The sequence below is a fragment of the Erpetoichthys calabaricus genome, chromosome 4 (genome assembly GCF_900747795.2).
Source record: "Erpetoichthys calabaricus chromosome 4, fErpCal1.3, whole genome shotgun sequence".
NCBI classification, from domain to species: domain Eukaryota; kingdom Metazoa; phylum Chordata; class Cladistia; order Polypteriformes; family Polypteridae; genus Erpetoichthys; species Erpetoichthys calabaricus.
The window spans coordinates 304,001,939-304,074,027 of NC_041397.2; the positions used below are offsets into that span (position 1 = coordinate 304,001,939).

A 72,089-nucleotide genomic window follows, 5' to 3' on the forward strand; every position below is an offset into this window, starting at 1 on the left:
GTTGCAGGAATAGATAATGATGTCTTCCAGTTAGGCAGCAATATAGCAGTTGTGAGGTCATAACAGTCTGTCCACCAGATCCTGAAAGGTTACAAGAGCCCTGGGTAACCCAAATGGAAACACATGATACTACCAGTGTTTACTAGAGGTGCTAAATTGGTCTTTTCCTTTATATAATCTGTTAAATCTGCCAATAATCTTTTGTTATGTCAAAATTTAAATATTACTCCATCAAATTAAGCTATTTCTGATCCCCTTATCAATACACTCACAAATTACAACAAAGTGTGATATCTAGATTGTAATTCTGCTTCAAAAGTTATAGATACTTTGAGTAAGTCAAGTATAATTGTGGAAAACCATTTAGATCCGTTAACATTAAATGTAAACGGGGTAAACAATTTAGATCAGCTAACATCAAATTATAATACAACTTTGAGAGAGGCTTTGGATGCAGTGGCTCCCCCTAAAACAAAAGTGATCAAAACACATAGAAACTCACCCTGGTTTAATGAGAACACTCAAGCTCTTAAATTAGAGTGTCGAGAACTGGAGCACAAATAGAGAACAACAAAGCTGCAGCTCTTTCAAATTGCATGGACACAGTGTTAAAAAATATAAAAAAGCTCTCTTTAAAGCTCGCTCAGAATACTAAAAGTAATAGATAGCAATAATAAAAATCCTCGGGTACTGTTTAGAACAGTGGCTAAATTAGCAAATAGGAAGTCAGATCTATAGTGCAACATAATAACATACTAGCAGTACAGACTTAATGAACTTCTTTAATGAAAAAATAAAAGATTCCAGATCTCTGCAACACAGTGCGAACAATATAGTAGCTTGGCAGACCCTGTTTCACCTTGCATTCAACACTTTAGAAATTTTAATCCTGTAACAGAACAGGAAGTCTTAACTTTAATTTCTAAAATGAAACCTACTATTTGTTTCCTAGATCCGGTGCCAACAAAACTAGTAAAAACCACAATGAATGTTCTTGCAGCACCTATTCTTAGCATTATCGATAGTTTATTATTACATGGCACAGAACCTGAAGCACTAAATGTGTCAGTCTTCAAACTATTACTCAATATGTCAGCCATAGACCCACACATTCATAATAAGTAGATCCATATCAAATTTACCCTTTCTCTCTAAAATACTTGAAGAATAGTCGCCAATCATCTTCAGTCACACCTTACGCATCACAATATAGTTGAGAAATTCCAGTCTGGCTACCGCACTGGTTGTAGTACAGAAACGTCACTAACGCGTGTTGTAAACGACATTCTGATATCCTCTGATGAAAGGAACTTAAGTGTAGCGTTTGACACTTTTTTACTACACAGGCTGGAAAATGACATTAGGCTTCCAGGCAATAACCTTGCCTGGTTAAGTTCTTATTTATCAAATCAATTACAGTAGGTACAGAAATGTGCTGACAGTACTCCATCATTATACACAAAAGTGAGATATGGTGTCCCGCTTGGCTTAGTACTAGAACCTTTACTGTTTTCACTTTACATGCTTCCACTGGGATCTATCATTAGGAATTATAATGCTAATTTTCACTCATATGCAGATGACACCCAGTTATACCTTTCTTTTAGATGAAATGATGTTTTTCCGATGTTGTCCTTAACTAGATGAGTTAGTGGATTGAATGACTGGATTAATTAGAACTACTTGTCTTTAAACGCAGACAAAACAAAGATGCTAATTATTGGAGGGAATGTTGCTGATCGTAACACTATTTTGTTATTATTTAAATCAGTTGGAATCATCATTAGTTTTACTGAATCCTCTGTCTAGATGTTATCTTTAACTCTAGCATGTTATGTAAAGCGCTCATTACAAAATTGTCCAAAACATGTTTCTTCCACCATTAAATACAGTATGTTGGGAAATTAAGGCGTTTTATAAATATGCTGTAGTTCTGAGAGCTATCCACATATTTGGATGTATTTCGTTTAAATTAGCTTCTTGCAAGAAAGATAACAATTGTAGTGTAGTTGTGTTAGCTTTAAGAAAATCCAGGAAAACTTCAGTTTCTTCTGCCAATGTTTTCCCATCAAGGTCTGACTGGCATTTGTAGTGTCACCACCAAGCCCTTTGTGCTTATGTAGTGCTAAATGTGTCCCTGTACAATGTCCCCCTGGCGTGTATGTATTATTTAAAAATTCCTGGTGGTATAGTGGCCACAGTGTCCCTGCTGCAGTGCCAGTGCTCCTGCCTCCAAGACCTCATCTCCTGAAGCGCACTCTCTCACCTTAGTACCTCTCGACCTGAGGAACAAGCTAAACAGGCTGTGGCAATGACAGGAGGAAGCTCACTGGAGTCTGGGCTGCACCCGGGTCAGCCTTCACCCAGCCTGTAGTGCTGCTCTTTAAGAGGAAGAGGAGGGAACTGGGACCCAGCTGTGAGTCTCTCTGGCAGTCTGCATATCACTTGGGAAGATCTGGGAGGTGAGTCTTGACTCCTGGTCCTGGCAGAGACTAAATGCTGAAGTTGAAGCAGCTTTGTTTCACCGTGATGTACATGGCTCAAAGGTAGTGAGAAGGCCGCACATCACATGAGATCCCTGGCATGCTGCCTGCACTAGTGTATAGAACAGCATATAGGTTGTGCTGTGTGCATAGAGGAGTGCAGGCGCTGCTGAGGTGCACAACATAAACATTTCTTTGTGCTCTGGTCTGGCCTGGACAAATATTGCTAAACAAAATAAAGACAGGAATCTCTACTGAGAGCTGCAGTAATGCACCCTGACCCTGACCACAAGAGGGTAGCCTACTCCCTTGCCTGTACAGCCTATGCCCAGAAATGGTTCTGGTTTCACCAAATAGTTAACTAGTCCTTTCCTCTCCTTAATATCATGTGGGCCTTGCCAATGGACCAGTAATTTAGAATGTGAGGTGGGACTGAGTACCATTGCACAATCTCCAGGGTGGAACTCACAGAGACTCGTGCCACAATCATAACAATGGGAATGTGCTGATCATACCTGCCCCATATTTTGTTTTAATATGGGTCGGAATTTAGCAAAACTTTTACATAATTTCATGATATTCTCTAATTTATTAGTGGAAGGGAAAGCCTCTTCCTCCCATTCTTCCATTAGGATGTGTAATAACTCCTGGGGTTGTTGGTCGTATAATAACTCAAAGAGTGACAACCCTGTGAAGGGTTGTGGGACTTAACAAATGGCAAATAACATTAGGTGGAGTAACCGATCCCAGTTCATCTGTCCTCACTAACCACCTTATGCAGCATTTGTTTCAGTGTTTGGTTGAACCTCTCTACTAGACTATCAGTACGAGGATGGTACACTGAGGTCTTTAAGTGCTTAGTACTGAGTAATTTTGCAACTTTCCTGAACGCCTGAGCTGAAAGATTTCTGGAACTAGCAGCAATAACCTCATCTGGCCCTCTTGTTCTGCCATGCAATATATCCATCCATCCATCCATTATATAACCTGCTATATCCTAACTACAGGGTCACGGAGGTCTGCTGGAGCCAATTCCAGCCAACACAGGGCGCAAGGCAGGAAACAATCCCTGGGCAGGGCGCCAGCCCACCACAGGGCGGACACACACACCAAGCACACACTAGGGACAATTTAGAATCGCCAATGCACCAAACCTACATGTCTTTGTACTGTGGGAGGAAACCGGAGTACCTGGAGAAAACCCACGCAGACACGGGGAGAACATGCAAACTCCATGCAGGGAGGACCCGGGAACCTGGGAAGCGAACCCAGGTCTCCTAACTGCGAGGCAGCAGTGCTACCCACTGCGCCACCGTGCTGCCCACTATGCAATATACTGAATCATTATTTAGCATATAATTGGTGTGTTTGTAAGTCAATCTGAGCAACCGCATTTTTGGAAAACTTAAGGAAATCATCATTCCTTTTTTGTCTTTTAAATGGGACCAGATTTTGCCAAAATTGAAAATATCATTGTTCCTGTCTTGCTCTAGTACTGTAATTGTACCTTTGGCTTTTGAATGTTTTCGCATTATCACAGCAAAAAAAGTTGCTCAGCAAAACATTTTTAAATGATGTTTCCAGATATGGTGTAGAGGCAAAACTTGATGTGAGAATCTGATATAACTACATGAAGAGAACTTCTTGGTCTCATTTTATAAATGAATATAAATGCTAAAGCACCAGTACTGTGTGTATATACAGTTTACAGTTTACACTTTTGACTCTTGCTTTTAGATTTTCTTTTTTTTTCTTGTCTTCTAGTATTTACACTACATTTACCTGGCCTTGGCTATGTCCCATTTATACCATTTGATTATTGTCTATCTCCTGGTTCTATTTTTATTTCTTCTTTGCTATTTAGAACTTTTGTGCTTAAGGTAAATCATATTAATGATCTGCCCATACCCCCAAGTATTGTTTTACTGTGATAGATAGATAGATAGATAGATAGATAGATAGATAGATAGATAGATAGATAGATAGATAGATAGATAGATAGATAGATAGATAGATAGATAGATACTTTATTAATCCCAAGGGGAAATTCACATACTCCAGCAGCAGCATACTGATAAAAGCAACATTAAATTAAAGAGTGATAACAATGCAGGTATACAGACAGACAGTAACTTTCTATAATGTTAACGTTTACCCGACACCCCCATCCCCCACCCCCCCGCCGGGTGGAATTGAAGAGTCGCATAGTGTGTGGGAGGAACGATGTTGCTGAAGCTGGTCCTCTGTCTGGAGATGATACTGTTCAGTGGATGCAGTGGATTCTCCATGATTGACAGGAGCCTGCTCAGCGCCCATTGCTCTGCCACAGATGTCAAACTGTCCAGTTCCATGCCTAAAATAGAGCCTGCCTTCCTCACCAGTTTGTCCAGGCGTGAGGCGTCCCTCTTCTTTATGCTGCCTCCCCAGCACACAACCGCATAGATAGATAGATATAACAGACAATAACTTTGTATAATGTTAACGTTTACCCCCCCGGGTGGAATTGAAGAGTCGCATAGTGTGGGGGAAGAACGATCTCCTCAGTCAGTCAGTGGAGCAGGACAGTGACAGCAGTCTGTCGCTGAAGCTGCTTCTCTGTCTGGAGATGATACTGTTTAGTGGATGCAGTGGATTCTCCATGATTGACAGGAGCCTGCTGAGCGCCCGTTGCTCTGCCACAGATGTCAAACTGTCCAGCTCCTTGCCTACAATAGAGCCTGCCTTCCTCACCAGTTTGTCCAGGCGTGAGGTGTCCTTCTTCTTTATGCTGCCTCCCCAGCACACCACTGTGTAGAAGATGGCTCTCGCCACAACCGTCTGATAGAACATCTGCAACATTTTATTGCAGATGTTGAAGGACGCCAGCCTTCTAAGGAAGTATAGTCGGCTCTGTCCTCTCTTGCACAGAGCATCAGTATTGGCAGTCCAGTCCTGTTTATCATCCAGCTGCACTCCCAGGTATTTATAGGTCTGCACCCTCTGCACACAGTCACCTCTGATGATCACAGGGTCCAGGAAGGGCCTGGGTCTCCTAAAATCCACCACCAGCTCCTTGGTTTTGCTGGTGTTCAGGTGTAGGTGGTTTGAGTCACAACATTTAACAAAGTCCTTGATGTCCCAGAAAATATCAGTCCTAGTAACATGGACAAAACATGTTTAGTCCACCATATAATGTGACCCAGCCATGTGGTATTACAACATGACAGCCATCTTGATTCCTCAGAAGCAATGAAAGATCACCAGGAAACAATAAATAAATAAATATGTAAACATGAGCAGCCGAAAGAAGAAGAAGAAATTACATAAAAATGCACCCAAGGGTGGAAAAATACCATCAAGTGGATAAAAAACCTGACAGTGTGTTAGGAACTAAGACGTCCAAATAAACAGTTAGGAACTTGCACTTTTTAATAAGAGCCAGAAGGGCAGCAGGCATACATGTGTTCTCCTTTTTAAAATCTTATGTTTACCCATTAGTAACCCTATCTTGTGTGTTTATAAATATATACGTTATCCATCCATTTTTCTTAACCCACATAACCATGGCCGGATCTGCCATCATGGTGACATGGGTGCACACTGTGGGGCCAGGCTTAAAAAGAGGCCCTAGCATATGTAAGAAAGAAATGATTAAAAAAGGAAACGTTCAAATGACTGCTCAGTCTTTTCCTTAATAATTCCTTAATTTACCAGTGATGCACATTAAGCTTACTGGCATATAGTTACTTGTGTATGCATGAGCTACAATAGTTTCCAGTCCTTAGGATTTTCCTCAGTGTGCAGTGACGTTCTAAAAATGTGTGACAAGGATTTATATATGTACCGTGGAACCTCGGTTCACGAACGTCTCGGTACACGTACAAATCAGTTTAAGAACGAAAAGTTCGCCAAACTTTTGCCTCGGTTCACGACCACACACTCGGTATACGAACAAGCCAGGTTCCCTTTCAGTTTGTACGTGTTCAGTCTCTCCCTGTGCATTTCCGGTGCAGCGAGCAAGAGAGACAGCGAGAGCGCAAGACACACACACAGGCAGCACGCGAGAGAGAGCCGCGCACACACACAGGCAGAGAGAGAGAGAGCTGCGCACACACACAGGCAGAGAGAGAGAGTGACAGACGCGCACACAGGAGCGCGAGAGAGAGAGACACACACAGGCACTCCAGGCTCGCAAGAGAGAGAGAGAGAGCGAGCGAGAGAGGGAGGGACGCATAAGGTAGAGAAGGCTTGTTGTTGTTTTCAGTTGTTTACAGTGATCGGTTCGTAACCTGCATTGTTGCAATGTTACTTTTCATGGTGGTTTATTAAATTACAGATTTTTCAAATGTTCAGTTTTTCCCCTGTGCTTAACACTCATTAAAAAAAAATATGTTTTTAGCGAGCGGTTCCTAGCACTATAGCGTGAACTATTGCAGTGTTAGTTTTCCCTGTTGTTCAAGGTTTAATTCCCCCTTACTATTCCTGATACACTTAATTTCTTTCTTGACCGTTCTTTTACTATTAAAATACTGATAAAATCTCTTTGGGTCATCTTTCTGCAGTGTTGGGCTGTGCGTAGGTGACTGTTTCAAAACATATCACATGAAGAACTCCATCTCCATCGGTACAACAATGGACACTAGAATTGCCTTTCCCACTGTATTTATGTTGATATTTTGGTATTTACATGTTTCTGTTACACATAATAACGTTTTTCTTATTGAGAAAACTACATTTTTGGCTCATTTTTGGGAAGGTAAACATAACTCTAGGGAGGCTACAAAGGTGTGAGGCAATGGTGTCTGTGTTGCCTCTGGGCTATCTGTCAGCACCAACAGTATAATACAGACTTTCCAATGTGCAACTGTGAAGAGAAGAAATGTCACAGGAGGACATCAAGTTTATTCACATAGTTTTTAGAGTCTGTAAGACTGGTAGGTGGCTTCTATTGTTTAAATCTGTCTTTAAAAGATGAAACAACAATCACCGTTTTGCAGAACAGTGCGCTATTGGACTGAAAAGAAAAGTAAACAAAAATTTCAATGAAGACTATAAAGCTTTCATGAGAGACATTGTAGAGAAGTGCTATGCTGTCAAGGTACCTAAAGAAAGCCTGAATAGTAATGAAGGCAGGGTGTGGTACATTACAAGTCATGATGGAAAAGGCCCCAACCTAACTAATACACTCATTGGTGTCCTTACAGAACATGTGGAGAAAAATGCCAAGTAAATCAAGGGAACATAAATGACAGAGAGGATCAGCAGTGAGGCCCATTAGATGCTGCTTACTGGAAGTAGGATAAAATCTGCAAATAATTCTGAATTGGGTGTGCTGAAACAAACATGAATAGGTAATAATATTATACAGTATGTAACAAAGAAAAAGGTAAGGTCACGTGGCCAGGAGGATAGAGAAAACAACCAAAACATCTTCAGTTAGGCTGGAGAAAAAAAAAAAAAAATCTGCAGGGGTTCCAAGGCCAAATGACCACCCAGCCCCCACTGATACTATTAGATACAGGGATGACAGATGGTAGGGGCAGGAGAGAAGATTTGTACCAATTAATTTTGTAACCTTATAGGTCTTTGAAAGGCCTGAACCGTTCTAGCATGCAAGGGATATCAGATGGTGCATTACCTAGGTACAGAAGGATATCATCACCATCTAAGGATATTATATGACTAGAGTTTGCAACTGTAATGTGGGTTAGAAGTTGAGAATTACAGATGGCAATTGCGAGTGGTTTGAGAGATAAGTTGAAGAGTAAGAGTGACAAAGCACAGCCTTGAATAGCTCCCCTATTAATGAAGATGGGACGTGAGATATTTGAATTAAACAGGACAACTGCAGAGGGGAAAGAGTAAAGAGGCTTCACCCGATTTACAAAACTTGGACTGAAGCCCATTCTGTTCATGACTGGCCATAGGAATTGCCCATTCATGTGTTCAAAGGCCTTCTTGGCATCAAGGGAGAGAAGCACAGCAGGACCAGAGAGGGAGGGAGCTGAATCAATGATATGCAGATGTCTTATGTTATCAGAGGCTAGCCGTGACTGTATGAAGCCAGACTGATCAGGATGAATTAATTTGGTAATGACTTTCTGTAAGCGGTGGGCCAGAATTTTAGCTAGTAGTTTTGTATCTGGAGCCTTTACCCTGCTCAGTGAGTCTAGCACCCCTCTAAGTTCAGATGGGAACATCTAAAAGAGATGTCTCTTCCTTAGTGAGACAGGGGAATGGAAGGGTGTAAAGGAATGATTTTATATTGGAGGGAGTAGTATTGGAGTTGTCAGAAAATAGCTTAGAGTAGTAATCTAAGAATTTCTCATTTATTATTGGGGGATAATTTGAAATCAAGCCAGATTTTGTAATGTATGGAGGAACATTTGAGATGGGCTCCTGAGATGGAATAGCATGTCCTGGTACAATGGATTAAGAATTCGTCTCTTTGGATTAAGAGGCTATTAAGAATAAGGGGGATGTGCAGAGCTGTAGTAACTACAGACAGATAAAATTGATGAGCCACAGCATGAAGTTATGGGAATGAGTAGTGGAAATTAGCTTAAGAAGAGGTGATGATTAGTGAGCAGCAGTATGGTTTCATGCTAGGATAGAGCAAAACAGATGCAATGTTTACTCTGAGGATGTTGATGGAGAAGTATAGAGAAGGCAAGAAGTAGCTTCATTGCATCTTTGTGGAACTGGAGAAAGCATATCACCGCGTGCTTAGAGAGGAGTCGTGGTATTGTATGAGGAAGTCAGGAGTGGCATAGAAGTATGTAAGAGAATGTACGAAATGTATGTAAGAAATATGTATGAAGGGAAGTGTGGCAGTGGTGAGGTCTGCAGTATGACTGATGAATGCATTCAAAGTAGAGGTGGGATTACATCAGGGATCTGCTCTGAGCTCTTATTATTGTTATTTGCTGTGGTGATGAACAGGTTGACAAACGAGATTAGACAGGAATCCTCATTATCAATGATTTTTGCAGATGACATTGTGATCTGTAACAAGAGTAGGGAGTAGGTTGAGGAGACCCTGGAGAGGTGGAGATATGCTCTAGAGGGTGAAGGTCAATAGGAACAAAACAAAATGCATGTCTGTGAATGAGAGGAAGGTCAGAGGAATGGTGAGGATGCAGGGAGTAGAGTTGGAGAAGGTGGATGAGTTTAAATACTTGGAATCAACAGTGCAGAATAACAGGGAGTGTGGAAGAGAAGAGAAGAAGAGTTGTCAGGTAGGGTGGAGGGAATGGAGAAGAGTGTCAGGAGTGATTTGTGACAGACTGGTATCAGCAACAGTGAAAGGAAAAGAGTAAAGAGGCTTCACCGGATGATAGTGAAACCAGCTATATTATATGAGATGGAGACAGTGGCACTGACCGAAAAACAGGAGACAGAGCTAGAGGTGGCAGATCAGGTGTAAATTTATGTTACTTGTAACAGTTACCTTTTTTCACTTTTATTCTCTCAGTCATGTTCACGCTGTCCCTCCCCTCCTCATCTGACCCTAACTAACAGCGCCAGCATAAATTTACACCCGATCTGACGCTGTTTATTTTCAGATAATATTGCATTAGTGCGATGATGATTTCTGATTGGTACTATTCAAGTCATAAAATGATTTCTTCAAAATGTCACATATATTTGTATCTTTATTTTTTTTTCTCCGGTGCTGCACTGACAGCATGCACAAAAAGGTGTGAGCTTATTCAGTGTGAGCAGGAGCAAGCGGGTGACCAGTTGCTTGTGCTATAACAAGCTTTACCTGCCGGCAATCAACGCACATGTACTGTGCAAGGCATGTACGGGGACCACTGAGAAAATAAGAGCGTTCATGGCTCACCTTGCAGAGGAACATGCTGATACTAATTCAGTGTAAGCAGGACCACTCAATAAAATTGAATAAAAAAAATCAAGTGACAATGAGATATGAATAAGGCACATTCGCCAGCATTTGTGTGTCAGCTGTTATCCATCCAGATCAGAGATTTTCCAGTTCCATTGTCTTAAAACACCACTCACATCTACAGTTATTCCCAGTTTCACATAAAAAGTAACAGTGTCAGATCCCTGTGTTCCAAATAACAATCTATTATTTCCATTCTAAAACTCAACGCTTCACTCCCAGATAATGAAGGCTGGAACTGGGAGAACTTTGTGGCTGCTGCTTAGTAGGCTGCTTGCTGCTTGTCTTGATCGGCACATTTACAAGACAAAAGACGCTGACTGAGAAGTGCGAAGGGATTTAAGGTTGGGCCAGATTTACGAGTTTTTTTGTAGGCTTTGGTAATTCTAGTGTTAAAGATGTTAAGATTTGCAATGGGTGTGACAAGGATGGGTAGGATTAGAAATGAGTACATTAGAGAGTCAGATGTTGGATAGTTTAGAGACTAAGTCAGAGAGGCAAGATTTTGTTGGTTTGGACAAGCGCAGAGGAGAGATGCAGGATATATTGGGAAAAGGATGCTAAGAATAGAGCTGCCAAGGATGAGGAAAAGAGGAAGGCCTAAAAGAAGGTTTATAGATGTGGTTAGAGAGGACAGTCTTCATGGTGGGTGTAACAGAACACGATGCAGAGGAGAAGATGATATGGAAAAAGATGATCTGCTGTGAAAAGCCCTAATGGGAGCAGCTGAAAGAAGAAGAAGTAGAAGTAGAAGAGGATTAAGAGGCTGTTAAGTTCAGTAGATGAAGTTTCAGTAGTTTGTTCCCAACAGAACGTGCGCTGGGTGAACAGTGGTGCACTGAAGTGGACAGTTTCATATTTCAGGTAAAGTTCAGGCAAAAGTGAGATGTGCGTTGAAATAATTTCACAAACCAAGTATCTTGTTTTAAAAGTTTTAGTAAAATTTAAAGTAAAACAGTTCACACAAATAGAGTCAAAAATAATATTACCACGAAAAGAAAAGTTATTTTTTAAAGAAAGTTTTAAGGCTTATTTTGTTTCATATTTCTCTAAGTTTAGTCAGCTGTCATAGTTTCAAATGTTCATATCAAAACGTTAAGTGCTATCCTATCCTATACTATATCCTATTTGCAAACGTATCTAAAGGTCCATGCTAGCAGTGAGATTATTTACTAACTGGCTTAATTAACACTCAGTTTTACAGTATATAGTAAAGAAAGTTCTATTTCATTGTAACTTACAGGGGGTAAAAGACTATACCATATTCTAAGTAACTATGAGAAACTGGTATTCTATTGAAAGTAGACGTGAATTTAACATTAGCATTAACTTTCTAAGATTGGCTCTTACATCTCCAGCCCCTAATTGTATAGACAATTACTATATTTCACTTCAAAAAGAGCCACAAGCTATTCTTATACTCTAAATATTGTTTTCAAATAATTAGCAATATAACTGCAAACATTTAAGAATTTCTTATTTCAATTATTAGCTGTTTCTCAAAGCAGGCATAGCTTATTCACGGGCACTGTCTAGTGTGCTGGTTTTGGTCTGCACATAAACTCTTCTGACTGCGCCTTTGGCATATGGCATTGTCTTGATTATTTGACCCATTACCCAAGAGTTACGGAGTGCAGCATCATCTACTATTAAAACAATGTCAGGTCAGATTGGGGAGCATTCACATGGTACAGTGTGTTGCTGCACCCACCACATGACAAAACAGCTCAGGATCCTGGTTGGCAATCCCCCAGGCAGACACGCAGTCCAGTCCCATCCCCCGGAATTTACCATCTGTCTGCCACAGCCAAGTGTTACGTGGGTGTCCTCTTGACCTGGTCCAGCCACTCAAGTCCACAACAATGAGGATCCTGTGAGCCGGATCTTCCTTGGGGAATTGCATCATATGCCCGTAGTGCCATAACTGACATTCCCTCACACTGCAGGTAATGTGCCTCATTCAGGACTCCGTGAGCAACCACTCGTTCAATACAAAGTCAAACCAGCGGTGCCCAAGTATTCTCCGAAGAGACAAAGTACCGAAGGAGTCCAGTCCAGTCCTGTCACTGGACAGCATCCATGTCTCACAACCATATAGGAAAATGGGAAGCACCAGGACTCTAAAGACCATATATCAGCCATATATTGAACTTGCTTCCAGTGTCTCTGAGTATATCAGTCAGTTTTAAAAAAGAGGAGGCATGTTGGGCTATGTTTTCAGTAACGGTATGTGATTGGGTGTCAGAGCTTCCAAATGGTTTGGGTTATTTGATGTCTTTTTGAAGGGTCTGTTGTTGATTGAGTATTGAGTTTAGAATCTTCTGCATGCTTCTGATTTGCCTTTTCCATACACCAACTTGATGAGAAGATGATGTTAGATTAACAAACCATTTGATTTCTTTCTTCAGCATGGCATTGCTTATTTTTTATTGGTCAAGTTTTTTTTTTACTTCTTCACATAACTGTCTTTCTGATCCAATAAACCTTCTTCCATTATCTGAGCGCAAGATTTTAACTTGTCCTCTTCTGCCAATGAATCGACATACGGCATTGATACAAAGTTATTGTCCAAGCTGTGTGCAATCTCAATGTGTACAGCTCTTAATTGTTAGACAAGTGAAAATCATTCCTTACCTCTTGATTAGACTTCATCCTATTTTAATCTGAAAGTGTCCAAAATAATCAGCTCCAACAATGGAAAAAGGTGGTTGGTCAGGTAACAGTCGACCTTCTGGCAAATCTGCCGTTTTTGCTCACCTGCTTTTGCATTATGTCGTCTGCATGTTGTGCACTTTGAAATGATTTTCTGATTGTTGAGATTTTTTGAGGTATCAAATATTTCTAGAATTAGTGTGCAAGTTTGCAGTTGCGCCCACAATGCCAGATTTTTTGTGGATGTGCTGCAATATAAGAGATATGCTGCAATATGAGAGATTTCTACATAGATGACTGCTTAAAGTCAGTGGCAACAGAAGAACAAGCAATAAGACTGGCAAAAGATTTCCAAGCTCTATGCTTTAGATGGGGATTCCATCTGACCAAATAGTTAAGCAACAGCAGAGCAATTTTATTGCCTATTCCTGAAAAAGACAGAGCTCTTGAACAAAAGGATTTAGACTTGAGCTATAGTTTGCTCCCAACAGAATTTTCCCTGGGCATACAGTGGCCCTCACTATGCAAAAGAGCTACAGAAGAAGTCTGAAGCAGGTCAAGCACAAATAGACACTCCATCAATGGACCCTTGTGAAAATTTGGAGGGAGTTGTGGAAGTTGTGTTCTGTTTGCAGCTGTCTCACCCTTTCTCTTTCAGGACCACTTAGCTCCTTACCAGGGTGAGGAACCTGAGTCAACTGATTCAGCTAAAGAGATGCTTACCCAAGGGTCATTTGTGATGGACCCACTTCCTTGGCCACGAACAAGATTATGTTTTGCCTCAAGAATGAGGAACTGAAAGTTACATCTAGTGGATTTCATAGAGGTGAGGCTGGAATCACAGAGGGATAATAGACAGTGTAGGCTGGCATTATTCTTTCAACTTCCAGGAAGACAGAGGAAGGTGGGCAGATGCTGTCAAACAGAAGGCATAGGTAGAAGCCAGTGAAGTAATAACAGTTTCTTTGGGGGTAGAGCAGCATGGAGGAGAAAGTTAGAGAGACACAAAGTCCATTAGGACTGTCAATGTTTGGGGAGAATATCCCCTTATTATTTCCTGTCCATTTATGTTATTTTGGAAGAGGTTTTCTGTTGCCCAAACAACATGTAGGAACAGTAGGTGTGTCAGGGTTTGTAATAAAGACCCCCAATAGGCATTAACTACAAATGAATGGCTGTGTCTCACTGCTATCATATCTGTGTTATTTACAATGCCTTAATTAAAACCTCCTTTTATATTTTTTACAAGAAATGCTACTGTAATATACGAGCAGTAATCTACAAAAGCAAATCCATACTTTGTTTTTCATTTTTATCTGTTCGACTTCATAGTGACAGACACCCATAGCTCCTATAGCACCCATTGCTCAGGATGCATTCTGGTGAGGGAAAGGGGGAATTTTAGTTGCAGAGGATGATTTCAGTGTTCATTTTGGTGGAGAGGACATCTCTGATCCCCCTGTTTGCTCCACAAGGAAGCACAAGACTATCATAAATATAGTATCCACCAGCATCTTGGAGAATCAACCTCCTCATCCATCATGTTCATCTAGACATCATGTTGGACATTAGACAAGTCACCAAGATTTTGACAGAGCCACCTGATACCTAAGCACATTAGGTGTCCAGACTTCTAGTGAGAGGGGCTGCTATCTATTCAGGTTGAAAAGGATTTTTGTGATGACCATCTGTCTTTGGTTTTGCTCTTGGTGCAGTGAAATTTAAAATCTGTTTAATGTTATAAGTAAATACAACTTTGAATCCATTCTTCTGCTTGTTTGTTTTGTAGTCCATTTGAATGTCTGGGTATTATGGGATAAATTAAAAGTCAAGTTAATCTACAAAATTGCAGCTGCAGCTCTGTGACAAGCTGATAAGTTTGGCTAAAAAAAAAAATTCTTTGCATTTATATAGTGCTTTTCTCACTACTCAAAGCTCTCAGCAATTGCAGGTTAAGGGCCTTGCTGAAGAGTCCCTTTTGGCATTTATGGGATTTGAACCAGCAACCTTCCGATTGCAAGTGCATATCCCTAGCCTCAGAGCCACCCTCCAGTTCCATAAATACAACAGGAGTCAATACCTAAACAAACTCAGGTCAACATAGATAGGTTCCTACAAATACCAGGGAGTCATCATCAGACACCTCCACAACATAACAGCAAAGCATCTTGACTCCTGATGATGATTAAGTAGATGAAGTAATACAATTCTTCTTCTTCTTCTTTTTCCTCTTCAATGTGAGGTCAATGTGCTTGATCAACCTTCTCTATACAGCTTGGTCCTGAATCTCCTTCCCAGTCAAACCCTTTTCCTTGAGAGCTTCTTTTACTTTATTCATCCTCCACTTTGGCATCCTTCACCTTCTCTTCCCCTGTACTTCCATTCTCATCACTCTTTTGCCCACATATTCATTGCCTCTCCTCATCACATATCATGCTTTCATGTCCTGTCTTAGATTTCTCTCCCACTGATTGTTCCATTTTTTATTCTGTCCTCTTTTGTAACTCCACACATCCATCTCAACTCTCTCAGTTCTGCCACGTCCAACTTCCTCTTTTGAGCTCTCTTTACTGCCCATGTCTGAGCACCATACAACATTGTTGGTCTTACAAGTATCTTAAAATCTTTACCTTTAACCTTCTCCTTAATTCTTCCATCACACAATATTCCTGATAGCTTCTTTCAATTGTTCCATCAACTCTTCACTCTGTGAGTTATGTCTACACCTAGTTTTCCATCCACTCTTTTCAATAACTCTTTCTGCGGGCTAACTTCTGAATCCTGACCATCATTAAACCTCATATATTGTCTTGTTCTCTGTCTTGTTCCTAGTTATCGTCAATTCTCTATCTTCTAAAGCCCTTCTCCATTTTTTGAACTGCCTCTCCACTTCCTCTTTTCTGGTGCCTCACAACACAGTGTCATCAGCAAAAAGCCTGCATTAGGGAGATTGGACTTTTATGCCACGACTCAACACATTCATAACTAGACCAAAGAGGTAAGGACTTAAAGAAGATTCCTGGTGCAGACCTAATCTTACTGGGATATTGTCTGTTACCCCAACACTGATTTTAACCTGAGTCCTGACTCCTTCATAGATATCCTAGACAATCCTCACATACTTTTCTGGTCCTCCTTTCTCTCTAATGCACCTCCAAGACTTCTTGATGTGTCATTTTATCATATGCTTTCAACAAATCAATAAACACCATACACAAACCTTTCCCTTTTTCTTGATGCTTTTCAATGTTAGTTGTTCCTCTCTCTGGCATAAATACAAACTGCTCCTCCCCTATGGTGATCTCTTTCCCAAGCCTTCTCTCTATGACCCTTTCCCAAATTTTCATTGTATGTGGCATCAGCTTTATCCCTCTATAGTTTCCACAATCCGTAATCTCACCCTTATCCTTATAAATGTGTATAATTACATTTTCCCTCCAGTCCCCAGTTATATTCTCTCAACGTAATAGATCTTCTGCATTAGATCCCACAACATCTACTCCCTCTTCTCCTAAACTCTTACAGATTTCTGCTGGTATTTCAACTGGTCCAGTTTTCATTCTTTTCAGTGCCTCCTTTACTTCCTCCCTCCTTGTTCTTGGTAGTACCCCTTCATTTGGGACTCAATCCCCAAAAAGATAAATACACACTAAATACATTCTTAAGAATTAAAGAAAAAATTAGATTAAATTTAACCATTTGTTAAAAACAGAAAGTATAGCAGCAGGATTGCAACAAATATATTGGTATGAGCAATGTAAAAAAAATCCTCCTTGTTTTCACTTTATAAAAGACAATAATTAAAATGAACATTAAACAAAACAAATTTGTAGACGTTTATGTGGACTTCTAATATTTAGTAAGACCAAGGCATGTAAGGTTGAACAGTATGAAGTCATTTTTTTATGTCCATATCCTAGAGTATCCATTCCTTGAAGAAGATGCTGTGCACATTAAACAGTATGGTATTACACTATTCTTTTGAGCAAATGGCATAAAGTTTTAAATATTTTTTAGCTGCTTCTTTTATCTTTTCATTTCTTAAACTATAAATCAAGGGGTTCACCACTGGAATTACAAGAAAAGATAAGCTCCCAACCAAAATGCGTCTTTCATACGAGAAGCCTTCCATCTTCAACTCTGCATATACAATGGAGCCAAACACATAGTACATCACCACCAGAGCCACATGTGAAGAGCACATCGAAATGGCTTTCGTTCGGCTTTCTCTGGTGTTTAGCCTTAGAACAGAAAGCATAATTTTGACATAGGTCCATGTTACATAAATCAAGGGCACATAGTTGCCCACAATAGCTAACCCAAATGCTCCATCTGCTTGACTTGTAACTTCAGCACAAGCGAGGGAAAGGACAGCTGGATAGTCACAGTAACAGTGCATGATTTTATTAGAAGAACAGTAAGGCAGAGATGAAGCTAATATGGTGTTAGCCACTGGGTATAAAAAACCCAGTATCCAGGTGACTGCCATTATTAGAAAACATTTTTTCCCATTTATAATAATATTATAATGTAGAGGTTTCACTACAGCAATATATCGGTCATACGCCATTGCTGCCAAAATGAAGTTCTCTGTACCTCCTAAAGAAATAATAAAATACAATTGCACAAAGCAGTCAGAGAAGTTAATCTTATTGTACCCAGTGAAAACAGCAAGAAGTTTTGGTGTAATTGAAGTGGCCGTCAGAATGTCTAAAAGGGATAAATTACAAAGAAAAAAATACATGGGGGTGTGAAGCCTGTGGTCCAGTGAAACCAAAAGAATAAAAAAGAAATTAGCAATTAGGGTCATTAACAGCAGAAGAAAGAATCCAATAAATAGAAACATCTTGTAGTCTTGCAAGCCTGGAAAGCACATGAGTTCAAATTCTGTAATAGTTGAAAGTGTGGATCCATTTATTTGTATAACGATGAGATCATACTGTAAAAGAGAGAAAAATGAAATTATATATCTTGCTGTGGTTATATTACATTAATCATATTATCTAACAATGAAAAGCAATGGAGTATATTTGATTATTTGTGAACAGGTAAGGATTCGCCTATGGCTGTGAGGTCCACCGTACTGCAGTTTCAACTCCATCACTAACACGGAGGAGCTCTGAGATTTGTGTGCATTTCACTGACTTCACAAAGTGATTCCAAAGTGGTACATATTTTTATTTGCAGTACAAAGCTTAGCTGCAGTGACTTGGACGGAGTAGGGAGGGTGTATTCGTATTCAGCTTTTTGCTGATTTAAAAACATGAAACTTACATACCAACTGAAAAGAGTAATTTTTGAACAAGAAATGTTCAAAATGTTCATGTGTAACCACGATGCTGAAGACATTTGTTGGCTGGTAGAGAATCCTCCCACCTGACACATCAAGACATCGCAACCTGTATTTCAGGAGTCTTATGGTGTGCTGCATAACTGAGTGTACAAGAGAATATTTGGACCCTCTGTCTTTCAAACCAGGGCCACATTTAGCCCATAGTTCCATAAAAATGCCCCTTGGAACTTGAAATCAGCTCATAACCCAGTCATCATCATGGGTAAAAAAAAAATCCTACCAGTCCCTGAAAGCTTGTTCCCTTCATATTGTGACCATTTGCATAGTCTTCAACTAGATACTACAATCCATGCTGTCTCAAACCCTTAGGCCATGAATGGGATATAGGACATTCGATTTATAGCTTCCTGTATGGAGGGAGTGAATCACGTCTGTGTTTTTACTTCATGTAGTTATTGACAACATGAAATTGCTTTGGTTTCTAATCCTGAGAAGTGACAACAATTAGCCGATATATATACTGACGAAAAACCAAAAGTCTTCTTCAGTGCAAATTTGCACCATAGGCCATCTTAAAAGCCAATCAAAATAGAATCTATATGTTAAATTCATCACTGTTGAGGTTTAATGTTTGTCACGTCAACTCACATTATAATAACAAATATGAAATGAATTGTTATACAGTATGCATGAGTCATCATTTAGTGGTTTGGCTATATTTCGTTGGGTGTTCAAGGGTGTCATCATTGTACTGCTTCTCTAAAATGTTGCGTATGAATGGGTAAGAGTTGCCGTAAATATACACAAGTTTCCACATCAAGTTTTCTTTCATAACTCTTGACTTTTGCGTGGAAAGTTGCATATTCACATTTTGGGCCTCTTTTTACAAGTTTTTTATATCTGACCCTAGACCTGGTAATGATGACAAAATATTTCAGCAAATCCAATCCAAAATCCAAAACCTATTCATGTCACTTCTTTGGGATGTCATTACCCATCCCAAGCTTTGAAATAAAATCTTAATAGGAGAAAGATGAAAATAAACATTAATTCGAAGAACCAGACTACACATACTATATAAATAGAAGATTATCCTTACACACTGTGAAGGATGACATGGATGGAGTGGTGTCCTGGCGATCTTGTAAAGCACTTTGGGCTACATTGTTGTATGAAAATATGCTATATAAGTAAATGTTGCTAATCAGCCCAACAAAGCTTGTCAGTCCTATTCACTTAATTCCTGCAAAATAACATCAAGTTGAGTTTTGAAGGTCCCTAAATTCCTAGTGTCGACCACTCTACTTGGTCAAATTTATGACATGCGTCTCTGTACACATTGAGAACTGTAACAACATTAGAAAATATCACAAGGGTGAGACAGGCTGGAGAGAGGAGGCCTGGACAATTTGGCACAATGTCAGTCAGTAGGAGTAAACACTTCAAACTAAACTGTTCGCCAAATCATTTATTAAGATGTATCCTGTCACCTATATAAAATACAAATAACAAACACAAATTTGTTAGTAATAATTTAGCTGTATGAGTAAATTTTTAATGCACTTTAATTGTTAATATTTGTGACCTTGTTTAGAAAAACACATTGTGAACAGTGGAGCTCACTTGAAAGCGTTATTTTGCATGGACAGAGAGTGTTAATAAATATAAAAAAGCCCTCTTTAAAGCTCGGTCAGAATATTATTCTACATTAATAGATAGCAATAATAAAAATCCTCGGGCACTGTTTAGAACAGTGGCTAAATTAACAAATGGAAATTCAGATCAAAAGTGCAAAATACCAACAGATATTAGCAGTACAGACTTTATGAACTTTTTCAATGAGAAAATTAAAAATATAAGATCCCAGATCTCTGCATCACACTACAAACCAAATACTAGCTTAGCAGACCCTGTCTCACATTGCACTCAGCACTTTAGTAATTTTAATCCTGTAACTGAGCAGGAAGTCTTAAGTTTAATTTCTAAAATGAAGCCCACTTCTTGTTCCCTAGATCCAGTGCCAACAAAACTAGTAAAAAGTGCAATGGATGTTCTTGCAGAGCCTATCCTAAACATTATCAATAGTTCATTATTGCATGGCACAGTACCTGATACACTAAAAGTGTCAATCATTAAACCATTACTTAAAAAGTCAGACCTTGACCCACACATACTAAATAATTATAGGCCTATTTCAAATTTACCGTTTCTCTCTAAAATACTAGAAAAAGTAGTCGCCAGTCAGCTTCAGACACACCTTATGCATTACAATTTATTTGAGAAATTCCAGTCTGGTTTTCGCACTGGTCATAGTACAGAAACAGCACTAACATGGGTTGTAAACGACATTCTGATATCCTCTGATGAAGGAAACTCCACTATAATTATGATGTTGGACTTAAATGCAGCGTTTGACACCATCGACCATTCTATTTTACTGCACAGGCTAGAAAATTATGTTGGGCTTACAGGCACTGTTCTCGCTTGGTTTAGTTCTTACTTATCAAATCGATTCCAATATGTACAGAAATGTGCTGACAGTACTCCATCATTATACACAGAAGTTCAATATGGTGTCCCGCAGGGCTCAGTACTGGGATCTTTACTGTTTTCACTGTACATGCTTCCACTGGGATCTCTCATTAGGAAACATAATGTTAATTTTCACTCATATGCAGATGACACCCAGTTATACCTTTCATTTAAATCAAATGAAGTTTCTCCAATGTTGTCTTTAATTAGTTGTGTTAGCGAATTAAAGGAATGGATGAATGAGAACTACTTGTCTTTAAATACAGATAAAACAGAGATGTTAATTGTTGGAGGGAATGATGCTGATCACAACAATATTTTGTCATCATTTAACTCAGTTGGAATCCCAGTCAATTTTACTGATCAGCCCGCAATCTAGGAGTTATCTTTGACTCTAGCATGTCATTTAAAGCGCATATTACAAAGTTGTCCAAAACATGTTTCTTCCATCTTAAAAATGTTAGGAAATTACGGTGCTTTTTAAATAAACAGGATTCTGAGAAACTAATTCATGCATTTATCTCTAGTAGGATTGACTACTGCAATGCGGTGTTCACTGGATGTTCAAACTGTTCTTTATACAGCCTCCAGTTAATCCAAAATGCGGCTGCAAGAATTATTACAAGAACAAGAAAATACGAACACATAACTCCAGTTCTTAAATCCTTACACTGGCTCCCGGTTAAGTTTAGGGAAGATTTCAAAATCCTTCTTTTAACATATAAAGCATTAAATGGTCGAGGTCCGGCTTACTTGTCTGAACTTATCATGACTTACAAACCTGAGCGCACATTAAGATCTCAAGATGCCGGTCTGCTTATGATTCCAAGGATTAATAAAATAACAATGGGAGGTTGAGCTTTTAGTTACAGGGCCCCTAAACTGTGTAATGGTCTGCCTGCTACTATAAGAGATGCCCCTTCGGTCTCAGCTTTTAAATCCCGGCTGAAGACTCACTACTTCAGTTTAGCACAACCTGACTAGAGCTGCTGATTAACTGTACAGACTGCACCTCTGTTGTTAGTCATTAGCACTTAAACATAAGTAACATGACAGTTATAATTGGATACTAACCCTCACTTATTCTGTTTTTCTTCTCGGTACTCAAATGTGGCACTTGGTGCCACTGCCCACCTGCCAAGTTGTTTTGCCTGCCTAAGGAAAAGTCATCCCTGATGGAGGATCGCAGGAATCGTGGGAAAGAGGGGTCCTTTCATCGGATTGGCTGGCCCAGCACTGTTTCAGCCGTGGAATGGCCAAATGGGGGAGGCAGATTGAAGGATGAGGTCTCCAGGACTCTACACAAATCCAAATCTTATTATGGGATATATCATCTATTGTTAAATTCTGCTCTGTACTTCTAAAATTTATATTTTTTATTTCTTACTATATTGAGAAATTGTTCTGTTCTGCGTACTGTATTGTATTGTATTGACCCCCTTCTTTTGACACCCACTGCACGCTCAACCTACCTGGAAAGGGGTCTCTTTTTGAACTGCCTTTCTCAGGGGTTCTTCCATTTTTTCCCTACAAGGTTTTTTTTGGGAATTTTTCCTTGCCTTCTTAGAGAGTCGAGGCTGGGGGGGCTGTCAAGAGGCAGGGCCTGTTAAAGCCCATTGTGGCACTTCCTGTGTGATTTTGGGCTATACAAAAATAAACTGTATTGTATTGTATTGTATTGTATTTTACAAAACACGGTATTTAAGACATAGTAAATAAACTGCATCGATTATTTCTTTTTTGTTAACTTATTCCTTATATGCTGCCATGTGTCAAAGGACTAAGCTACTTGAACATTCATACTGTCTTTTCAAAAACCATCATATCCTATTTACTTTTCCTATTTATTTCTCTCAACTTTATTCAAAGCCTAACACTAAACATTTACACTGACTGTGCTATACCTTAGAAATCTATTTCCTGTTTTGAATGATAATTATTGTTTTATTAACAATAGGTTTGCTTTACACTGTTAATGTCAGAAATAAGCTGGAATGAAAGAAAAACGTTCACGTCTTTTATTATATGGCCATTGTTGTTAGTTTCTGTGTGGCTCCACTGACATTATAGTAATAAGCCTCTTCTTAAGTCCCAGGATTGTATCCATTTTCTTATGTGGGTGCTCAGATTAAAAAGTTAAAGAACTCCTGCTGTATACACATTTGAAAAATACTTGTAATAAAATAAGCAGTATACATTGTGTAAAACAAAATTTATATTGCCACTGAACATTTTATTAAAAATTATTTTACACACCTGATTCATCTGTCCAGTTTGCATATGCACTTTCTGCAGTTTCAATACAACACCATTAGAAATCACAAACAATATATATATAGTATGTACACTGATAGCCTTCCTGATTATATTTACAGTTGAGCAGGACAAAATACTGAGGGCAAGTTGTTTATCAGTCTCTTAAAAGTAAATTATGCCCTAGAGACAAATGTATAAATAAATTCAATGGAAACAATTAAAGAATCACTGTGTATCATTACCTCAGGGCCTTAGTGCAGCAGCTGCTCTATCCATCCACAGAGATTGCCCATTCTGTTTATTTACTTAAAATCTGTTTATTGAGCTTTTGGAAGACAGTATTTTGTAATGTTTAATAAAATGTATTGTAACAACCCGGGTGTGCGAAAGATAGCCCAATGGTTTTAGTACTCTGAACAAAGCTGGTAGTAACTAGCCCTGAAAACAACCATTGATTTCTTTGTCTGCCATACCTGCTATCATCTTCTGTGGCTCTCCATGCCCCCAACTGGTTCGTCCCAGTGCCTGTGCATGCACACAGCAAGCCTTGCCTTACTCCACTCACCAGAGGTCAGAGCAAACTGAAATGGCAAACTATCCCTAGGCTCCAAGAGCCGACCCAAGGCCAAAGTCCATCCAGGGCAATGGGTTTCAGGAGCAGGGAGATGAGGTCAAAGTGCTAACTCCTCCGGAACTGCCAAGGTCCAAAGCAGACCACCTCATCTGTTAAACCTGGTGGGGAGGGGTGTTATGACTTGGGCGTATATGGCTGCTATAGGTACACTTGTCCTCATTGATGATGGAACTGCTGACAGCCGTGGCACAATGAATTATGAGGTGTATAGAAACATCTGATCTACTCAAATTCCAGTAGATGCATCCAAACTCACTGGACAGCTCTTCATCTTACAAACATACTGCTGTGAAAACAGAGGAGTTTTTCATAGGTAAAAACTGGAAAATTTTTGAAATGCCCAAGCCAATCACCCGATTTAAATCCAACTGAGCAGGCCTTCAATATGCTAAAAGGAAGAAGGAGGAGGAACAGAAAACCTGGACCTCAGTAATTGGAACATTCTAAGTTCAGAGTCATCAAAAATGCCACTAAGTGGCTTCTGAAATGGCTCAAAAAAGAAGGGCTTCCTAACAATTCAAACAGCAGCATTCTACAAGATGGGAGTATCATTGTGCCAAGCTGGAGACGTGCCAATATGTTTCTCAGCATTCTGCCAAAGGTTGAGAGCACATAAGCCTAAGGGGGAATGTGACTTTATTTTCAATGAAGTAAAAGGAAGAACAGAAATGGACCTGGATTTAGTTCTGAACCAGAATGGTCAGTTTGTGGGAGGATTTAACCAGCTCCATACTGGTCAAAGGGTAAACGTCAAATGATGTATCTGTAGGTCTGTCAGAGGCAATCATCTCCTTTGAATTTATCATGTGTCAAAGTGGAGTGATTAATATAAAGTCTCTTACCATTGCATAGAAAGGCAGATAGATGGTATTTAACTTCTTACCAATATTTTAAGGGGGATGAGAGAGGAACAAAAGAACTATTAAATGTTATCCATTCCAATAATTGTCAATTCAGAATTGAAGGACAGTACAAGAAAACAACCATGAAGAAAGGATTTCCTTGATATTCCTAAAGATACAATAGTGATTCGATAAAACAATGTCCAGCAGAGAAGGAAAAACATCAAAGCACAAATATTTCAGTGAATTAGCCAAAGAAAGATGCAAGTGAAAAAATCGACTGATTGCACGGGAATTTAATAGAATGAGGACAAACTTTGACCAACTAAATTATATTTCCAGACAGTGTCTGAAAATGATATAAAAAATAAGAATTTGTGGGAAACAGAAGGAGCATCACCAAGAAAAAGCAAAACATCCTTAGCATACTGTACAAAGGAATTTTATAACTTGGGGTGATGAAATAAACAATAGCCAGAGCTGCAAGTGAGATATTAAAATTCAAGCTGGTGTACAATTTAAAAATGTAACCACAGTTAGTTAAATGATTAAAGTTTTTTATTCGAAAGTAGCTGCATATTAACAATATAATCCCTGAAGCCTATGAAAAAAATCAGAATCCTGGGCAACCTTAAATTCCTTTGCATCTTTCCATCAGTGTCTTTTGTTTTGTAAATGTGATGATCAGCACAAGCAGCAAGCAGCCTGTTATGCCATCCCAGTCAATTTACAGTCAAGTTACTGCCATTTGCAGTGAACTTGGGCAAAAAGTTCTCCCAGCTCAAGTCTTGTTTATCTGGGTGTGAGGTGCCTGGAGTTGTATAGGATAAATAATATATTGTTATTTGGAACACATGCATGTCATGTGTGTTCTGGTATATTTTGGTATAAAGTGTATAATGTGTGAAGACTTAAGTCCAAATAAGCACTTTCACAAAAGGTACACATATAACAAAACAAGTGAGCTTTTATTCAAAAATATAACTGAAGAAAAAGAAATCAGGTTAGGGTACGACACTGAAATGACCACTTGGGTGGTGTAGTGGTAAGAATTGCTGACTCATAATCAAGAGGCCACGGGTTTGAGTCTGGACCCTAACCAGAACTACTATTTTGAGTAGTGAGATGCTCTTATTGTTATTATTATACAATAAAAAACATACATTTGATTTGAGTCAGTAACAGTTTTTTTTATTCAGTTTTATTCTCTCAGTCACATTCATGCTCCCCCGCGATCTGACACTGCTGTTTTCAAATAAAGACGTACTATAACAGAGGTGAACTCAGATGAGGATGTGGGTTCTACATCGGAGAAAGGGAACAGAAGACCTCCCCACAAGAAACATCCACTAACACATAACAACAACGCAGCTGCACCAGGTGTAAAGGCGAAAGATGGCACCATTTGGATGCAACAACAGGTCGGGCGGTGTCCTGCCAGTGAATCTGCCACATACATGTCCTTCAATGAAACAGCAGAACTTACACACTTTTGTCCCACATGCTTTTGTCACACTGCCATACAGGACTAATATAATTTTGAATAACAACCCTGTGCAACTTTAAATGTTATATGTGAGATTCAGAGGGATAGAAGCATATGCAGTCGGAAGAAACTCTTGTCATTAATAATTTTTTGTCATTCATGCCATCTCTCCCTCTCACTCAGTTATTACATTTTTCTGTTGTTCTGCTGAATTTTTCCAGGCTCTGAACATCTTTTCTGTCTGCCTTTGCAATTGTCACTCAACATGGTAAATCTGACTTGGCACCAACTCTTTCATATACAGTACATATTGAATTAATATTTCTTGATGTAGATATAATTTACTTCTTTAAATCTTTTAATCCAATACGTTGGTTTGGACATGTGTAGAGGAGAGATGCTGGGTATATTGGGAGAAGAAGGCTAAGGATAGAGCTGCCAAGGAAGAGGAAAAGAGGAAGGCCTAAGAGAAGGTTTATGGATGTGGTGCAGAGAGGACATGCAAGTGATGGGTGCAATACAGCAAGATGGAGAGGATAGAAAGATATGGAAGAAGATGATCCACTGTGGCAACTCCTAATGGGAGCAGCCAAAAGAAGAAGAAGAATCCAATAACTCAACTCCCATTCAGTTTTAGAATTATGGGCATGCTGAAAATAATCCTGAAATGGAGCAGATCCCTTGGAGAAACACATGCCACCCACACACACACACACGCACGCACGCGCACACACACACATACATACATACAGCCTCATATACTGAGTCACTTTAGACTGACCAGTTCACTGAACACCACTTTTTTAACTATGTGGGATGAAACTGGAATAACCTTGAGAAAGAACTTGTAAACCCCATGTTAGACTCATTCTTCTGGATCTGTGAGGCAGCAGTACTAGATTTGGATGGGATGATTTTAAATACTTTGTGTGCAATTAAATACAATTATAATAAAAACGTTACAAAAAATTACATTGATTCAAAATATCATGCAAACAAATCCATGAGAGTTCAAGATTAATGCGTAAATTGAAAAAAGGACACATGACACAAGATATGAATTACAGCAGCAATCAGAATATTTTATAACAGTGCTTATTTTTACAAGTTTAAAAAGAGTGCATTCATGAAGAAAACATGTTTCCATTTTTTGATAAAACCTTGTCAGTACCATCAGCAGAATTTTTGGCATTTTGTGGAAAAAGAAAATGAAGGTGCATGTATCTTTTCGCAGCTTCTTTCATCTTTTCATTTCTTAAACTATAAATCATAGGGTTCACCATGGGCATTAGAAAGTAATTCAAGCCTCCAATAAAAATTCGCCCATCATATGAGAGTCCGTTAATTCTTAACCCTGCGTGTACAATGGAGGCAGACACGTAATACATAACCACTACAGTCACATGCGAAAAACACATCGAAAAGGCTTTTGCTCGACTCTCCGTTGTTTTAAGTTTTAAAACAGAAATCACAATTCTGACATAAGTCCACAGTACGAAAAGTAAGGGCACATAATTACCAATCACAGCCACACCAAATGCTGAATTGGCATAATCAGTAATGTCAACGCAAGCCAGGGGGAAGAAACAGTCGGGTAATCACAAAAACAGTGCATGATTTTATTTGAGACACAAAAGGGCAGGTTAATAGTTAAAACTAAGAATGCAAATGGGAGAAGAAATCCAAGCATCCACACTATCATCATTATCAACATGCATTTTTTGAAATTTATAATCACATTATAATGCAGTGGCTTAACAACAGCAATGTATCGGTCATACGCCATCGCTGCCACCAAGCAGTTTTCTGCAGTCCCAACTGATACTATGAAATACATTTGTCCAATGCAAGCAGAAAGTGAAATAGTTTTGTTAAATTCTGAGAGAACTGCCAAGAGTTTTGGAATAATTGATGTTGCCATCAGTATGTCCAAGAGGGATAAATTACAAAGGAAAAAATACATGGGTGTGTGAAGCCGGTGGTCCAACGAAACCAGAAGGAGGATAAGAAAATTAGCCGTAAGCGTGATTAACAGCAGCAGAAGGAATCCAACAAAGAGAAATATCTTGTAGTCCAGGAGACCCGGAAAACCCACCAGTTCAAATTCTGTGAAGGACGCAGGTTTGGATCCATTCATTTGCATATCTCTGAGGTCATACTGGAAATAAACAGAAAGATTAAATCAAACATCATTTTAAACCCCATTTCTATTGTAAAATTTGATGTTAATGCAATGGTGCCTGTGCATCTACTTAATTCTGCCGTTACATTCCTGCAGTTTTGTGACCAGTCTACATTTTTTGATTTTGATAAATGACAAATCAAGCCTACAGCAATTAAGAAGCAGAAGGACTGAATGATATAACAGCATCTTAATTTTGATGAGAAGTAACATATTTTATCCATCAGTTGCTTTATATTAATATATCAAATATTCAAACAGACTTTGAACTGTACACAGAAATGTATATTCAGCTTATTTCAAGTTATAATGAAACATCCATCCATCCATTATTCAACCCGCTATATCCTAACACAGGGTCACGGGGGTCTGCTGGAACCAATCCCTGCCAACACAGGGTGCAAGGCAGGAACAAATCCCGGGCAGGGCGCCAGCCCACCTCAGGACACACACACACCCACACACCAAGCACACACCAAGCACACACTAGGGACAATTTAGGATCGCCAATACACCTAACCTGCATGTCTTTGGACTGTGGGAGGAAACCGGAGCACCAGAGGAAACCCACACAGACACGGGGAGAACCCGGGAAGTGAACACAGGTCTCCTAACTGCAAGGCAGCAGCGCTACCACTGTGCCACCGTGCCGCCTTACAATGAAACAATAGTGTAAATACAATTTACTTGGGCAATGTTTTAAACATAACCACCCATCCACTTATCTTCCAAACCGGAGAAGCTGAAGCCTGTCCCAGCAAGTAGATGGTGCAAGGCAGGAACAATCCCTGGAAATGGTGCCAAGTTTTAAATATAACTTATTTTTTAATAAACTAGTCTTTAAATTAAACATTGTTGTATCCAGACCAATAATACTGAGTTCTTTAGTAACAGAAATAGTTTAACTGCCTTGGCATTAACCCAGAGCATCTCTCAGGCTTGAAATTCCATGGAAAAATGGTTAACCCCGAGGGTCTCTGAGATTAAGCTGATCCAACGTGAAGTGTTAAGCCCAAATAATGCTTGAGACAGTATTCTGCTGCCAACTAATGGATAAAGTAACATCATACTGCAAAAAGAATTATAAATATTTCTTTGTGTTTTGCAACTCTATGGTAACTCGTCAGTGTTCATGAAAATGGAAGAGACTTAAACCGAAATACAAAATGGCTTGTAAATGAAAAGCTGTTAAGCCAGATTAGATCAAACTGAAACTGAACCATTAGTTGATTCAAACAATAGCAAATACAATGTGAGTTGGTCATCAGACGATGACACAGATAGTGAAGCTGACGCATACGGTGAACATGCGACTGAACTCCTGTGACATGCCTGGTGAGTTTGATTGCATGAAGCTTCAGTGTGGCAAAATGATGGCAATCAACTGCAAGGACAAGAAAAATGTTAGCCCCCTAAGCACAATGTGACCACTGTTAATGTTTGTGTCGGGAAATGTGTCACTAAGTCACTAAGCCTTGCGCTTTGTTAGCCTACAATAAAACAATGGGCAAGTTGATCATGCAGGTCCAACACTGAGATTCTACCCACTCAGTTGCATGCAACAGAAAAATATTATTGTGAGAAAAGTGCACAAAGAAAACTTACTTCTACTGTCCCGACTGAGCTGTTGCACTGGGTGTTGGTGACTGTCTTAAAATATATAACACAAAGGACGTGTACTGTTGTGGCAAAGAATAACTTCAGGAGTCTGGATGCCTGTAGTCCTAAATCTGCATCAGTATAGTAGTGGACACTAGGTATATCCTTCCTACTGTACCATATATACTCATGGATAAGTTCTCCTGCGGATAAGTCGGGACTTGATTTTACTGTATAATTTCTGGTATTTTATAATGTTGGTCGTATAAGTCAAATGCGGAAAACTCACGCTATTGGTCCAAGAGATTATGATATGCTAACACCCACCTGAGAGAGTAACCACGGAGCACACTGCCTTTTTTTCTATGTGGGTGGGGCAATGTGCTGTATCAGCGTTTGCTCCTAACCTCTCTCTCTCTCTCGTGCCGACGTGACTACACGGTAATACCTGAACTATTCCGAAGCAACATTTGCACTGATTTGTGTTTTTTCTATCTCACACCCTCGTATACCTTTATCGTAAGAGCATCCCTTATCGACGATGGAGCGTTTGATCAGAGGAAAATATGAAACTAGTTTTAAATTAAACATTGTTGAAGTGATAAAAGAAATTGGTAACTGCGTTCTGGTATTTACAGGCTTCCATTATACATAATAACATTTTCTCTTCTTTTTGGCTTGTTTTTCCAGTGGTAAAAATAAAGCTAAGGAGGTTAAGAAAAGAAACCAATGCAAACGTGAAGTATAGTACAATACCATTCATATTTATATATCCATCCATCCATCCATCCATCCATCCTCTTCTCCAAGGTCGGGTTACAGGGGCAGCAGCTTGAAAAGATGCCCAGACTTCCCTCTCCCCGGCCACTTCTTCTAGCTCTTCCGGGAGAATCCCAAGCCATTCCCAGGCCAGCCGGGACACATAGTCCCTCCAGCGTGTCCTGGGTCTTCCCCGGGGCCTCCTCCCGGTTAGACGTGCCCGGAACACCTCACCAGGGAGGCATCCTGATCAGATGCCCGAGCCACCTCATCTGACTCCTCTCGATCCAGAGGAGCAGCGGCTCTACTCTGAGCCCCTCCTGGATGACTGAGCTTCTCACCCTATCTTTAAGGGAAAGCCCAGACACCCTGCGGAGGAAACTCATTTCAGCCGCTTGTATTCGCGATCTCGTTCTTTCGGTCACTACCCATAGCTCATGACCATAGGTGAGGGTAGGAATGTAGATCGACTGGTAAATTGAGAGCTTTGCCTTGCAGCTCAGCTCCTTTTTCACCACAACAGACCGATGCAGAGCCCGCATCACTGCGGATGCCGCACCGATCCGCCTGTCGATCTCACACTCCATTCTTCCCTCACTCGTGAACAAGACCCCAAGATACTTGAACTCCTCCACTTGGGGCAGGATCTCGCTATCAACACCGAGAGGGCACTCCACCCTTTTCCGGCTGAGGACCATGGTCTCGGATTTGGAGGTGCTGATTCCCATCCCAGGCGCTTCACACTCGGCTGCGAACCGATCTAGAGAGAGCTGAATATCACGGCCTGATGAAGCAAACAGGACAACATCATCTGCAAAAAGCAGTGACCCGATCCTGAGTCCACCAAACCGGACCCCCTCAACACCCTGGCTGCGCCTAGAAATTCTGTCCATAAAAGTTATGAACAGAATCAGTGACAAAGGGCAGCCCTGGCGGCGTCCAACTCTCACTGGAAACGAGTTCGACTTACTGCCAGCAATGCGGACCAAGCTCTGGCACCGATCATACAGGGACCGAACAGCCCTTATCAGGGGGTCCGGTACCCCATACTCTCGGAGTACCCCCCACAGGATTCCCTGAGGGACACGGTCGAACGCCTTTTCCAAGTCCACAAAACACATGTAGACTGGTTGGGCAAACTCCCATGCACCCTCTAGGACCCTGGTAAGGGTGTAGAACTGGTCCACTGTTCCACGACCAGGACGAAAACCACACTGTTCCTCCTGAATCCGAGGCTCGACTATCCGACGGACCCTCATCTCCAGGACCCCCGAATAGACTTTTCCAGGGAGGCTGAGGAGTGTGATCCCTCTGTAGTTGGAACACACCCTCCGGACCACCACCCCGGTCTGCCAATCCAGAGGCACTGTCCCTGATGTCCATGTGATGTTGCAGAGGTGTGTCAACCAAGACAGTCCTACAACATCCACAGCCTTGAGGAACTCTGGGCGTATCTCATCCACCCCTGGGGCCCTGCCACCAAGGAGTTTTTTGACCACCTCGGTGACCTCAGTCCCAGAGATGGGGGAGCCCACCTCTGAGTCCCCAGGCTCTGCTTCTACATTGGAAGGCATGTTAGTGGGATTGAGGAGATCTTCGAAGTACTCCCCCCACCGACCCACAACGTCCCGAGTCGAGGTCAGCAGCGCACCATCATCACCATATACAGTGTTGACACTGCACTGCTTCCCCCTCTTGAGACGGCGGACGGTGGACCAGAATCTCCTTGAAGCTGTCAGAAAGTTGTTCTCCATGGCCTCCCCAAACTCCTCCCACGCCCGAGTTTTTGCCTCAGCAACCACCAAAGCCGCATTCCGCTTGGCCTGCCGGTACCTATCAGCTGCCTCCAGGGTCCCACAGGACAAAAGGGACCGGTAGGACTCCTTCTTCAGCTTGACGGCATCCTTCACCGCCGGTGTCCACCAACGGGTTCGGGGATTGCCGCCACGACAGGCACCGACCACCTTACGGCCACAGCTCCGGTCAGCCGCCTCAACAATAGAGGCACGGAACATGGCCCATTCGTTCTCAATGTCCCCCACCTCCCTCGGGACGTGGTCGAAGTTCTGCCGGAGGTGGGAGTTGAAGCTACTTCTGACAGGGGGCTCTGCCAGACGTTCCCAGCAGACCCTCACAACACGTTTGGGCCTACCAGGCCTGACCGGCATCTTCCCCCACCATCGAAGCCAACTCACCACCAGGTGGTGATCAGTTGACAGTTCCGCCCCTCTCTTCACCCGAGTGTCCAAGACATGTGGCCGCAAGTCCGATGACACGACCACAAAGTCAATCATCGAACTGAGGCCTAGGGTGTCTTGGTGCCAAGTGCACATATGAACACCCCTATGCTTGAACATGGTGTTCATTATGGACAATCCGTGACGAGCACAGAAGTCCAATAACAAAACACCGCTCGGGTTTAGATCGGGGGGGCCATTCCTCCCAATCACGCCCTTCCAGGTCTCACTGTCATTGCCCACGTGAGCATTGAAGTCTCCCAGCAGAACGAGGGAGTCCCCAGAAGGTATGCCCTCTAGCACTCCCTCCAGGGACTCCAAAAAGGGTGGGTACTCTGAACTGCTGTTCGGTGCATACGCACAAACAACAGTTAGGACCCATCCCCCCACCCGAAGGCGGAGTGAGGCTACCCTCTCGTCTACCGGGGTAAACCCCAATGAACAGGCTCCAAGTTGGGGGGCAATAAGTATGCCCACACCCGCTCAGCGCCTCTCACCAGGGGCAACTCCAGAGTGGTAGAGAGTCCAGCCCCTCTCAAGGAGATTGGTTCCAGAGTCCAAGCTGTGCGTCGAGGTGAGTCCGACTATATCTAGCCGGAACCTCTCAACCTCGCGCACTAGCTCAGGCTCCTTCCCCTTCAGAGAGGTGACATTCCACATCCCAAGAGCCAGCTTCTGTAGCCGAGGATCGGACCGCCAAGGTCCCTGCCTTCGGCCACCACCCAACTCACACTGCACCCGAGCCCATGGGAAGGGGGACCCACGTTGCCTCTTCGGGCTGTGCCCGGCCGGGCCCCATGGGTCCAGGCCCGGCCACCAGGTGCTTGCCATCGAGCCCCACCTCCAGGCCTGGCTCCAGAGGGGGGCCCCGGTGACCTGCGTCCGGGCAAGGGAAAACGCTGTCCAAAGTTTTCTTTCATCATAGGAGGTTTGAACCGCTCTTTGTCTCATCCCTCACCTAGGACCAGTTTGCCTTGGGTGACCCTACCAGGGGCATAAAGCCCCGGACAACAGAGCTCCTAGGATCATTGGGACACTCAAACCCCTCCACCACGATAAGGTGGCGGTTAAAGGAAGGGTCATATTTATATATTAAAACATATTTCTTGGGAGAGTCAGTCATGATAGGATTTGTAAAGAAATGTAAATTTCTGTTGAACTGAGTTTCTCTTTCTTTGTACCAATATCATGAATAAAATTTAAAAAAACTTTCCCTGAAGTACTGGATATATAAGTCATTGGACTCCTGATGACATATTTGTTCACCATTTTATTTCTAGTCTCATAGTGATTGTAAGACTCTGAGCAAGTCCTTTAACCTGTCCGTTCTCCAGTTGTAAAAAACATATCTCTATACAGTACACCCCCCAAAATTCGTAGGGGTTACTTTCCTAGAGCACCCGCGAATTGTGAAAAACCACAAATTTTGGATGTGGTTAAAAAAATGCCTATTTTTATAGTTTAAACCCTAAATATGCCCCCAAAACACTTTAATTTCTTTCAAGCTCAGCTTAATACATTACCTAAAAAAAAGAATGTAAAGGTAAACCCGTATACTGCACAGAACTGTACTGCTATGTCTCCCACAGTGCTAGAATGTAAAATACCGATGTGACCGCTATATGTACTACAATTCGTGCAAGTGCGTTTTCATTGCCAGAAGACTTAAAAGGTGCAGAGCGTTTCGACAGCATCTTGGAGCTTTAAACCTTAAACCTGTCACATAATTGGGGGTTAATACATCCCTGGATGCCAAATATTTTTTTGCTGCACTTTAAGTAAACGTCACAATTTGCAAAGAAAAAGTGAAATTTTAATGAAACACATTTTTTTTCATGCAAAGAACATCACAATTACTGCAACACTGATAATTTTACACAGTGCCAATGAACTGTAAAAAGTATTTCAAAAACTACTGGAACAATATGTACAAGGTGTAACTGACGCCATGGATGAAATCACTGAGCCAACCGCGCTTGAACTGGGTGCACGCGAGCACACAGAGGTAAGCGCTGATGCTAGCAGGTTAGTCTAGTGCAGCGGCTCAATCCCAGAGACAGTGAGGCTGCAGTGCTGCAGGATGTCACGCTTGGGTCACAGAATTGCACAGAAACACAGGAGATTGTACAGACAGGAACTTTATTCAAACACTACAAACAAACAAACATGTCTCTTTCAGAAGTAAAACGAGCTCAGTATGCAGTTAGTTCTCAATTAAAGAATAGACAAACATCATTGGGGAGCACAACAGGAGCGGGACCCCCAACAGGAGCAGAGGATGTCTGGGGGAGGAGAGAGAAACAAAGCAATCAGCCAAAAAGGACAGGTGCAGTTCAGGCTTTTAAGTAAGCATAGTGTCATGTGAGAAGCATATCACGTGACAGAGCAGCCGCAAGTAAGGGAGCAATGTGAAGGTAGTCTATCAGCGTTTTTTAAGAGGGTATTTTTGAGAAATGTCCGTGTCTTCTAGGGGTGCGTTCAGCCCCCCTGCTCACAAGGGGCTTGCAGTAGTCATGAGCTGGCTGCTCAACGAATGTACGGCACTGACTGATCAGCTCCTGCGTGCTCGCAAATTGCATTGGGAAATGACTATAGCCAGTTGTGGTGGATTTAAGGGTTCAGAGGAACAAAATGGAAAACACAAGAACACTCAGCTGGAGATGCATCACAGTCAATCAGCAGCAAGGAGAAATGAATAACGCTGTAGCGGTCTGGTGCCGCTAAGATACACGCCATCGAGAAGATGGTGATTTATTTTTAAGGTGGAGATTCCAGGGACAGCCTTGGCCTGACCCACACACACTTACAAACAGAGACAAAAACTAAGCAAACCGGTAATCAAACAGCAAATAAAGAATGTAATGAAAACAAATGAAAACAACGATACCACCCCTGTTCCCCTTACACCGATTACACATTAAATAAAACAAAGCACCAACAAAACACACACACAGTAAATCATGAAAAACGGCACTTACAGTCCTCATGTACACAGGCAGACAATTCAGACGCCAATCACAAAACGATCCAGGGCAAAACAAATAAGTACAGGTAACCCAACAGAAGGTAGGCAGAGAGACAGGAAATTGAAACACAAATTACAAAAACTTTTTTTTTGCTTTTGGTCACCGGCCCCCTTTTTAAAAGCCGCGCTGACATCCTTTGACCCCAACAGCCTCAGCAGAAGACCAATCGGAGCCACTACAGGGACTGCTGGGAGTTGCAGTTTCAAATTCTATTGGCTACTTTCACCATCCCAAGCTGCATTTTCCTCTACAGTTTCTTCCAGTTCTCTCTGCAGTAAAGTATTTCCATGAAAAAAGCCATATAAATTGTGGAGGATATTTGCAGTTTCCGCTAACAATAATTAGATAGGTTCTAAGGAAAAATCCATGAATGACTGAGGCCGCGGGGGGTCTACTGTATAGATAAAATGAAACATCTGTCTGTCTGTCTGTCTGTCTGTCCGCTTTTCATGAGAAAATTACTTAACGGATTTTGATCAGGTTTTTTTTTTTCAGGAGTGATATATTCGTGCTAATCCGAGGCAGAGGCTGTGGGGCGAGGTGAGAGGGAAGCATGACGTCAGGATTTGGGAGCCGGGCAGGGCCCTCCTCACTATCCTGTTTCACTTCTATTCAGGCGGAGCTGTGGGGGACGGCTGGTCTACTATATAATAAAAAACTAAAGTCCCTCTGAGCAATCTGATTGGTCAGTTTGGCTTTGATGACGTGAAGAAAGAGGCAGTGCGAGTGTGAGACACATGAGGAGGAAAAGAGGCATGCGGAGAGTCACCTTCAAAGATAATAATAATAGTAATAATTCATTACTAGGCAGTATATGTAAAAGCGGACAGGATGCAAGAACGTCACCTTGAAAATAATGAAAGAGTCTGAGAAGCAGGCTTTATGGGAATGAGCTCGAGAGAGGGAGGGAGCGTCCGGTTGAAGAAATGTTTACACACCCATGGATTATAAGGAAAGTAGAAGCTGAAAGTGCAAAAGGGTACTTTTACACGCCACTTTATATTGTACGTTTTTTAAAATGTGTTTTACACCATATTATTCCTTGTATTTAAATATATTAAGGAATATATTTTTATACTTTGAAAAATACATTGCAATATAAAAAGAAGGCAATAATTTACATATTTTGCAATACCTTTCAGTAAACTGAAATATATTTACTCTTGAAGTATTTTATAACATATTGTAAAATATTTCATATAAGTAGTAATATACATTCAAAAAATATGTTTTACATGTATTTCATTTGAGGAATAGAAGGATTTACAATAACAATAAACTAAAACTATTGCACATACCTGACTCATTTTTCATTGTCATTTCTTCTTACAATAAGAATTCACATCCTTCTGTTCCCACCATACTCAACTTTTATTTGCTTCTTTTACTGATGTTGCCCATTTTAAGCTTTAACATTACTCTCAATAATATGCGGAAAGGGAATTAATATTGCAAGGGTATTCATTAAACATATAACATTTATCAAAGCGTGTTAATTAAGAAGATCCTTAATGCCCTGGAGTTGTACCTATTTATATCGCTTATGGCCACTAGGGGTGTCACAGACACCCAAACCCCAGACACAAATTCGCACTGCCAAAGGCAAAACTGATGACTAATTTACTGCTTAACATCAATCCCTCAATTTTTCTTCTCACACCATACACATTTCCTACAGAGGACACAAATGACTCAAATTTGCATCACTTAAGGTTTAAGCATCTTGAGATGTACAAATTAATCATTGTGTTTGTTAAAGTGGCCTCCAAGTTCTGTCTGATCTCGGAGCAAAGCGCTAAAGTACTCATAGCACGTTTTGTATATCTTTATTGATTTGTACCTTACCTTTTTATATACATATTATATATTTTATACCCCGTAGTTTAATATTTATAGTTCTGTATTGTTGCATTAATTTACTGTTAATTGTTAGCCAATGGTTGTATTCTGCACCTCTCAAATAAAAAAATTAATTATACCTGCACACTGTATTCTGTATAAATGACAATAAAGTTTTAATTGATAAATTGATTGACCTCATAAAGAGAGGGTGGTATAAGAGGTGCTGACCCTTATGTCATCCGGCAAAGACAGACACAAGAATGACATCAGTGCTGAGTTGGCAACAGGCAGCAGTATGAGCTGGCTCTCCATTTTTCAAAAGAGCAGCTTCAGTTCCAGCTGCAGAAGAGCCTATAAAAAGGTCAGCAGGACTGACGTTCTAGTGTGCCAAAAATAAGCTGCCCTTATTAGAGCAATAAAAAGTGCAAAACTCTATTGAGTCAGCATTGCCAAGCACCGTTCATCACTCTGATATTCTAGGGTCAGAACCAGCTCTGACTCCAGACCAAAAACTGGCAAAGGAGGTGGGGAAAGGGGGGGGGGGGGTCTGAAATACTAAAAGGTGAGTGGTGTCATAAAGTCCCAAAAAATCCAATAATTATAATTAGTTGGGGGGACTTAGCCCAGTTAAATGACACCCTAGCACTGTAACTGGTCACATTGACTTTCAACCCTTTTTTTTGTTCTGTTTCCTTGATTTGCTTCCCCAGATTGGGATATACAGTGCCCCCCACCCCATAATGTCTGGGACAAAGATCAATTTTTCCTTGGTTTACTCCTCTGCTCCACAGTTTACAATTACAAATCAAACTATTTAGACATGATCAAGGTGCACTTTGCATAATTTCATTTAAGGCATTTTGCATACACCATGTAGAAATGACAACACTTCTACATGGTCCCCCCAGTTCAGGGCACCATGATGTTTGGGGCACAGCAATGGCAGGTCTATTAAAGCCGTCATATTTAGTACTGTGATAAGAAAGAGTCAAAGACATCATAAAGATTTGGGGCAGCCACCTATATATTGTTTTTCCTTGCTGCAAAAGTTGATTTAAAGTAGCACTATGTGCATAGAACAGAGTCCAGAACAGAACTGATTGCATGGAGACAAGATAGCGGTTTTAACTGATAAAACGGGAAACAACGTCATCGGAACCGGAGGTTATGTCTTTGTGACCAGAAGTGGCGTCTTCCTGACCGGAAGTGATGACATCATCGGTGCTGGAACTGGACGTGACGTTTTCTTGGCCGGAAGTGAAGTCATTGTCTGCGCCGGAACCAAGTAGGATTTCCCGAGGATGGTCTGCAAGAGACTGAGAGAGACAGCATACTCTGCTGACCCCTGGTCTGCCGTATAATTACCATTTTGTAGGCCCTTTCGCTGTTTCCCATGTGCACATGCGATATCGTTTGCATTCATTGAATGCTTGAAGTCCAGGTGCTGAGGAACATCTCTGGTGATGCTGCATAATATAATTCCATTAATTAACATTCTAAAATTTTATGGAAGAAGATGATCCGCTGTGGCAACCCCTAACGGGAGCAGATGAAAGAAGAATGTAGAATGTCCTAGAGCACATCCCTGTAACATTGAGAAAAAACAATAAAACTAACCCTGGAAGAAGTCATTAGTTCATCCATAGTTATTAAAGTTATCCCCAGTTTTGAAAGTTTTCTGTTGTTTGGGGTATGTTTCTCCAGCATCTGTGTGTCTTTTCTGTATCCCACGGGGACGGCCATCATACATGGTGAATCTGACTTGGCACCAGGTGTTCAAGCACAGCAAAATGATTCCTTTCAAATGCACATTCAATTAGGATTAATAGATGTAGATATAACTTACTTCCTTTAATCTCTTTAGTGTTCATTGACTTCAGTTCAGCTTTCATCACCACCATCCCTCAGAAGCTCACCGTGGAACTGAATCTGGTAGGGTACAACACTTCCCTATGCAACCGGATCCTGGACATCCTGAAAGAGAGGCCCTAGGCAGTCCGCATCAGAAACATAATCTCCTGTGCCATCACGTTGAACACCGGCACCCCTCCCAGGTTTTAATACTTCTGTTCACTCATGAGTTTTACTGAACAGTCAGCATGGGTTCAGACGAGGGAGGTCGTGTTTTACTAACATGCTGTAATTCTATGAGGAACCAACAAAAGGATACAATCATAGTGGTGCATATGATAGAATATATCTTGACTTTCAGATAAGATTCCACATTAGAGGTTGGGCATCAAACTTCTGTAAAAGAAATGGGAGTTCAGCAGGTGGTTTGTAGATGGGCATAAAACTGGCTCAAACACAGGAAGCAGAGGGTGATGGTGCGAGGAATCATATCAGAATTGGCTGATGTTAAGAGTGGTGTCCAGCAAGGGGTCAGTGCTATGGCCACTGCAATTTTTTAATATAAATATGATTTGGCTAGGAATATAAATCGTAAGCTTGTTACGCTTGCGGATGATACCAAGCTATGTAAACTGGCAGATAATCGAGAATCCATTAAGACAGTATGAAGGTTCGGGCAGATTTGTGGCAAATAAAATTTAATGTAAATAAATGTAAAGTGCCTCGCAGTAAGGAGACCTGGGTTCGTTTCCCGGGTCCTCCCTGCGAGGAGTTTGTATGTTCTTCCTGTGTCTGTGTGGGTTTCCTCTGGGTGTTCCAGTTTCCTTCCACAGTCCAAAGACATGTAGGTTAAATGCATTGCCGATCCTAAATTGTCCCTAGTGTGTGCTTGGTGTGTGTGTGTGTGTGTGTGTGTGTGTGTGTGTGTGTGTGTGCGTGCCCTGCGGTGGGCTGGCACCCTGCCTGGGGTTTGTTTCCTGCCTTGCACCCTGTGTTGGCTGAGATTGGCTCCAGCAGACCTCTGTGACCCTGTAGTTAGGATATAGCGGGTTGGATAATTGATGGATGGATAAATGTGACATATTACACATAGGAAGTAAAAATGTTAGGTTTGAATACACAATGGGAGGTCTGAAAAACAAAAGCACACTTTATGAGAAGGATCTAGGAATCATAGTGCCCTCATCACTATCAAGCTTAGTGTTCAGAAGCCAATAATAAGGCTAACAGAATGTCAGGTTATATAGCGCCCTGATGTGTGGAGTACAAGTCACAGGAGGTTCTGCTCAAGCTTTATAACACAGTGGTGAGGCCTCATCTGGAGTCCTGTCTGCAGTTTTGGACTCCAGGCTACAAAAAGGACATAGCAGTGCTAGAAAAGGTCCAGAGAAGAGCAACTAGGCTGATTGAGGGGCTACAGGGGGTGAGTTATAATGAAAGAGTAAAAGAGCTGAGCCTTTACAGTTTAAGCAAAAGAAGATTAAGAGGAGACATGATTGAAGTGTTTAAAATATGAAGGGAATTAGTGCAGTGAGCTGAGACTATGACTTTAAAATAAGTTCAGAAAGAACACAAGGACTTAGTTGGAAACTTGTTAAGGGTAAATTTCGCACAAATATTAGGAAGTTTTTCTTCACACAGAGAACCATAGACACCTGGAATAATTGACCAAGTAGTGTGGTAGGCAGGATGACTTTAGGATTCTTCAAAACTAGACTTGGTGTTATTTTGGAAGGGTTAGGTGGATTGGATTGGTGAACTTTGTTGGACTGAATGGCTTGTTCTCATGCAAATGTACACTCTGCTGACTCACGATTATACAGCTTCATACAGTTCTAGCGCTCTCATTAAAATTGTGGATGACACAATGGTGGTGGGTCTCATCAGCAATAAGGTCAGCTGACAAATTGGAGACCCAACAATTGGTGGACTGGTGAAAGTGCAACAGTCTGTCTCTTAATGTGGATAGGATGAAGGAGATGATTGTTGACATCAGGAAGCCCCATGCTGTGCACACCCCACAGCACATTGAGGGCTCTGCACTGGAACTGGTCAAGAGCACCAAATTTCTTGGTGTGCACCTGACAGCTGATCTTACTTGGTGAATTAACAGGACTGCCATAGCCACAAAAGTGCAACAGTATCTCTATTTCCTTCCTTCAGCAGCTGATGAAGGCAAGCCTACCTCTCGCAATCCTCAACACATTCTACATTGAGAGCATCCTAATCAGCTGCATCTCAGTCTGGTTTGAAAATTGCAGTGTCTCTGACCAGGACCTACAATGGGTAGTGCACAGAGCTAAAAAGAACATTGGAACCTCTCTGCTCTCCATTAAAGAGATCTTTATAAAGTGTTGCATCTGCAAAACCTATGGCATTGTGAAGTACCCTCCCAGTCTCTTTCTCCTATTTCCATCTGGCAGAAGGTACTGTAGCATCGGAACCAGTTCTGCCAGGTTCTGCTTCTACCTCTTGGCTGCCCAGACCCTGAGCTTTGTGCCCCCTGCCCTCAGATCTGCTCATAGTAACTTATTTATATGCAGTACATTTGTTACACTTGTTACTACTGTTGTTTTTTTACTTTAGTTGTTATTGTTTATTTATTTATTACTATATATTTCAAATGACTAATATCTATTCACTTATCTATTATTTATTTATCTATTTTTAGTATAGCATTATTCTTTACTTATCTTGCACTTGTCCTGTGTTTATGTGTATTTGTTGCACCGTGGTCATTTCGTGCCACTGTATGCTGTAACACAACGTTTGGATGGTATGACAATAAAACCACTTGACCTGACTCACTTAATTTTAAGACACAGAAAATATCTGTTGGGGATACCTGTGGCACTCAAGCACACCTACGCACCTGCATACTGGTTTCCAGTTCACTAAACACCTCACTGTGGGACAAAACTGGATAATTTCTGCAGATTTGGAGAAAAAGTATCCATTCCATGTTGACAATGACTTTCCGAGTCTTCTGAATTTCTGAGTTCTCAGTGCAACATTGGGGTGCAATTACCTTCAATATTTTGAGTGCAATTTTAAAAATGAATAATAAAAATAGTAAAAAAAATTAAATGGACATTTGATTTAAAGCAACATTCAAACAGACCCGTGAGACTTTATGTTTGTAATATTTACTTTTTTAATCTATGAATTGAAAAAAGGACACATGGCATAGACAGTAAATTACGACAGCAGTAGAAGGCTTAGTGACAGTGCTGTCATGAAGAAAAAATCACCCATCTTTTGGTAAAACCTTGTCAGTACCAATAATGGAATTTTTAGCATTTTGGGAAAAAAGAAAACTGAAGTGGAGATATCTTTTAGCAGCATCCTTTATCTTTTCATTTCTCAAGCTATAAATCATAGGGTTCGCCACTGGCATTAAAAAGTAATTCAAACCTCCGACAAAGATTCGCCCATCATATGAGAGAGTTTGAATATTGTACACTGCATGTGCAATGGAGGCAGAAACATAATGCACGGACACTACAGTAGCGTGAGAAAAGCACATTGAAAAGGCTTTTGATAGACTCTCCGTTGTTTTAAGTTTTAGAACAGAATTCACAATTCTAGCATATGTCCACAGTACAAAAAGTAAGGGCACGTAATTCCCAAACATAGCAACTCCAGATGCAGAGTTGGCATAATAAGAAATATCAGTACACGCCAGGGCAATAACAGTTGAAAAGTCACAAAAACAGTGCATGACTTTGTTAGAACCACAATAAGGCAGGTCAATAATTAAAACTAAGAACACAAATGGCATAAAAAATCCAAGTGCTAATACTATTGACAGTATGAACATGCATTTTTTGAAATCTATAATCACATTATAATGCAGTGGCTTAACAACAGCAATGTATCGATCATACGCCATCGCTGCCAGCAAGAAGTTTTCTGTTGTCCCAACTGATACTACGAAATACATCTGGGCAAAGCAACCAGCAAATGAGATGGTTTTGTTATATCCAGAAAGCACCGCCAGGAGTTTTGGAATAATTGCTGTTGTCATCAGTATGTCTAGCAGGGATAAATTACAAAGAAAAAAGTACATGGGTGTGTGAAGCCGGTGATCCAGCGAAACCAGAAGGAGGATAAGAAAATTAGCCGTAAGTGTGATTAACAGCAACAGGAGGCATCCAACAAAGAGAAGTATCTTGTAGTCCAGGAGGCCTGGGAAACCCACCAGCTCAAATTCTGTGAGAGATGCAGGTTTTGATCCATTCACTTGCATAGCTCTGAGTGCATGCTGGAAAAAAACAGACAGATGAAATCAAACATAACATAATGTTATGCACTCATTGCAATCGAGCTCCAGCCTCACTGGGTGACGTGTTTTGGAAATGCATCAAGTTAACATCATTCTGGACAAAACTCACTGAATGTCTCATCAGGCAGCCTTGGTATCACAATCATTCCTAACCCATTAACAGCTGTGTTGGCCCAGATGTTCATTAAAAGCAAGTCAGGGCGAATTGCGGAGGTCTTGAAAAAGAAAGAAGGGCCAACACTGCAAATATTGACTCTTTGCATAAACATAATGTAATTGTCAATAAAAGCCTTTGAAACTTATGAAATGCTTGTAATTTTACTTCAGTATACCATAGAAATATCTGACAAAAAGATCTAAAAACATTGAAACAGCAACCTTTGTGAAAACCTATGCTTGTGTCATTCTCAGAACTTTTGGCCATGACTGCATAGTGAAACATTTTCCTCTTAAATTCAAGGTTACTAATTTCTTCACAGTCTGGTGTACACTGTTTGAGTCTCAGGTGGGTTTTACCTTTCCCGTGATCCAATTCTAAACAGCAATGATACCAATCGTATTGTATTAGTATCACTTAACTTTCACAAACACACTTAATCTACTTAGGGTCATGTGCTGAACTCCCTTCAGTTCTCCTTGTTCACCTATGACTGTGTGGCCAGACACAACCCCAGTTTCATCATTCAATTTCCTGCTATCACCTCCATCATAGACCTGATCACTAACAAAGATGAGGCAACTTACAGAAAAAAAAGATCTATCAGCTGAATGAGTGGTGCCAGGAATACAAAAACCAAGAGATATATTGAATTTTTTGGAGTGACCATCAGTTATAAACTTAAGTCGCCACAACACATTTTGGCTTTTGTTACGAATGCTCACCAATTTCTGCTTTCTCAGACGTGCGAGGAAAGTGCAAATGTCTCCATCTGTTTTCATGAACGTCTACAGGTGCACGGTGCAGTCACATACAAACACAAATACAAATATATAAATATATAAATAGAAACAGGTTTGAGTATCCCCAATCTGCAATGCCTGAGACCAAAGTATTTTGGATATTTTTGGATGCTGGAGTATCTATCTATTTGCATATACATAATCAGATTTCTTTAGTAAGGAGATGCAGCCAAACCAACTAAATGATGACTCACGTGAATAATAATTCATATCAATGAGCAGTTACTATATTTTGTGTTGACATGATAAACATATTAAACCTCAAAAGTGATGAATATGATGTACAGACTCTAGTTGGTAACAGGGACATTGCTGCGTATTTACACTGAAGAACTTTTTTGATTTTTTTGTCAGTTTATGTCAGGAATCTTTTCTCACTTCTCAGGGAACTGGCTGACAGGGCAGGAATATCTCAGTGTCCAGTTTTAATAATGTAATCAGAGCAACTTACTGAAGTCATATTGCAATAAGTGAGAATGAAGCTGCCTTTTTTAACTATGAGCAATCTATTAATGCACAAGTCATCGGCAATTGTTAAAGGTGCCGTGCAGCCGTGCGGTTATCATGTTGCTGTACGGGGGGTGCAAAGCTTTGTCAAGTGTCTCCTGTTGTTTAGTGGCATTCAGCGCTTCATGGGCTACCTAAAGATCATCCCTCGATTCCCCTCACCCACCATGGATTGTCGATTGCGTGTCATTGCTTCCTATATAGTATTGCTATATAGTATGTTTGTCTGATGGTTGTCTAAAGATTGTTTGTTTGGATCTTTTTGTCTAAGAAGTGGATTTATAACTTAAATGGAGGTAAACATGCAGAACAGAAAAGCAAATGAATGGCTGCCTGCACTGCCAGCTACAGTCTCATTGCACTCTTGCAAATGCAACTCACAAAATAGGAGACTATCAGCAAATTTTGTGATTGGTAATAGAAGTATACAATAAAGTAAAAAATTACAACTAGATCAAATGAACTGAAACAAACAATTCAAATATACTGTATTTTGCACACTATAATACCTATAGCTAATCCCCAGTTACCCTCTAAATTAGGCCACCCGTACTCTGTGACCCTGAAAGAAGCCCTGCAAGCAAACATGCATTTAAGCCAATGCAGGGGTTCAAGGTATCTAAGTAAAAATATATTAATACTGTTCTTGTTGTTACTATCTTTAAAGTAATGCAGGGTTTCAAGGTAGATACATAAAATATATGATTATTATTATGATTATTATTACTATTACTACTGATTATTATTGAGTATAAGGCAATGCAGTTGATCATGCTATATTAAAAAATATTATTATTTGGTTCTTGCCATTGCAGGAGTTCAAGCTGTTTAAATTTAAAAAATGTACTATTATTTTTATTATTATCATCAACATCATCATCATCATCATTATTATCATTATTATTATTATTATGAGAGATTCATTAAATAATTAAAAACTGTACTATTACTTTTATTATTGTTATTATCATTATTATTATTATTATGAGAGATTCAAGCTATATAAATAAATAAAATATGTTATTATTGCTATTATCATTACAATTAAGGCAATGAGGAGTTTAACATAAAAATAAAACATATAATTGTTATTATTATTACTATTATTAGTAGTAGTATTACTACTGATTATTATTGAGTTTAAATTAATGCATTTGTTCATGGTATATTAAAAAAATAATAATATTATTATTTTGTTCAAGGCATTGCAGGAGTTCCAGCTATATAAATAAAAAAAATATGTTACTATTGCTATTATTACTATGTTACAGGCAATGCAGGGGTTCAAGATATATAAATAAAACATATAGTGATTATTATTATTACTGATTATTATTGTGTTTAAGGCAATGCAGTTGTTCATGCTATATCAAAAAAAAAAATTTGTTCAAAGAACTGCATTAGTTAAAGTTATATAAACAAAAAATACACAATTATTTTGTTTAAGACAGAGCAGTTGTTCATGCAGTATTAAAAACAAAATAATATTTTGTTCAAGGCATTGCAGGATTTCAAGCTATATAAATAAAAAATATTATATTTTTGTTATTATTATTAATATTATTAGACATTGCAAGGGTTCAAGCTACAAATATTTTTTTTTTATAATAACTACTATTACTATTATTATTACTATTGCGTTTCAGGTAGTGCAGTTGTTCATGTTATATAAATTAAAAATATTATTAAAATAATAATTTTGTTTTAGGCATTGCAGGGGCTCAAGATATATAAATAAAAAATGTTTTATTTTTATTGGTACTGGGTTAAAGCATTGCAGGAATTAGATCTACTTAAAACATACATTATTACTATTATTATTATTATCATTATTATTAAGTTTCTGCCTTACTGCTCCATATTCTCAGGTATTTTCCTCTCCAAATTCACTCCAGTTTCCCCCTGTAGCCTAAACTTGTGCCCATTAGGTCGATGGCCTCTTTAAAAGCGTGACAGAGTGAGCGCAGTGATGGACATGTTTCTGCCTCACACCTCGTGCTGCCAGGGACTGTGTCTATGTATTCTGTTCTTGTGATCAAATTCAAAAGAATGGATGGCAGATTTAGAGTTATTACTTAGAATTTAACTAAACTTTAAAAAAAAGTCATGGTTTCTTCAAATATATTCATAAGGAAAGTTACTCATATGTATTCACTTAGTATGAAGGGAGACATAAAGTAAAAAAGACCAGGACCTGAAGCCATTAATGCTGCCAGTGTAGCCTGTAGCTGTGGCAGTGACTGCAAGAATAATTTTAGAAGACTATACATGGATCATGCAAAGCTTTGCTCATCTTCTCAGTTACGCAGACCATAAAAACTTTAAATGTTTGACGAAGAGAGGAGAATGTTCAGTTTATCAAGCTGGTTTCTTGGTTAAATCCTTATCCAGACCTTCATAATTGCAGCAGAGTGGGAGATGCCATGCTGTAATCGTGTAATGGCCCACATATTGACCGATATCTGGCTGCCATTGCTGTCTGGATGATATTAGGCGGTATCTCTCAGGTATTTCTGTTGCCACTTTAAACGTTTTTTTTCTCAGCTTCACTTTGTAAGTTGTAAATGGAAACACAGGTTTACTGTAGCTTAACAAAATGCTAAATATTACTTATTTTCATCATAAAATCTCATACTTACAGTGCAGAGGGTTCTGGTCAGAAATGTGGACACCAGTATTTAGTTACATGTAGAGTGTTCATGTTTCTTTGTAATTTGTTCTTATGAGAATTCTGCATCACCAGCCACTTGTATGCCTCTTTTCTATCCTTCTTTTATTGATTGTGCTCTTTTTAAGGATCCACATGAATCTCAGTTGTATATGAGAAGGGAATGTGCACTGCAGAGGTTTCCATTAATTAACAAGATTGTCATTACTTCAGGGAACTTCAGTGTGTGACATTTTACTGAAACAGAATAACAAGTGTCATTCACACAATGGAATTATTAGCAGTCCTACAGAAATGTGACTTTTCTGGTGTAACGTCCACTTTTTCATTGAAATCATTTGTCTGTATTACAGCTAACATACATAATGAACATTAAACTTCAACAATTTTATAGTGCAACAGCATTAATTCCTTTCAACAACAGTTTTCTTTTCTCATAATTAGCATGCCTAGTAGGAGTTACACACTTACAAATTGAAAATCATCAAAGACTGAACTTGAACATTTCTTTGTAAGAGTCGCAACCCTAGTCTTGTGATCTACTCAATGACTCTGGTGATCCCGATGTGGGCGGCATATTCTCTGAAAGAGGGGCAACTGTTTTGCGATTGTCAGATCGATATCCAGGCTTCAGTCATATTTTGTGTTTTGTGAGGTAAACACAAAAAATCCTAAATTATACCGGCTGGCTGTGGAAAAAAGTAGCAGCAAGGCCAAGACTGTCGTTCTCCTTCTCCACTTCATCCAAAATACTGCCAAGGTCTTAGACTTGAACGTTTTTGAAATAGGAGTTTTCACAAACATAATCATTGTGTTATGCACTTTATTGAGCTCAGTGAATGAATTTAACATCTCAAATGAGTCCAAATGAGGTGGAGCGGCTGACAACGTGGTGTAGGAATAACAACTTGCTCCTAAATACACCCATGACCAAGGAGCTCATCATGGACTTCAGGAAGAAGGCAGACAACATCCAGACACTCATCATCAACGGGGACTGTGTGGAGAGGGTCTCAGACTTCCGCTTCTTGGGAGTCACTATTAGGGAAGACTTGACCTGGGGAACACACACTGCTGAGGTACTGAAGAAGGCTCATAAGAGACTCTACTTTCTCAGGAAGAACAACATCCCTGAGAAACTGCTGGTGTCCTTTTACCGCTGCACAGTAGAGAGCATCCTGGCCTACTGTCTCTGTGTGTGACTCTCTAGCTGCACAGTAGCACAGAGGAAAGTGCTCCACAGGGTCATTAAGGTTGCCCAGCAGATAGTCGGCTGTCCTCTCCCTTCACTACTACATAGTTCCTGTTGTCTCAGGAACATCAAGAAAATTCTTCAGGACCCATCACACCCAGGACATGCATAGTTTGAACACCTGCCTTCAGGCAGACGTTTCAGATCCATAAAGACTAAGACAAATAGACTGAGAAACAGTTTCTATCCTTCAACCGTCACCATACTGAATGCTGCTAAGTGGTCAATCTGACCGAGTGCACCTTCATGTTTACAATACAATACACTCTCATGTTTACAATACAGCTCTAAGTTAACATTGGCTGTGGCACAAGTGCAATATGACGTATGTATGAATGGATAATTTTAGTTTTAACTTGAGTAATTGTGTTTTGTTTTTTATTTTATTTTTGCACTGGAAAATTGCACCTAAATTTCGTTGGACAATGTCTCATTGCTACAATGACAATAAAGATTTTGATTTGATTTGATTTCCACACTTTGTTTATTTGTGAAGAATATCATTTATCTGGAAGCTGTCTAAAGTGTAATTGGTGCCCTGCAACTACAAATTTAATTCATTGAGTTTGTGAAACATGTCACTGTGGTAGGCAGTTTTCATGAGGATGTTGTTAAACTCATAAGAGACATCATTCTTTTTTTTCCTTCAAGATGATTCTCATCCCATCTTGCAGGTCAAACACCATGAAAACATACATGGATTCCTGAACAGGCCTTCTCTCAGGCCCAGAGTGAGGGGCCTAAAACACAGGGAGCTAAGAATATTAAGCCAAACAGGTGAGGTGGTAAGGATTGTTGGCTCCCTAATAGATCAGTTTTTGAGTATTATTGCCATTCCAGGGTTCTTTCAGTACCCTTGACAACTCTGAGCATCCTGAACCACATTGGGCTTTCTTCTCTTTAAAAATGACACCAGTGCAGATATTTATCAAGCATCATAGAGTAAGAAAACAGTCTAAACTGTCTCAAAACTCTTTGGAGTAAAGGTAATACTAATTAAGGGTGACTAATTATTGTCGTTTTATCTCTGTTTTATCTTGCTTTGCCTTTGTCTAAACTTTTGAGATTTACTACTAATGTAAAGTGCCCTATAAATAAAATGCATTATTATTAATATTATTATTAATAGCATTTGATTAATGTTCCTAATTAGTCCTACCTTAACCGGGATGATTTATACATTTTTTCTCCTAAATCATTTAGGGATTTAGGAGAAAATGAATAATAAAAATGTACAAATGATTACAATGGAAGACTAGTTTAAAAGACCTACAATTATTGAATAACTAATGTTGAAAACATGCAAAGTGTAAAAGCTTGAAAAAATTCTTGCAGTGATCCAAGCAGGCCAGGACATAAAATAACCAGTTTTACAGACACTTGCATATGATAAATAAAACGTGTAACTAATACATAAAGATATTTGTCCCTAATCAGCCAGACATTAGTGAATGCAGTGTCAACATAAGTAATGCCCTAACCAATGGTAAAAAATGCCTTACTATGCATTTGTTAAATCATTTGTAAATGTTTCAAAGTACAGTACCTAATGTATGAATTATCATTTAATCTTCTTCTTCTTCTTCTTTTGGCTGCTCCCGTTGGGGTTGCCACAGTGGATCATCTTCTTCCATATCTTTCTGACCTCTGTATCTTGTTCTGTTATACCCATCACCTGCATGTCCTCTGTCACCACATCCATAAACCTTCTCTTAGGCCTTCCTCTTTTCCTCTTCCCTGGCAGTTCTATCATTTGCATCCTTCTCCCAATATACCCAGCATCTCTCCTCTGCACATGTCCAAACCAACACAATCTCGCCTCTCTGACTTCGTCTCCCAACTGTCCAACTTGAGCTGATCCTCTAATGTCCTCATTTCTAATCCTGTCCATCCTCGTCACACCCAATGCAAATCTTAGCATCTTTAACTCTGCCACCTCCAGCTCTGTCTGCTGCGTTCTGGACAGTGCCACCGTCTCCAACCCATATAACATAGATGGTCTCACTACCGTCCTGTAGACCTTCCCTTTCACTCTTGCTGATACCTGTCTGTCACAAATCACTCCTGACACTCTTCTCCACCCATTCAACCCTGCCTGCACTCTCTTCTTCACCTCTCTTCCACAAACCCCATTACTCTGTACTGTCGATTCCAAGTATTTAAACTCATCCACCTTCACCAACTCCCTGCATCCTCACCATTTCACTGACCTCCCTCTCATTCACACACATGTATTCTGTCTTTTTCCTACTGACCTTCATTCCTCTCCTCTCTAGAGCATATCTCCACCTCGCCACGGTCTCCTCAACCTGCTCCCTACAATCGCTATAGATCACAATGTCATCAGCAAACATCATAGTCCACGGGGACTCCTGTCTAACCTCGTCTGTCAACCTGTCCATCACCATTACAAATAAGTGATTTAAATAATAAATAAATGAATTGTCATTTAATTGGCTCCAGCAGACCCCCCATGACCCTGTAGTTAGGATGTAGCGGGTTGGATAATGGATGGATGGATGGATGAATTATCATTTAATAACATTTAAAATTATTTGAATGAACCATGAACTCATAATCTGTTAAACATTACATAATGCTACCCATAACGTCTGCAATCCTTCACATGACAACTGTATCACACTAGGATAAAACTTTACATAACATTCGGAAGGCCATTCACTTGAGATCTCACTCCATTATTCATCGTCATCTGCATTTGTGAAACTGGGCTGTCTTTGAGCTGCACCGTGAGTGTTTCCTGTTAGTCATTTTGTGCCCAGTGTTTCTGATGGTTCGGGTCAGCTCCATCCTCTCTTGTCATGTCCGGGAGCTTCTTCAACTCGGAAAAATCTAAAGTCATGAACCAAGATGAGCCAGGCAAGTGAGGACACACACATCAAGCAATTGGTCGGTGCAGAAAGTGTCAGTGCTTTTATTAAAATTAATAAATAAATAATCCATAAAACAAGTGTTGAAGGGTAGGTTAAAAAGTCCAATTAATAAACCATAAATAATCCAAGGTTAAAATCACAGGTAGAAGGCTATTACTTAAAAGCGCATATGCCCAATGCTTTCTTTTCAAAACACGTCACCTCCGCTTATCCTGTTCGGGCCTTGCAGCTGAAGGAGATGTCCTTTCGACATGTGATGTCATCCCTAAATACTTGGCTTGGGACCCCATTGCCTGTCCTTCAGCATCCATGGGGCACTGAGCTGAGCCACACACATGTCTCCCACTGCCAGCCTTTTGGTGTCTGTGGGAGGCAACGGATCACAAGCCACTTGTAGTCCCCAGTATCGTTCAGAAGAAGCGCCTCTTCTTCAGCCCCAGGCTCCTCTCACGGAGGCTCAATCCCAACCACCTGCTTCCATGCATGGGCTCTCCCATATCCAGCTCCGCGCTCTCTATTTCTTTCTTTCTTTCTTTCTTTCTTTCTTTCTTTCTTTCTTTCTTTCTTTCTTTCTTTCTTTCTTTCTTTCTTTCACTTTAACCTCAATTCCCTCCTTTTCATTCTTTCTCTGTTTTTTCTGTCCTTTTTAGTATACAAAGTATACTAAAAAAATACATTTTTTGGAATTATATCTGTGTGTGTGTGTGTGTCTCTGTGTGGGCGTGTAAACATGATAACTCAAAAACACAATCAGGTACATGAAAGACATTTGGCATGTGGTTCTTACACCAAAATTGTAGATATGTATTAACTTTTGGGCCAAATCTATCAACCAGAAGTGGTACTTTACCTGAATACAGACTCCTTTTATTTTATTCATGCGGCTGCAGAGTCTGATTTATTCAACTTTACTTTTATAATAATTGTTCAATATATTATTAATTTGATTTGATTTGTTGTTGACGGTTCTTTAATGTACATACTATAAAAATATAATAGTTGTCTTGTGGTTTACTCCTCAAATATCCATCCCTATATCTGAGTATATGAGAAAGCCTAGGGGAGACCACTCCCGATGTTTTCTCTTTTTTCTCTTTCCCTCTGCCATGCAGGTTCATTTATACGGTTTGATCAGGTACAGATGTTATCCACCATCCCCCCCAAACTGTGAATGAGGCACCTGACCGATCTGCTCACATTGTCACATGAGTGTGCGATCAGCCAAGCACTGCAATCAACACTGGAGCAGTGCCATCATGCTCACAGCTGCACACGTTCTCAGCCTGCACACTATTGGGATGCAATTACTTATTTAAAAACGCTGCACAGTGCCATGGACCACTTATTACAGTGTTTTGTCAGGTTTCTTTCAAAATAATTATCAGCATTTCAGTCATTTGTGTGGGTTCATTAATTTGCATTGTTTAATTGTTGTTGCTTTTGACATAATATATTAAATTCCATTTATCTATTTACCTTTTGAGTTCCATGTCTGTTTGTGAGTGTGTGTGAGCCAAGGCTATGCTGGGTGTGTTCCTGGAGGCCCCAAAATAGCATAAATATGTCACCATTTTAGAACTGTGAGAATTAAAGATCATAAAAGCATTAAACAATGAGTTTCACTAGGTCCAGTGGATTCATATAATAATAATAATAGTAATAATAATAATAAATTGTATTTATATAGTGCCTTTCCCATCCTCAAGGTGCTTTACTTTTTGCACACTTTATTGTGTTGTAACGTTGTGTTGTGTGACAACTCTAGGAAGAGTAATGGTGGTTCCAAAGTTTTTCCATTTCAAAATTATTGAGACCACTGTGCTCTTGGGAACATTCAAAGCTTTACAAATTGTTTTATACCCTTGCTCTGATTTATTCCTTGAGCATGGAAAAGGTGCTATTGAAATAAACTGTGTTATCATTATTGTTATTATTATTTTTATTATTATTATTATGATGGGTATCAACAAGAGTAAAAGGGAAGGTCTACAGGACGATAGTGAGACCAGCTATGTTATAAGGGTTGGAGATGGTGGCTCTGACCAGAAAGCAGGAGACAGAGCTGGAGGTGGCAGAGTTAAAGATGCTAAGATTTGCATTGGGTGTGACGAGGATGGATAGGATTAGAAATGAGGACATTAGAGGGTCAGCTCAAGTTGGCCGGTTGGGAGACAAAGTCAGAGAGGCGAGATTGCGTTGGTTTGGACATATGCAGAGGAGAGATGCTGGGTATACTGAGAGAAGGATGCTAAGGATAGAGCTGCCAGGGAAGATGAGAAGAGGAAGGCCTAAGAGAAGGTTTATGGATGTGGTGAGTGAGGACATTCAGGTGATGGGTGGAACAGAACAAGATACAGAGGACAGAAAGATATGGAAGAATACAATCCACTGTGGCAACCCCTAACGGGAGCAGCCGAAAGAAGAAGAAGATTATGTCTCACTACAGTTTGATCGAAGAGGTCTACAGAGCTCATGGCTTAGTTGTTTTGTCTTGACATGCAATGTGAAATGTGGAACCTCCTATACACAGGTGTCTGCCTTTCTAAATGATACCCAATTAATTCAGTTTTCCACAGGTGGACTTCAGTCGAGGAGAAATAAAGCAAACAGGAGGCATCTAAACATAATTTAGAGTGCCATAGCAAAAGGTCTGAATACTCATATGAATCAGTGAGTTTTGTTTTTGATTTTTAAAAAATCTTCCAACTTTTCCGAAAACATACCTTCACTTTGTCATTATGAGTTATTAAGTGCAGACTGATGGGCAAAATATAGCAAATATATCCATTTAAAATTAACTCTATAACACAATTAAATGTGTAGAAAGTTAAGGGATCTGAATACTTTCTGAATGCACTGTCCAAATAGATAGATAGATAGATAGATAGATAGATAGATAGATAGATAGATAGATAGATAGATAGATAGATAGATAGATAGATAGATAGATAGATACTTTATTAATCCCAGGGGGAAATAGTATACAGTATTACATTTATATTCTAGCAGGGGTACCCCAAGTTGCCCAGGTGGAAAAAGGGAAAAGGTGCAGGTGCTGTCAGTAAATAAAGTGACCAAAGGGGAAAAAAATTCATAATGCATTACATCTGCACAATGAAATCTGCACAAAATCTGGCAGGGATAAGTGCAGTAGTGGGGATTTGTATACCAGACAAACAAACACAAATTCAGCTTTGTATATCCTTGCCAAAGCTTACTGCTTTGTCCGGGTATATTTGTAAAATGGGTTAAGGTGAGGAGCCAAATATTTGTGTGTTTTTAAATGTTGACTTTTCTCATTGCTGGATGTCCCATACATCATCTGCACTACTTCTTTATGAGTTTTTCTGCTCTTATGAATCAGGAATTTGACCTTTGTGAGAATGATTGAATCTCATAATTGTGGTAACTCATTGCTGGGTTGGAACCATGAATGCTACTTTTTTATATTTCACTGTTGCTTCATGAATAATTGTTTAACCTCATATTAAAAAAAAACAGGGCGGCTTTACAAATAATTGAATCACTGATATAGCATGTGTCACACATGTGCGCTTGGGAGACAACTTAAAGGCTTGTATGATTGTAATTCCGCCCCGAGTAGAGGGTTGGAGCTGTTGCCTAATGCTTCTCCTCCTTTCAACCCTAAAGCTCAGACAGCCAACTGTCCCAATGATGTCACCTCCAGGTCACGGACTCTTGCCAGTGTGATAATTGAGTCAGTTGTTGTTTAGAACAGGTCCAAGTGTGCAGGGACTTAAAAGACTTATTTCCAGCATAGAAATGGGATAGGCATACAATTTTCTGACCGTTTTTAAATGGTTCAGAAATGCTTAGAAGTGATTCAGTAACAATTAGAAATTAAACAAGATTTATATACTTTGAACAGAATTTCTCTTAAACAAGAACATTTCTAATTTTTGCTGTTTCAGTTTTCCCTTTTTTGTGTGATCTCTTACTTTGAATTTTTACTAATGCTTTTAAAAAACGAAGATATTTTGTTTGTGGAATCATTTTGTTGCATCAGGCTTTTGCTGAATCCCATTTACAAGCTGGAGCTGTTGAACGTTGGTAATTTTAGATAAACGCAGCTACCCTGCCTCTTTCAAATGTTATTTAATGCTGGATGAATTACATAGGATACAATCAGATGGAGTGGAAAGGGGTCTTGTTTATATTTTTGTTTATATATTATTGTTTATGTTTATATGGTTATTTTTTATATTGTCATGCTTGGGTCACAGTTTGCGCAGAAACACAGGAGGTTGTAGAGAGACAGGAACGTTATTCAACCACTGCAAACAAACATTTGTCTCTTTTTCAAAAGTTAAAACTGTGCTCCATGACAAGACAGAGATGACAGTTCTGTCTCACAATTAAAAGAATGCAAACATATCTTCCTCTTCAAAGGAGTGCGCGTCAGGAGCACAGAATGTCAGAAAGAGAGAGAAAAGCAAACAAATCAATAGGGCTGTTTGGCTTTTAAGTATGCGAAGCACCGCGGCACAAAGCTGTTGAAGGCGGCAGCTCACACCCCCTCCGTCAGGAGCAGGGAGAGAGAGAGAGAGAGAGAGAGAAAGAGAGACAGAGAAAAACAAACATGCAAAAATCAATACATGCCCTTCGAGCTTTTAAGTATGCGAAGCACCGTGCAGCATGTCGCTTCACAAAGCAGCTGCACAGAAGGTAGCAACGTGAAGATAATCTTTCAGCATTTTTAGACAAGCGTCTGTATCGTCTAGGTGTGCGAACAGCCCCCCTGCTCACACCCCCTACGTCAGGATCAGAGAAAGTCAGCGCAAGAGAGAGAGAGAGAAAAGTAAGTTGGGTAGCTTTTCAGCCATCTGCCAATAGCGTCCCTTGTATGAAATCAACTGGGCAAACCAACTGAGGAAGCATGTACCAGAAATTAAAAGACCCATTGTCCTCAGAAATCCGCGAACCAGCAAAAAATCCGCGATATATATTTAAATATGCTTACATATAAAATCTGCGATAGAGTGAAGCCGCGAAAGGCGAAGCGCGATATAGCGAGGGATCACTGTATTCTAAAATTAAACTTGAAATGTGTGATCCAGACTTTTTCAAAGGCAGATTGCCAACTAGGAGGAATTTACATCATCCTGTTGATGCTTATTTTTGAACTTGGTAACAGAAATTAACCGCTCCCTTGTGAACACTCTAAAGATGAGTCATTCTGAACGCAGGTGTCTTCAACCAGGCAACTTTGGATCTAACAGTATGTTCCTTTTGTGGACTCAACAAGCTGGACCTGCTGTAGTCAAACGTTAATGCCTTTGAATGTAAACCTGTGGTATATCTGGACAGGTCTCACCATGTAACTAACACCTATAAGCCTTTGTAATGAATGGAAGATAGGTGACACTTGCCCCTTTTAAGCCAACAGATAGACGCACAGGACACAGGGTAAAAGCAATGAGAAGTCGTTTAATTCTTTTTCTTTTCAATACCTGTGCCCTTTAGCATCACTGCCACAGTTAATAAGCAAACAAACAAGCACAATTCTCAATAATAAGCACAATTCTCTTTCCTCCACACCTCCCAGCAAGCTCTGTCCTACTCCTCTCGACTCAGGCTCACTTGCTGGGTCTCCAGCAGTCCTTTATATAGTCCTTGACCCGGAAGTACTTCTGTCTCTCCATCCACGTGACTGGCTAGAACTTTTGGGACAGACATAGAATTCCGTTTTTTTTTCTCAGCCTGGAAATACTTTGGGGCTTCCATTGTCGTACTCCATTATTACTTCCGGGCTAGGTGGGAATTTATTCTCCCACCATTTTCCAACAGCGTCCCCTGGAGGCAGCCATGGTACCCAGCAGGGCTGTGTTGCCAAACTTCATGTCCCATAGTGCCCTGCAGGAATCCGGGGCACCGCTGCAACCCAGGGAAGCTGCCATCTAGCATTTTGGGGGAGGCAGTGTCCTTGAAAAGCTGCCCTCCCCCATCCTTCCATGTCAGGGGTGTCCCAGCCGAGTTGAGCTGCCGGCTGTCTTTTACACCTGTTATTGACAGAAGCAGCTCTTCATTATCCAAGCCAGAATTTCGTAAGTGTTTGGGGGGTCGTTGTTGTTTGTTTATTGTAAAATGTATGTTTTTTTTCTCTCTTCAGCTTCTGTAAAGTTTTTAATTTTCCCTCAGAGACTACGAGAGAGGTTCAGAAAGTATCCGCACTTTCACATTTTCGTTGGAAACGGTGAAGGCGGGAGTAGTAATTGGGCATTAAAAAGGTTGGTATGGAGCTGGGAAAACTAAATCGCAAATGAAGGTGACTATGTCAAAAAGTGATGTAATTTGTTTTTGAAATTCTTAATAAATAGAGTTACAAAAATGTGCGGAAACTTTTTGAATGTCCCTCTTATTAAAGTAAACTTAATCTAATCTAAAACATAGCTGTTTTATTATATCTGAAAATACACAGGTGTCAGAATAACCTCCTTGTACTGTTTTCTTGCCCAAGCCAGTTTCTAGAAAAATATAAGATACAAATATTTAAGGTAAACTTTGTGTATGTCTTGTCACAGGTGGCTGGGGGTATGACCCAGCCAGGACACCCTGGAGGACCGGAAGAGGGCTTACGTCTGCCTAAGACCATGTGGGGGTGGCCACCCTGGTTGCTACGGGGACCACGGATACAGAGCTTTGAAGCTCAACCCTGTAGAGGCTCGTGGTCACCACCAGGGGGCGCCCCGATAGCTTGGGAGCCCTGGACCTCAGCACTTCCGCCACACCCGGAAATGCTGGGAGGAAGAGGAGCAGGGACACCTGGAGTGCTTCCGGGTACGCAGCCAGCACTTCCTCCACACTGGGGGGTGCCAGTGAAAGATTGCCAGGAAGCACCTGGAGCACATCCGGGTGATTATAAAAGTGGCCGCCTCCCTTCATATGGGGCTGGAGTCAGATGAGGAGAAGGACTAGGTCTGGGAGGAGGCAAAGAGGCAGCCTGAAGAGAGAGAAAAGACATTTGTTGAGGGTCTGGACTGAGGGTGATTGGTGCTATGGCACTGGGTTGTGCATTTAGAACTGTAAATAATAGTTGTAAAATAAACGTGTGCTGGGTGACAAAATGATGTCTGCCTGTCTGTGTCTGTCGTTCCACAGTCTGTTTTTACATGCAGATTTAATTAGGATTTCCAGACATGATGTAAACCATATGCTGAACCCTCATCCATTTTTGCAATTGTATGGAGCCTCAGCATATCCCAGCAAAATTGAGAGTAAGCAAAGAAGCAACTCTGGAAGAAGCCCAGAACACACTCACTCATATACACTCACATTCTGGGATCAGGTTAGAATCACCAGTTAGCCTAACACATCTGTGAAGCTTGAGTAAACGTGAGAAAAGTTAGACAAATTTTTTTTTTATTGAAATCACAAAACATTCCATACAAATAGATCAATTTTTACAAAAATAGGATAGAAAGCAAATCAACCCCCACCCCTGAGAAAGAGAGCTAGGCCAGAGTAAAAGTTAAAGCTAGTAAAAATAAGTAGATGGATGGATGGATAGATGAATTAATAAGTCAATAAAGATAAATGGAGAAGAAAAAGAAAAGGGGAGAGAGTCTACTTCCTCGGTGCTTTAAAAGCTCATTCTAAAATGGTATTGATGAGATCCTGCCAGGTTTTGAAAAAGTTCTGCACAGATCCTCTAAGTGAGAATTTGATTTGTTCCAATTTCAAATAATATAAAACATCAGTTACCCACTGACTTAAAAGAGGAGAGTTAGGATTTTTCCAGTTTAGCAAAATAAGTCTACGTGCCAATAGTGTAGTAAAGGCCATCACAGTTTGTTTGTCCTTCTCCACTGTGAGCCCACCAAACACAGCTGTTAATGGGTTAGGAGGGATTGTGACACCAAGGCTGTCTGAAAGGCATTTAAAGATTTTGGTTCAGAATGATGTTAATTTGGCGCAGGCCCAAAACATGTGGCCCAGTGAGGCTGGAACTTGATTGCAGCGTTTGTAGGTTGGATTTTGCCCTGAAAACATTTTGGACAATTTTAAACGAGACAGATACGCTCGATAGATGATTTTAAGTTGAATATTTCAATGCTTTGCACATATGGAGCTCGAGTGAATTCTCTGCATTGCTGCCTTCCACTCCTTTTCTGAGATGTTGAGTGAGAGATCCTTGTCCCACTGTACTCTTGGATCTTTGAAAGGGAGGGACTGTAAAATGTTATTATATATTACGGAAATGCTCTCTGAGTCCTGAGACTGAGCAATATTTTTTCCAGCATAGAGGAAGGTGGGAGGTGAGGAAAATCGGGCAGGTTCTGTTTAACAAAGTTTCTAATTTGAAGGTAATGGAAGAAATGCGTTGCTGGAAAGTAAAATTTGGAGTGTAATTGTTCAAAGGATGCAAAGATGTTGTCTATGTACAGATCTCTAAGTGATTTAATCCCAAATGTTTTCCAGATATTAAAAACTGCATATGTTTGCGAGGGTTGAAAAAGGTGGTTCTCGTGCAGAGGTGCCACCGATAAAAGCTTCTCTATCTTAAAATACTTCCTACATTGGTTCCATATTCTGAGTGAGTGAAACACAATTGGGTTGTTAGTATATTGACGATAACTTGTATTTATTAGGGTACAAAGCAAGGAATATAAAGAAGTACTGCAGGATTTTATTTCTATTGTGGACCAAGCCTGTGTATGTTTATTTATTTGTGTCCATGTCCAAAAATTAGACAAATTTGAACAGATCCCAAACTACACGCAAACAAAGACCGGTCTGCGTACAAACCTAGTCAACCGGATTTCTGAAGAAAGCCGTGCTAGAGTTGGGTGCAGTTATTTAAAATACTTTGGGTGTAAATTTTAAAAATGATGATAGAAGCAAAAACATAATGACCTTTAAACTTTGAAAAAGCAACACGCAGGTCCATAAGAGTTTGTTTGCTTTTTTTAAATATATAAACAGAAAATAGGACATATGATACAAAATGTAATCAGTGACATTAGCAAGATAGATTGATGTCACCGTAAGAGAGCAGAGTGCATTCATGAAGAAAATGTTATGCCATTTTTTGATAAAACCTTGTCAGTAGCATTAATTGAATTTTTAACATTTTTTGGAAAAAGGAAATTGAGGCTGATGAATTTTCTTGCAGCAGCCTTCATCTTTTCATTTCTTAAGCTATAAATCATAGGGTTTACCATCGGCATTAAAAAGCAATTCAAACCTGCAATAAAAATTCTTGTGTCATACGAGAGTCCTTCAATTTTTAATGCTGCATAATCGACAAAGGCAGACACATAATACATCAGCACCACAGTGATATGTGAAGAGCACATTGAAAAGGCCTTTGCTAGACTCTCCGTTGTTTTAAGTTTTAACACAGAAATTACAATTCTGACATATGTCCACAGTACAAAAAGTAAAGGTACATAATTTGATATCATAGCAGCACCAAATGCTGAATTGGCATGGGCACTAATGTCAGCACAAGCCAGGGAAAGAACACTTGGATAGTCACAGAAACAGTGCATGACTTTATTTGAACCACAGAAAGGCAATTGAACAACTAAAATTAGAAACCCAAGTGGGATAAGAAATCCCAGTATCCACACTATCGTCATTATCAACATGCATTTTCTGAAATTTATAATCACATTATAATGTAATGGCTTAACAACAGCAATGTACCGGTCATACGCCATCGCTGCCACCAAACAGTTTTCTGTTGTCCCAAATGACACTAAGGAATACATTTGTGCAAAGCAACCAGCAAATGAAATGGTTTTGGCATATCCAGAAAGAACTGCCAGAAGTTTCGGAAGAATTGATGTTGCCACCAGTAGGTCTAGCAGGGATAAATTACACAGAAAAAAGTACATGGGTGTGTGAAGACGGTGGTCCAGCGAAACCAGAAAGAGGATGAGGAGATTAGCCGTTAGTGTGATTAACAGCAGTAGAAGGAATCCAACAAAGAGAACTAAGTTGTAGTCTAGGAGACCCGGAAACCCCACCAGTTCAAATTCTGTGACCATTTTGGATCCATTCATTTGCATATCTTTGAGATCATACTGGAAGAACCAGAAAGACAAAATGAAACACCACTTAACATTATGCACTTGAACCAATTTGTAATAATAATAATGTTTTACATTTATATAGTGCATTTCTCACTACTGAAAGTGCTTTTAGTGAGTGGGGAGCAACTTCAACCACCACTTATGTGTAGCCTCAACCTGGCTGATGTGACAGCAGCAATTTTTGCATCAGTACGCCGACCACACATGAGCTATTAGGTGGTGAAGTGGTGAGAGAGATAGCCAATTAGAAACAGGGTGGGGTGGGGGGAGTAGGGAGACCAGAATGACTAGGCCATGGAGGGCAATTTAGCTTGGACATCAGGATACACCCTGTTCTTTACAAAGGATGCCCATGGATCTTTTATGACCCCAGAAAGTAAGGACCTCAGTTTTACTTCTCACCAAAGGACAGCACCCATCACTGTGCTGGGGCACTGGGGGTCACACACAGACCAAAGGGTAAGAGCCCCCTTGCTGGCCTCACCAACACCTCTTCCAGCAGCAACCCAAGCTTTTCCTAGATGGTCTCCCACCCAAGTACTGGCCAGGACTGAACAGGCTTAGCTTCAGGTAGATGACCTCTTCTGGAGTGCTTGTGGTATGTAGCTTCAAAAAGATAGTAAATCAGTGGGAACTCCACATAGATAGGATTTATTTTTCCCCAGGGGGAAAATTTGGCTTTTTACAAAAGCTCTTTAAATAGATAGATAGATAGATGTGAAAATGAAAAAAACATGATTTAGAGAAAAAACTAATATATTTTAAAATGAATTATTTAAGCTTGAAAATATAAATTAATCATACAGTTGTTTTAAATATAATTATTACTTACAATAAGTGTTTTTTTGGTGGAGTGCTGATTTCGACTCATTTTCCTTTATAATCTCTCTTAACTCCCTTTACAAATTTATAAACCAGTAACTTTTGTTTTGTTATATTTTTGTTTCAAAAAAAGCAGGCTGTGTATTCTTTCACTTAAGACAATGATGGATCAACACCACCTTGCATCTTTCAGTAAAGGACATTTAAACACCAACGTTCTCTCTTCTGATCAATAAAAAGGTACCTTTCTAACCTTCTAATTTAAAATACTGATTGTGAGACAAAAAAAATGTAACAAACACTTAATTTTGGGGCGTTTCATCCTCAATGGAGGCTAAGAATGATGATAACTGACATTTTTCTGCCATTAAATTGTACTTCAAATAATATTCTATGAAAAACAGGTTATTGCCATAAAATAATTTTAAAAAATTGTTTTTTTTCCAGAACAGTGTTTTTCACTAATTCCAAAATCTAATGGTAACAGTTTGTGCTAGAGAAATTTAATTTCAGAAATGGATTCACTATACCAACTGATATTTTTGAGACAGTTTTGGTGCAAACCAGTGTAGTGGTTTGCTAGCTAAATTAAATAAGATGTGAACCTTTGCAATGTGATGTACAGTTCATATTTCTTTTTATTATTTAGTGGTGTTTTCTGGGAGATTCAGTCATTATAGAATTTTCAAAGAAATGTACATTTCTGCTGAACTGATTTTCTGTCCTGGGGCATCATATATAAACGATGTGTACACACAAAAATGTTGCATACGCCCGTTTCCACGCTCACATCACAATTTATAAAAACTAAACTTTCCATAAAGCCACACACATTTTCACGCCAGCTCAAACCATAGCATACACAAGTTTTCAGCCCGGTTTTGCAAACTGGCGGCACACAGCATCAAAGCAGTGCTACTTTTCCTGGGTGGCTTCCCTTTATTTTTTACATTCACATCCCAGACGTGGCTTTATCAAATACACTGACATTAACTGCATATCATTTTTTAGTTTAAGGCATCTGATTGTAATCAATGCATAACCATATAATGGTGCACAGAATGACCAAACTATTCCAAATACTATAGCTGCTGTAGTGTTGTCATTCTCAGTGCATCAGTCAGAGTATTTAACCCAGTGTACCTGAGTGTGGAATCACAGCACTACAGCAGCTGATCGGAAACCTCTACTGCAGATTGTGTCAAGAGCGGAGAGAATTATCAGGGTACAGCTTCTAGCACACGCTGCATCAGCCATGCACATAGTCTATTTGAATTTCACCCACTCGGCAAATGCTTCAGAGCCTTTCCTGCATGAACCTCGTGATTCAGAAACAGTTTCATCCCATGAGATATAAACACACTCAATCAGTTCATCAAGTGCTCCCAGTAGAACTCTTTGTACGTATAAGTACATTTGCCTCACTAAACTTGCATTACAGTTGTAATATTGCATAACCTGAGCCACTTATGCTTTCATATTTTATATTTTTCATTTTTTTTAACGTATTATTATTATTTTACCATTTTATAGGAAAATAAGTTTATGGAGGATTTGCATATTGAATCTCATTGTACCATAAAATAACAATCAAGGAATTCAATTCAATTCAATAGAAGAGAGTGCGTATTTATAGATGATGATCCCTGGCTTCTATGTCAATTTAGATTTCCAGGCGCTATCTTCTTGGAGCTCTTGATATGTATATTACATTATAGAGATACATTTTTAACTTCATTTTAATAATGTATACTGTTATTAAACGTATGGATACGGTGGACAGCCATAGCAACAAGCTGTTGAGCCATTCAGGAATTGTTCCTACTTCTCGCTGTATGCTTGCTGGGAATGGCACGACCCTGGATGGATAGATGGCTGGAATAATAAAACATGTACTACGAAGATATTTCAATGTTCATTAAAAGTTTTGAAGAATCAACATTCTAAGCTTACAGATGGTTTGATATTTATTAAAGAGCTGACTGTGTGGCGATTAGTTACATAGCGAAGAAAAAGGAAGGACAGGAATTGCAGGTTATTACATCTGAAAGAGGCAGTACTGCTTTATTAAATTATTTTATCGTGGGTCACACATGGAGCAGCAAGCATCTTGCGTGAGGCAGGACGGCAGCCCATTACTACCCCTGTGCCACTGTGGTCCCATGTTTAATACATGTTTGAGTTCATTTCATCATGAAAATTATATCAAGTATACATCTTAGTATTTAAATTATTCACATAGCTGTAATATCATGAATGTAATGGATTCTGTGTCCTGTTGGCGTAAGAGAAAGCCTGTTTTTAGAAGCAAGTAGTGATTCACACACATAGAGTGCATTGAAGAACACACAGAATACAAAGCATGCTAACATGCTACTATAGTTACGATGGGATTTGAGAAACTAGTAAATTAAAAGATTTTAATATTAAGTTTATGACGTTCTACTTTAATGACAAAATAAACTATGTGATTAAAGTTGAACTTTCGAGATTATTGTTGACATTTCAAGCTTTTTTTTCCACTGTGTCTCTATTGTTTTCTTTTCTCTGAACCCTAATAAGCTTCCATATGATACTCAGACAGTGGGCTAAGACTTGCCTTTTCACGGCGACTTTGATATCTGACCACTTCTTTTGTATTTTGGGCACTGTGCAACTTGAACGTTCAATCAGCTTCCTTCTGTTGTTTCTACAACAGCTTAAATCAACAAATAGTACATTTTTCCTTGCCTCCACTTGGCATTCGCTAATATTCTTCTTTTTTCCCCATTCTTTTGCTATTGTCTTTTCACAGAACACTGAACTTAAGGGAATATTTATATTGATTTGCATATTCAAAGAGGCGTAATTCTGGGAGGAGTCTGGGAGGGGCAGCAGGTGCGTACATGAGTGTTACCTTTCATGCAGAATGGGATTTATGTAGTGAAAGTGCATGGAAGTTGGCTTACGCACGGTTTTCTGCATCTGAATTTTTTTGAGCGTACACACATTTTGACTTTTGCCCGTACGCCATGTTTTAGTGTGAATTGTATGTACACCATTATGCATGAGGCCCCTGTTGTAGCAATATGCCAAAAAAGGAAAAAAAAGATATTTTCTTGAACCACTGGATATATAATTAAACTGGGTGCTGTTAAAATATTTATTGCATTTACTGTACATCCAATAAAACAGATCTTTTCTTAAATCCTAGGCTGTTAGTTTATTGCTAGTACTCAATATGTGACCCTGAACAAGTCCTTTACACGTCAAAGCAAAGTCAACTGTTCTTCTCTTTCTAACAGGCATATAGTTAAAATGACTTTATTTTCAAAATTTTTATTCCTGTTTTAGACTACTCCAATAATTATTAATAGAAAAAAAAAGCTTGCTTCTGTTATCAGCTGATTTATATCAAAGGAAAAAAAAAGACAATGCTTTAAAAAAACGAACATTACAAAAATCAAAAGCCAAAGATGGCATGGTGCTGCCTAACTTTCAGCCTGGGTTGCTAATATTTGTAATTTGAGACAGTGAACAGAAAAAGTTGGTACTGAATACGTTCCTGCTTGGTTTGATCGATGGAAAACGAGCAAGACATGAAGCTTTGCACACGGCCAGTGTAGACTGTAGCTGTAGCACTGATTACTTGCATAGGACATAAGGGCATCAGAAGTTTTACAGAGCATAAGAGACCATTCAGTCCATCAGGTTGGCTTGCTTAGATAATATCTGCCTGGTTTGGGAACAGCATGCAGCAGGACCACTGGGCTCTTCAGAGTGGGGTGCAGTCATCTGAACACAACACTGGATGTGCACTCCCCAACTTCAAGAACATCTACACCAAGTGATGTTGGACCAGGGCAAGGTAAATTAGCAATGATTCCAGCCATCCCAACAACGGCCTCGTGTCTGTACTGTGGTTGGCAAAACACAGCCACTGCCTGAAGTCCAACGCAGAGAGACTGTGGTGGAGGCACTTCTGTCCACTGTCCATCTGCATCTTGAATGAGGACACGGCCTAGAGCTGCACCATGACTTATTTTTAACTCTCTGACATTATGTTATTTATTTATTATTTATTAGTATCACATATTTAACATTCTATTAATAATTTCTGATATTTATAAAGTCACATATTATTGTTTTTTGTCTTTTTATTATTCTTCTTAGTCACAGACATTGGAGTTTAGCAACTTAAGAATTTTACTCCAAATTGTACTGTATGTATAATAAAATGTGATTTGATTCCATATCTTAGTTGTTCCAATATCTTATCCAGAACTTTACACTTCCTCCTGCTTCAAAGTGATCACAGTAGGCAATGATTGACATTAGTTTCTTTTGAATTTTCATGCTTAATAATCTATCTATCTATCTATCTATCTATCTATCTATCTATCTATCTATCTATCTATCTATCTATCTATCTATCTATCTATCTATCTATCTATCTATCTATTAGCTGATATCTCAGTTGTTGTCTTAAATGTTTTTTCTCAAGTTCACTTTGTAATTTCTAAATAGAATGCAGGTCTATTGTAGGTACGCAAAAGACTAAATGTAATATCTTCACATAATAAAATCTCACACAATGAAATCTCAGAAACACACACTGTACCGCAATTTACTCACCTGCCCCTGATTCATTTTTCTTCGTAATTTATTCTTATGAGAATGATACATCACCTTCCACTCACCACATACTCCTCTGTTTTTCCTTCTTTTGTCGACGTTTCCCTTTTTAAGCATTCAGGTTAATCTCAGATGTACAGTATATGAACAGGGAATTAACATTCCAGGAGTTTCCATTAAACACAGCCAAACATGTTAATTAACAAGATCCTTATTACTCTAGGTTTCTGTCTTGCCTTGCTTTAATGGATAACAATATTTTAATGCCCAACACATCACATTAACTCACATAGACACACACACATACACAGAGATAGAATAATTTATTGCAAATTATTAACCCAGCCACAGGGGATGCACAAACCAGTATGTTTCTTTGTGCCAGTCCCAAGCCCGGATAAATGAGGAGGGTTATGTCAGGGCAAATCAATATGCGGACAACAATGCAAATTTCCATACCGGATCGGTCAAGCCCCGGGTTAACAATGACTGTCACCAGTACTGTTAGCCTACAGGGTGCTGGCGGAAATTGGGCTACTGTTGGCCGAAGAAGGAGAAGAAAAGGGGGGAGACGTGTCCGGAGGCAGGAGGAGAGGAGGAAAGTAAAGAGAGTGGAACTGAGGGTAGGAACTTTGAATGTTGGCAGTATGACTGGTAAGGGGAGAGAGTTAGCAGATATGATGGAGAGAAGGAAGGTTGATATATTGTGCGTGCAAGAGACTAAATGGAAGGGGAGTAAGGCCTGGTGGATTGGAGGTGGATTCAAATTGTTCTGTCATGGTGTGGATGGGAGGAGGAGAAATGGCGTAGGAGTTATTCTGAAGGAACAGTATGTCAAGAGTGCTCTGGAGGTGAAAAGAGTGTGAGACAGAGTAATGATTATGAAGCTGGAAATTGGAGGTGTGATGATGAATGTTGTTAGAGCATATGCACCACAGGTTGGGTGTGCAATGAGTGAGAAAGAAGATTTTTGGAGAGATTTGGATGAAGTGACGAACAGTTTACCCAAGGGACAGAAAGTGGTGATTTGAGCGGATTTCAATGGGCATGTTGGTGAAGGGAACAGTGGAGACAAGCAGGTGATGGGTAGGTATGGTGTCACGGAGAGGAATGAAGAAGGTCAGAGGATAGTGGATTTTGCCAAAAGGATGGACATGGCTGTGGTGAATATGAATTTTAAGAAAAGGGAGGAACATAGGGTTACATACAAGAGTGGAGGAAAATGCACACAGGTAGATTACATCCTATGCAGAAGAGTTGATCTGAAGGAGATTGAAGACTGCAAAGCGGTGGCAGGGGAAAGTGTAGTTAAGCAGCATAAGGATGGTGGTCTGTAGGATGACATTGGAGATCAAGAAGAAGAAGAGAGTGAGGGCAGAGCCAAAGATCAAATGGTGGAAGTTGAAAAAGGAAGACTGCAAGAGTTTAGGGAGGAGGTGAGACTGGCACTGGGTGGCAGTGAAGAGTTACCAGACAGCTGGGAAACTACAACAGATGGAGTAAGGGTGACAGCAAGAAGGGTGCTTGGCGTGACATCCGGAAAGAGGAAGGAGGAAAAGGAAACCTGGTGGTGGAATGAGGAAATGCAGGATAGTATACAGAGGAAGAGGATGGCAAAGAAGAAGTTTTGAAGGATTGTCAGAGAGATGCAGAAAGTAGACAAGAGTACAAGGAGATAAGGTGTAAGGTGAAGAGAGAGGTGGTGAATGCTAAAGAAAAGGCGTATGATGAGTTGTATGAGAGGTTGGACACTAAGGAGGGAGAAAAAGACCTGTACCGATTGGCTAGACAGAGGGACCGAGCTGAGAAAGATGTGCAGCAGGTTAAGGTAATAAAAGATAAAGATGGAAACGTACTCACAAGCCACATCGAATGTTATTACTTATATTTATTTACTTATTTTCCTAAAGCGTAAAGTCACAAGTAGACTGCAGAACTTCCTGTGTTTGATTGACATAGGCATGCTGACAAAGTACACGTGCATTGCCACTCTTTATTCAGGAAATGATCCCAGTCGTCCCATGGGAGAAAGACTTTCTGAGACTGTGGTCATAAAGCTTATAGAGCCATTTCTGGACAAAAGCGGAATTGTAACAACAGACAACTTCTTCACATCGCTTTCGCTGGCTAATAGACTGCTGCACCGCAACACAACTCTGCTTGACCCCATAAATAAAGTGCGACAGTAGCTTCCACTTGCAGCTGATCAACACATTTGCAAAACAAAGACGCTGACGAGGAGTTGGGAAGGAATTTAAGGTGGCCCAGGATTACGCCTTTTTTCGTAGGCTTCAGGGATGCTAACAGTCTTAATAACATTATCCAGCATGGCTGTTGTAGTAACAGCTTCTGGTCTTCAGTGCCATTGGCCTCATCTTGTTGTTGGACTCTCCTTTTCAGTGGCATCAATAGGCAAAATATGAATTGCTCCAAATATCAAAATATTAAAGCCAAGTACCCATTGCCCTCTGCCTGAAAGTTTAAGTTAAATATGACAATCAATATCACAGCAATTAAAGGTATAATCTAACTAAACAAAGGAGCATTCTAAGGAAAGCAAGATCAGAGCCATTTTGTTTTTCTTGTGGAATAGATAACACCATGTTTATTAAGATTTATTGAGCACTGAAAAAAACTAAAAAATTAGTAGGACTTAAAATGAGAATCAAATCAGTACTCCACACTGGACTGAACAAAAAGTGCAGAACTAAACTAGCCAAAGACCCCTGGCCCCAAACTCAAGAAGCAGGTTTGATAGCCTGTACAGGCCCACCAACAAAAAAGGCAACTCTTTATATTTCTTTACATTTAAATAATCCTTTGCCAAAATTTTTTTTGATGAAATGACAGAAAAGGAGCAAAAGAGACTATGCAAACACAACCAGCCTACAATTCAAGAATATCCTATAAAGAAAGTCAATTTCTAAAAACAGAAAAAAAACACTTAATTATGAAGCAAAAAAAGATATTTCTAAGTCCAAAATCCAAAAGAGATTTGAAAAACAGAAGAATAAGACATTGTTAGACTTGCGGCTTTAGCAGGCTTATGTAGTAAAGCAGACAGGGTAGATAAAACAAAGTAATACTAAATGAGTAATTAGTCTAATATAGTGAAAAAAGATACCCAATAAATAAAATATGAACAGAAAGAAAACCTATACAGAATTTAAAAAATCATATTTGAAAGACAATGAAAATGTAATGAAAAGAAAAGAAACTTGAAACTAGAATGAAACCATGACTGTAGGAATAACAGCATATATAGGAAAGAGAAAGTTACAGAATACTAAAGACGTACATAAATAAGATTTTAAAAAGCATGCAGGTGGGTCTCGAACCTTGATGCCACTGAAGAAAAATTCAACATAATACCATCTGCTCAATATAGCAATCACTGTAAAGCGGGACTGAGATCACCCTTTAGGGCTATTAATCTTAAAACATTGTGACGGTATTCTCTGATTTTTTTTCAGAATTATACACGTGCCAATATTTTTTGTAAAATGGATAGTTGTGGGGCTCAGTGCCATGAGATCAACCCATTAGTGAACACAGTCTTTCCTCATGCTGCCTCCAAATACAAGTGCCAGAGTGCATTCATGTAGTAGATGTTATTCCATTTTTTGGTAAAACCTTGTCCATACCATCAATGGAATTTTTTACACTTTGTGGAAAAAGAAAATTGAGGCGAATATATCTTCTTGCTGCATCCTTCATCTTTTCATTTCTTAAGCTGTAAATCATAGGGTTCACCATTGGCATTAAAAAGTAATTCAAGCCCCCAATAAAAATTCTTCCGTCATACGAGAGCCCTTCAATTTTTAGCCCTGCATATACAATAGAGGCCGAAACATAATACATCAGCACCACAGTCATATGTGAAGAGCACATTGAAAAGGCTTTTGCTAGGCTCGCTCTTGATTTAAGTTTTAGAACAGAAATTATAATTCTGACATATGACCACAGTACAAAAAGCAAGGGTACATAATTTGCAATCAAAGCAACCCCAAATGATCCATTGACTTGATCTGTAATGTCAGCACAAGCCAGGGAAAGAACAGCTGGATAATCACAAAAACAGTGCATGATTTTATTTGAGGCACAAAAAGGCAGGTGAATAACTAAAATTAGGAACACAAGAGGGATAAGAAATCCAAGCATCCACACTATTGTCACTATCAACAGGCATATTTTGAAATTTATAATCACATTATAATGTAGAGGCTTAACAACAGCAATGTATCTGTCATACGCCATCGCTGCCACCAAGCAGTTTTCTGTAACACCGACTGATACTATGAAATACATTTGTCCAAAGCAAGCGGTAAATGAAATGGTTTTGTCATATCCAGAAAGAACTGCCAGGAGTTTTGGAATAATTGATGTTGTCATCAGTATGTCTAATAGGGATAAATTACAGAGAAAAAAGTACATGGGTGTGTGAAGTCGGCGGTCCAATGAAACCAG

The 72,089-nt window shown here is 39.9% G+C and overlaps 4 protein-coding genes across 4 annotated transcripts in view; all 4 read right to left on the reverse strand.

Annotated features, from left to right (window-relative positions):
* Positions 1–27,190: 27,190 nt before the first annotated feature.
* Positions 27,191–37,176, reverse strand: LOC114641288 (olfactory receptor 6S1-like). The gene is made up of 3 exons (XM_051926689.1): positions 37,168–37,176; positions 27,783–28,224; positions 27,191–27,606 (listed from the first exon to the last, which is right to left on the reverse strand). The coding sequence occupies exons 1-3, from the start codon at positions 37,174–37,176 to the stop codon at positions 27,191–27,193; spliced, it is 867 nt and encodes a 288-aa protein (XP_051782649.1).
* A 5,569-nt stretch (positions 37,177–42,745) lies between these two features.
* Positions 42,746–48,058, reverse strand: LOC114641290 (olfactory receptor 6F1-like). Its single transcript, XM_028790362.2, has 2 exons — positions 47,954–48,058; positions 42,746–43,826 (listed from the first exon to the last, which is right to left on the reverse strand). Exon 2 carries the CDS (start codon positions 43,809–43,811, stop codon positions 42,810–42,812), a length of 1,002 nt encoding a protein of 333 aa, XP_028646195.1. The 5' UTR covers positions 43,812–43,826; positions 47,954–48,058; the 3' UTR covers positions 42,746–42,809.
* A 12,811-nt stretch (positions 48,059–60,869) lies between these two features.
* On the reverse strand, positions 60,870–67,691 carry LOC114641291 (olfactory receptor 10A6-like). Its single transcript, XM_028790363.2, has 2 exons — positions 67,623–67,691; positions 60,870–62,177 (listed from the first exon to the last, which is right to left on the reverse strand). The coding sequence occupies exons 1-2, from the start codon at positions 67,671–67,673 to the stop codon at positions 61,152–61,154; spliced, it is 1,077 nt and encodes a 358-aa protein (XP_028646196.2). The 5' UTR covers positions 67,674–67,691; the 3' UTR covers positions 60,870–61,151.
* A 3,409-nt stretch (positions 67,692–71,100) lies between these two features.
* LOC127527674 (olfactory receptor 6N1-like) overlaps positions 71,101–72,089 on the reverse strand; it is a 1,140-nt gene continuing 151 nt past the window's right edge. Inside the window, exon 1 of the mRNA XM_051927241.1 lies at positions 71,101–72,089. This exon is cut by the window's right edge and continues 151 nt beyond it. Within this exon, the coding sequence (XP_051783201.1) occupies positions 71,220–72,089 (870 nt within the window). The 3' untranslated portion in view covers positions 71,101–71,219.

Coding starts and splice junctions, on each gene's coding strand:
- LOC114641288 (XM_051926689.1), bottom strand. Junction 27,607..27,782: donor GATTATAAATTTCAAAAAAT/GCATGTTGATAA, acceptor ATGCCAATTCAG/CATTTGGTGTGGCTGTGATT.
- LOC114641290 (XM_028790362.2), bottom strand. CDS start 43,811: ATGCAAGTGAATGGATCAAAACCTGCATCTCTCACAGAATTTGAGCTG.
- LOC114641291 (XM_028790363.2), bottom strand. CDS start 67,673: ATGTATCATTCTCATAAGAATAAATTACGAAGAAAAATGAATCAGGGG. Junction 62,178..67,622: donor GAAAAATGAATCAGGGGCAG/GTGAGTAAATTG, acceptor TGGTTCTTCCAG/TATGATCTCAAAGATATGCA.